The sequence below is a fragment of the Pleurodeles waltl genome, chromosome 2_2 (assembly GCF_031143425.1).
Source record: "Pleurodeles waltl isolate 20211129_DDA chromosome 2_2, aPleWal1.hap1.20221129, whole genome shotgun sequence".
NCBI classification, from domain to species: domain Eukaryota; kingdom Metazoa; phylum Chordata; class Amphibia; order Caudata; family Salamandridae; genus Pleurodeles; species Pleurodeles waltl.
In genome coordinates this window covers 807,464,489-807,536,577 of record NC_090439.1, presented here as the reverse complement: position 1 = coordinate 807,536,577, position 72,089 = coordinate 807,464,489, and positions in this window count along the sequence as shown.

The following is a 72,089-nucleotide window of genomic DNA, read 5'->3' as shown; positions in this document are numbered from 1 at the left end:
TGGTTCAGGTTTCTTCTCCAGCAAGTGTCTGATGAGGTAGGGCAGAGGCCCTGTTTTATACTAAGTTGTGCCTTTGAAGTGGGGGTGACTTCAAAGAGTCTCTAAGAAATGCACCAAGTTCCCTTTCAGCTCAATCCTGTCTGCCAGAGTCCCAGTAGGGGGTGTGGCAGTCCTTTGTGTGAGGGCAGGCCCTCCACCCTCCCAGCCCAGGAAGATCCATTCAAAATGCAGATGTATGCAAGTGAGGCTGAGTACCCTGTGTTTGGGGTGTGTCTGAGTGAATGCACAAGGAGCTGTCAACGAAACCTAGCCAGACGTGGATTGAAGGGCACAACAAGATTTTAGTGCAAAGAAATGCTCACTTTCTAAAAGTGGCATTTCTAGAATAGTAATATTAAATCCGACTTCACCAGTCAGCAGGATTTTGTATTACCATTCTGGCCATACTAAATATGACCTTCCTGCTCCTTTCAGATCAGCAGCTGCCACTTCAACAGTGTATGAGGGCAGCCCCAATGTTAGCCTATAAAAGGAGCAGGCATCACAGTAGTGTAAAAGCGAATTTAGGAGTTTCACACTACCAGGACATATAACTACACAGGTACATGTCCTGCCTTTTACCTACACAGCACCCTGCTCTAGGGGTTACCTAGGGCACACATTAGGGATGACTTATATGTAGTAAAAGGGGAGTTCTAGGCTTGGCAAGTACTTTTAAATGCCAAGTCGAAGTGGCAGTGAAACTGCACACACAGGCCTTGCAATGGCAGGCCTGAGACAGGGTTAAGGGGCTACTGAGGTGGGTGGCACAACCAGTGCTGCAGGCCCACTAGTAGCATTTAATCTACCTGCCCTAGGCACATGTAGTGCACTCTACCAGGGACTTACAAGTAAATTAAATAGTCAATCATGGATAAACCAATCAGTAGTACAATTTACACAGAGAGCATATGCACTTTAGCACTGGTTAGCAGTGGTAAAGTGCCCAGAGGTCAAAAGCCAACAACAACAGGTCAGAAAAAATAGGAGGAAGGAGGCAAAAAGTTTGGGGATGTCCCTGTCAAAAAGCCAGGTCCAACAGAGTGATACAGCATCTGTAACACAAGTGTGTTATAGAATTCCAATGGTTTTGGATTACTTCTTTATTTGAACAGGAAATGTTTGAATTATTTTATCCTTTTTCCTATTTTACATCTATGATGGAGTTTGTAAAGGCTTATGCATTAGACTACTAGTCCAAGATTGCAGTCGACATCAGTTGCTGCATTTAGTCCATTGTCACTGTTTGCATTGTTTTTGTTTTTTATGATGTCAGCACGGAGAAGCAACATCGTGGCAAAAAGCAAGGCCTGTCCAGACCAAAATCCATGGCATTTTTCCATCTTCTTGCTCAATAAACTAATTTTGTACACTTCCAGGAGTTTTGCCCATATATATATATATATATATATATATATATATATATATATATATATATATATATAAATATATATATACATACATTGATATATATATGTATATACATATATATATATATATATATATATATATATATATATATATATATATATATATATATATATATATATATATGTAAAACAATACATTTTTGCAGCGCACTCCGTTAAAGAGAATCTTCTTTCTTTTTTCGATTGCATTGAAAATAGCAGGCGTTAAAAGTAGCCACAAAAATGATGCTGTGGAACCTCTCAGATTCCACTGAGCTGTTTTTGTGGTCCCACTAATGGGAAATACCCCTCTTGCATACATTATGCCTGGCACAGGCATAATGAGGCGCAAGGGGTTACAGAGTGGCGCAATCCATGCATTGTGCCACTTTCTAAATATGATGCGGTGAAAAAGGTCACCTAAGAGTCAAAAAATTATGCTAAGGCGGTGCTGAAGTGGCGCAAGGGGCAAATCTGCCACAGAAAGTTCTGATTGGCTTAGGGGCCTTTTTTCACTTAGGCCATCTCGGTTCCACTTTTGAGAAATTAAGGGACAAAAATATTTGTATTTCTGTATGAATGGGTTTGAGGGACTCTAGCGAGAGTTCTGTGAGCACAATTTAAAACAAAGAGCATTCTGATTAGCCAAGGGGCCTTTTTTCCCCTTGGGATATCTTGCTGAACAAAAATGTTGCAGAGGCCATTACAGAACAGAAAATATGCAAAAATGTGTAAAACAAAATATCTTAAGGGGCAGGCTAGGGATATCCTGCCCCCTTGCCCTTATGGGGGGTCCCCGGGGCCAAAATTGGAAAAACATGTTATTTTTTGGCTGGAATCCCACAGTACTCCCAGGGGATAGTAGTAAAAAAAATGGTAGCTGACATTTCTTCAAATTAAAGTGACCCTGGGTGGCCAGGGTCTGGGGGTCAATATATATTATTGTTTGGGGATTCGGTGTGTGTTGGGTTCCCCCTCCCCAAGGTTATTTCGGCTACAAGGACCCAATCACCTGGTGCCCACCATGTAAAGGGAAGGGCAGTGTGCAATCCCCATCCGAGCCGGTTCCAGCTCTTGGGACCCCATCCCCCAAGATCTAGCATAATTTTTCAAGCGAAGGGACACACGGCCTCTTAGGGGCCCGGTATCCCCATCCACTGGGGCCCATATTTAGAATTAAAAGGGGAGGGGATGCACAGCTCCCTCCCGAACACATAAAGACCCTGGGGACCCCATCACCCCAAACTGCCATTTTCAAAGGAGAAAAACACATGGGCCACCTCCCTGAGCACCAAAGGCCCAGTCGAGCCAATCCTTGGGACACTGTTTTCCTGCACACAAGAGCGCAGGCAGGGAAGACTTGTCTGCTCAAACCTGATGGAGCTACAAAAATGTTCCCCTGGGTAGGAGCACACATTTGCTTCCCTGCCTGTGATCCTTTGGGCAGGGAAGCTACAATCACTCCCACCCAGTGGGAGCAGTGAAAAATACCTGCAGGGTGCCGGCTGGGCTGTGGGGACCCTGGGAATCCCCCTGTGGACCCCAATATTGTTTGTGTAGATGCCCTGGGTGGGCACCAGGACACACCCATTTTACCCAGGAGATGAGGTCCCTGGGGATGTAAATGCTCAGAGGGGCATGCCCCCCTCCCCTTATCAAATGAGTACAGTCCAGGGGATGGAGCCCCCGGGGCCCTGGGAGGCTCAGGGAGAGGGGCCTTGCATCCTTTTCACATAAAAAACACAATGGCCCCAAAGGATGGGGTCCCTGGGGCCTTTAGCGGCTCAGAGAAGGAGGATGCATGCCCACTCCCTTCAATAAATAAGTACAGCCCTGAGGGATGGGGTCACTAGGACCTGTAAAGGCTCAACAAGAGGGGCCATGTGCCCCACCCCATATCACAATGGAGTCCCAGGTGGGCACCAGGACATCCAAAATAAAAAATAATTAAATAAATAAATAAATGAGCAGCAGGAGCCATTCATTTAATATTCACTGCTCCTTGAAGTAGAACCACATAATTCCCTGCAAGGGAACTTAAAACTGTTTTTTGAGCTTGATGGTGTTCCTAGAAGAGGCAGAGGTACCACCAAACATGTTATTATTGTTGTGGGGGAGGGAGGTTTGAGGGGGTGCAGCAGCACCCAAACAACAGTAAAAATAAATAGTAAGTTTCCTGGGTCACTGAATCTATGAACCCAAGAGAACATACTATATTTTTCAAAACACTTCTAGCTGGAGCTCTATGCTCATCAGCTGGAGTACAAGGCCCTCTTGTGCTTGTTTTTATGGTTGTGTTTTGTAGGCTAACAAAATGTTAAAAATGTTAAATGAAAGACTCACAGATATGTTGGTTTTATTGTTTTTTAAAAACAGCATGTCTCTGGCTTTTGTAACATTGTTTCAGCTCAAACAATGCAATAATCAAAACTATGTAAAACAAAAGATTCACAGACATGTTGATTTCATTTTTTTTTTAAACTGCTAAACATTTTCATAATAAAACTGTTTTTTATTATTACATTGTATGAATTACTGAAATATACATTTGATTAAATTATGCACTTTTTTGTACATTGATATGCTCACCCCTTGATACAGCCAATAGGCACACTTTTTATATGTGGTGTTGTGACTCTTTGACAAAGTCAAAAGGCTGCCTTTGTGAATGTAGGACGTGTGAGACCAGTTGAGGCTGCACAAGTGAAAAGGATGTGCATGGCATGGGGTTGCTTGCCTGGGAGTGGATGCAGGGGTCTGTGGTTGTTGTTACATTTAGTAATAACATTTTACTTTACACTAAAAGACCTAGAAATTCAGTGAAAAAAACAAATGTTAAAGTGATGTTATAGTTAGGGATTGCAATATTATCTTACTTTGCATATTAAACTACCTTGGAAAATAATTGAAAAAAGCAAAGGTTGAAGTAATCTTAGAGTTAGGTGAAATTTTCAGTGACAACATAACATTTTAACTAATTAAAACACTAACATTCACCAGTTATATTTATCTCTACTAACTATAACTCATGCCATAAAGTAACTATAACTTGTCCCCTCACCATGCACTGCTAATTACCACACAACATACAGACTGTGAAGAGACATTACACTGACTCAAGAATTAACATTTGGTGAATGACATGACTCTATGATAAATTCACACATGGCTTTCGCTATCATGCTCAGTGACTTGAGAATACACAGCATTCATGCTACCTAGTTTATATTGGACCTTGAAAAACACTCCATGACATATGGACCTGAAAGAAACAGTCAGCTGAGCATCGTCAGATGAAAGAAAGACATTCTTGTTTGATGAGACACATATCACCAGCTGGATTTGAATAAAAGTAATTGAAAATTGTTAGCTGAACAAAAAATATTGGCCATCCAAATGAACTAATGACAAACGAATTCAACAGTAACCACATTCCCCAGGATTTTTATTTAATATTCTTATGGTAGGAGTACACCTGGAATCTAGGCTCAATACCCAGGAGCCAAACACCCAAGAAGCTATCTCTCATCTTGTCAGCTTCAAGTTGATGCCCAATCCAGCGCTATAAAACCAAAGATACTGCCTCATAACAAATACTATCATACACTAGATTATAAGAAGCATACTAGAACATAGCAGTTCACCTAATGACCTGAACAAGAAATTCACCACTGGTGTCCTAATTTTGACGTGATTTCATAAAATAAACAATATCTTCAAACAAAAGAGGACACAACGAACATTCCAATTGTTTGTCACTCCAGTTACTTAGTCACACCATCATTCAAACTCTTGCACACTCATCAGTGGTGTAACGAAACTTGAGCCCCCCCACCCCTGCAAAGTACCTGCAGGAGGTCCCCTTCCACCTGGACCTCATCAAGGGCCTACCGCTCGTGCACAGAATACTGTGGGGAGGGGTGAGAGGGGCTGGGGGCTCGCCCCCCTTCCTCCCCGCATCGCTGGGGCTGCGGGGGCCTTTGTTATGCCGCTGACACTCCGCCACATACTTATTCATCTCTCATTCATATCTCATTTCTCTCTTTGACAAGTGATGGCGGGGAGGGAGTTGCGATCAAATAAGTCTGTCAGGGATGGAAACTAAGAATAAATTATTACCTTAATTTCTTAATTTCGTTTCTTTTTAGGACTTAGTGGGTAGCTACATTTACACCTCCATAACTTCCCTTATTTTTCTCAGGGAATATGATATCCTAAACGAATGTTAAACAGATACTCCTAACATATTGGGTAAAACATCCATAGAAAGCAAGAGTATTATAATCAATCACACAACTGAGATGAAATGTGTGATTCGTTATCCAGCATGTGATGCTCTTGCCTCGGTGCAGACATCATTTCACAGGCTAATTAGGAAGGAGCAGAGATGTACTGCTTGGTTCTAAACAATCAATATTGATTTATTGACCAAATCGAATGGCCTACTTAGGTCATAAAAACATGAGACAGGATTAGTTCTAATATTTTCATTTGATTTCCACGGCCCTACCAGGCCTAATATACATTCCTTTTGTATTAATGAAATGTAATATCTTTCTAATCGAAGATCGGATTAATCTGCGTCAATCATTCAATCACACCATAGCTTCTTTTTTCATGTTTGTTAATAGAAAAGTTTCCGAGGCCGCACATATATCTCAGTAACTGCATAATTCTGTTATTCCCCATCTACACTCTTGTGGTGATGACAGAATTTCTTTCATTTATTTCCATTGCCACTGAAACTCAACAGAGTTAATTTAATATACATGGAGATTAGGTTTACACAACTAGTACACATAAAGCTAAGAGTGTAGTGGGCATATCATTCAAGCAGTGGGCAGTTGCAGTGTAAATTACTATCCTAGTAACACTTGCCAACTAACTCCTCCTCTAAAACCCAGTGTGATCATTAAAACATCATTAAAACATATCACTGATAGCAGTAATTAGTGAACTCAGGGCCTGGTTTAAAGTTTGGTGGATGGGTTATTCTATCACAAACATGACGGATATCCCGTACACGTTATAACAAGTGCCATGGGGATATAATACATTTGCAATATGGCAAACAGGCTGTACTTCATGTTTCTGGCAGTGTAATCCATCTGCCACACTCTATTATCATGACTTAAGTCGTCTGTGGAGCCTAGGACCTTGACAACTGCAGAACTCTCAGAGTCAGACACTCTGTGCTTAATTTGTGAATTAAAAATAATAATTTCTTTGTTGATTCCACCTCTTGCCTTCTTCTTCAATCACCCTGCACTTATTTTCTATTTACCTCATTAGTGCACATTCTCTTTCATCCCTTTTTCTCATATTGTTGCTGTTTTCCTACATTTCACTTACTCTCTTTTTGCCTCTTTGCTGCTTTTCTCTCTAATGCTCTGCGTCAAAGTTGAATGATAAAAACTAAGAGCCTGATTTAGATCTCAGCGGAGGGGTTACATCATCGCAGCGGTGACGGATATTCTGTCTGCCACAATCTAGATGCCATAGAGAACAATTGTATTTAGATTTTGGCGGATGGGCTACCTGTCACCATTGTGACGTAGTAACCCCTCTACCGAGATCTAAATCAGGTCCTAAGTCCTGGCTGTCAAAAAGGAGTGCAAGTGCCTGCCATTTGTAATTGCTGTGACAAATTAATTGCTGTATATCTTACTTTGCTCTCAAACCCTCACCAAACTCTACAATGACAAAAAACTGCATATTGCACTATATAAATATAGTAGTTATAGTTAGGTCAGCTGTTCCATAGGAAGAGCATATTTTGTATTGCTAATATTTTTGGACGAGTTTGATGAATCTCTCCAAAACTTTCCAAAAAGGTACAACTGTTTGACTAGTTTGTGCATGAAAAATTTCAGAGTGATCTGTCAAGCGAAGGATGAGAAAAAAGGGGGAGTCCCAGAACGCAAAATCGCCATGCATTTTACATAGACTTCTTTAGACAGGGCTACTGCAAAAGCTGCTGCACGGAATTACACCAAATTTGGCAGGAAACTAGATCTTGGTATCTAGATTGTGCTTTTTTTGTGGTTGGTTTAAATCTGTTCAGTAGTTTTTCAGACATTAAGCTTCCAAAATTATAAAATAGCACAACTTAAACACAACTTCAAGAAATAGTGCAATGTGATTGACCAAGGGGACTTTGTTCCCTAAGGCCATCACAGCTCCGCTTTTAGGAAATTAAAGGAAAAAATGTTTGTATTTCTGGACGGTTGGGTTTGAGGGACTCTCAAAAGTCCCTCAAGCCTAGTTTTTAAAAATAAACCATTCTGATTGGCCTTGGGAACTTTTTCCCTTTAGGCCAAAATGCTCCAGTGGAAATCAGAATCCTGTGGGAGCAAGCGCTCTGACTAGCTGCCAGCAATATGAGAAAATTGTTGCTGGCAGTCATTGCAGGACTCGAGGCCTCAAGGACCTTGCCTCCATAGGTCTCATAGGGGAGACCTGGGCCCCTGGGCCAAAACAAAAAATAAATCTGCAGTTTTTGCCGCTATTCTACTGGACTCTACTGGATTGTAAAAAAGAAAATGGCGGCCGGGACTGCTTTCTTTTGTTAATGGGATGAAGGCATGTGCCCCCCCCCCCCTCCTGAGCCATCATAGGCCCGGGGAGCCCACTCCTGGGTCCGAAATGATTGAATAAGGGGAAGGGAGCTATGCAACCCCCTTCCCTGAGCCACCACAGGCCCCAGCAAGCCCACCCCTATGGCCAAAATCATTCAATATGTAGAGAAGCGCTGCATGGGCTCCCTTCCCGAGCCATCACAGGCCTCAAAGAACGTGGTCCCCTCCATGAGCCATCACAAGCCCTGGGGAGCCCATCCCCTGGGGCAAAATCATTCAGTATGGGGAAGAAGGCCCCATTCCCCCCACATGGGCCATCACAGGTCCCAGGGAACTCATCTCCAGGGCCAGAATCTCTTAAAAAGGGGAGGAGGCAATGCAGTCACCTTCCCAGGGCCACTAAAGGCACCGGGACCCCATCCCTGGGACCACTAAACTAATTAAAAGAGAGGAGGGCCACGTGGCTCCCATCCTTCAGCCACTAATGGCCCCTGGGGACCACATCCCCTGGGGTCGACTCTCTAGCTGTGTCCCGGATGTCCCACCCCAGGGACATAACAGTTTCCAGCCAGCACCAGCCTAGGCAGGGAAACCTGTGTTTGCTCCTGCTTGACTGGAGCATTTTTTTATCTTCCTCCATGCAGATGCTAACACAAACGGGGTCTTTACAAGTGTGGTGGCCTTAAGAGTTCCACACTTGCGGTGGCAGTCAGGACCACTGTGGATGTTGTGGTCCGACCAACACATTACAATCCTGCCGTTAGACCGCCAGGAAACCGTCAGCTCCACCAGGATCATGGATCCTGGCAGCCTGGTGGTGGTGGAGATTGTAATCCGCCAGGGCAGGGCAGCGCCATTTTACCACAAGGGGGACCCTGCACTGCCCATGCACTTGCCATGGGCAGTGGAGGGGGCCCCCTGCCCAGCACGATCGCAATGTTCACTGTCTGCTTAACAGTGAACATTGCAAGGGTGCACCCTGCTGGCTACAGCATTGTCGCCGGCTTGATTACGAGCCGGAGACAACGCTGTAGCCTGTTTCCTTCTAGGCCAGTGGGCGGAAAGGTAGGTGGTGGCCACCCTGTCGGGAGTTTGGTGGACAGGCTTTCCCATCTCCCAATCTTGAAATAAGACCCGAATTCTGCTCTCAGCAGGAAGGAGCTTTAAAAAATATTCTGCCAACTGGGAGCAGACAAACAAGTCACAATATTGCTCTTGCCCGGAGAGAGCAGCATAAATAGAGTGGCCCAGAAGTACACAGATCTTATTGCAATTTGCTTACTTATTCACAAAACAGTTGGTGTGCAATTCACACATCCCTTGTTTGCGAACAGGGTTGGTACGTCTGGCCTGGACTCATATGTACCCAAGTTCCTTGGTGTATTCCTGAGAGCTGCTGGAAGATGTGAACACGAGGGAGTGACTCAGTCTCTCCCTTTGAAACTTAGTTACACAACTGTTGAGGACAGAGTTGAGTTTGTTGCAAGTTCCAATGAATCACCCGCCCCGTCATCATGCACACTGAGATATCAGTTCCCCTGCCTCTTCCACTAAGAAAATCCTGAGCAACTTTTAATAATCTATTGAATTTTACTTCAAAGACATATGTGGTGTGTCAGGTTCTCAACAGCCCCTTGCTGTGTCTATTTGTAGTTTGATTAATGAAGTCATCACTCATGTAAAATGTCACACTTTATGTAGTGCCATCAGAACAGATAACACCAAAGATTGAACGTGTTCTGTGCATCACAGACTAAAGGCCATATTTTGAGTTTGGTGGATAGTTTAGTCCCTCACAAAGGTGACGGATAGCCCATCAGCCCTGTTACAAGTGCCATTGGATGTAATGCACTTGTCATATGGCGGACGGGATAGCTATACCTTTTGAGAGGAAGTAATGTACAAATCAGGCCCAAGTATTTAATGGGCAGAAGATATCATTTTTACGGAATACTGTTCAGAGTGAGGCAGTCATGTGGCGTACACCTGCTCTGGTTTATAAAACTATGCTCTCAAAGATATTTCATTTCGTAGACTTGATTGAATTGACCCCAAATACTGACGAATATAAGTCAGTTTAGTGTAAAGATAAACCTCATTTAATTAAAGCAGAGAGATTAAATGTCCTTTGCTTGCCCCAGTTTATAATGCATTTCGCATTCTTTCCTAATTCTTTTGGGACGATAAAGGTAACAACATTCATACAAGCAATTTCAGAAGTATTCGGCTTCTTGCAGGGAATGCCACAGAACAGCTTTCCTTTTCTATTTCATTTCCTATTGATAGATTTCATGCAGATTGAATAGCCGGCTTTATATAAAAGAATGTAACCACATACCTGAGGCTGCAGTTGAGAGGCACACCACTGAATGGAGTACGTACGCGGGGTGGACGGTGCTTTCGTCGACTTTTTAATTTTGGTAAATAACGTGTTGTGCCAGTGCTTAATTTATAAAATAATAATTACTGGAGCCCGAAACTATGCTTATGAGATTGAGGACAGCGAATTTCGGGGGAGCAGAATTCTAGCGCTGCATGGTCTTGGTTTCACCTCCTGCCTCTTTAATCTACCACCGGGCAGTGCCTGCCACTTTTATGTCACTGTTTCCGGTGCTTTTTCAGCCCCGCTTTTTTTTTCTTTTTTAGTGTTTCCCTTCCACATTCTTTCTCCCTTTTTTGTTTTTCTCTCTTTTGTTCTAAGTCAAAGTTTGATGAGGAAAAAATAAGGGTCAGTCCCCAAAAATGAGTGCTGCTGGGATCCACCAGCAACCACTGGCTTAACTTGAGCTCTCGTTATGCCTATGTCATACCTTATTTGATTCATATTTACTGCTATTTGCATCCCCTAAACAGTGCTGCTTTCATATGTTTATTTCATATTATGTTTTAGAACCAGCGCCCTTCCTACTTAGAATGTTTCTAGTCAAAGGCCACCACATTAAACTTGTGATGCAACAAAGTTGAAAAGTTCGCTGTCACCACATTATGGTATTCATGATCGATTGAATGATTTTTAGAATGGTTTTAATTTATCCGTATGATTATTCATCTTTTTATCCCCTATTTCTTGCACCAGAAACGTAAGCTTTGATAGAATGTCACTTTCTGTATACACTTTGTAGAACATACAGTCGACGAGTTGGTTGGAATATCCCACCCAGATGGGTGGATGGAAGTTTACTAATTTACTAGAAACCTACAGATTTCTTATTTGGAAAATCAAGCAGCTAGGATCAAGGTCTATTTCACTTCTTGTCTTCATCAGAAAGGTCCGTAGAATATGTCCAGCCATACCCACCCCACTTAAGGCATCACACTGAAGCATACAAGAAAGGGATGGATGGAATGCTTGAATTAATATCAGACACTGGTAATTACTCAGGGTCGCATCGCAGTCCATTGTTATCTCGCACACCATGCCACATCAGATTGGACCCAGCTATATGCAAATCAGTCTTGACCCTGCTTCAGTGGGAACAGCCCAGCCAGAACTGGGAGGCCAGGTCCTCCCTGAACTGCAACACAATCAGCACAGGGACAGTTACACCCTTATTGGGGCTCATCAGCCGGGTGTAGCTTAGATCTAGTGGCACAATGTGAGGGGGCCTCAATTCCTCCACTAAACAGTGCATGATATGCAAATATATCTGCCAGGAAGACGCTGATATTATGTTCCTTCTGGAAACCCATCTGGTGCAAGAGGAGCAATTTAAAAGAAAAAGAAGGGCTCCCCAGTCCACATATAGATCTCAGGGAGATGGAAAATTGCAATTGCAGTCATAGTCAATAAAAGAGACTTTGATGTGCAAATACTCAATATAACTCAAGACCATGAAAGTGGGTACTTCAAACTCCATGCATTTATACAAAACACAGCTTACATATTAACATTTATACCCCTAACTCTCAACAGGAACAGTTTTTAGCAAACATCATAAAATCCTTGGTAGAGATCTCAGTGGTAGGCGTCACTTTAAGAGGAGATTTTAACATGATTCTGAATCCAGATGTAGATAGAATTCCAAACCTCACCCCCTCAGCCAAATACCTATCTGACCATCAAAGAGCAAAATCTGAAGATCTGGGACTGTAGGCCATTTGGTGAAATCTTAATCCAGACAAAATAAATTACTTCTCACACATACCCAAATCCTAGACCAGATTTGACATGCTTTTCACTTCCAAACATCTAAGTAGATTAGGCAAGGAGATGAAGGAAGGCAAAATTGTAAATAGCGGGTGGGTCTTTGAACTGTCAGCCATACCTGATAAGGGACCTGTTAATGAAGACACGCTAGCCCAAAGTATAAAGGAATAATTTAAAGATGACCTAGCCCTTAATGATAATTTGGACACCTTTAAAGAAACTTCAGGGGAAAGGCTCTTTCCATGATGGCAACAAACGTAGGGATGAATATCTACCCAACCATAATTCATAAAAGAATTAGAGAAAGTGGAAAGGGAAACCAAATTTGAACTGAACAAAGTCAGGGAAAAGGAAATGACACACCTACAAGGTCAGTTGAGGATTACAACGACTAATAAAGCAGAAATAAAATAATTGAGACAGAAGCAAATGTTTTATGAGAAGGGCCAAGCTGACAAACTCTTAGCTAGTAAACTGAGAGCCCAGAGAATAAAAGAACACATAACAAAGTCCACAGACAGGACCAAGATAATCAACAAGAACGGAAAGAGATAACTGTTTATTGCTTTTAAGGATGCCTTTTTCTTCCTGAGAGAAGAAATCCTGACATGCCTGAAAATCATTCAGTACTATAATGCCACAAATATATGAATACTGATTAAGTGGTCTCTGGTTCTTTTTGGACAGAGGAACGGCAGGCCCTCCCATTGGAACATCCTGTAGTAAACAAGAGATGTGTGTCCAAAAATCCCTCTATATTTCAGAGGGCACTAACCCAGCATTAATGATTTGGGACAAAATGGAACTAGAACTTGGTCTCACCACAACTTCGGCCCCCGTCAACTTTAATGCTGCTTTCTTAGCGGGGATGAACTCAGCAAGATCTGAGAACTGGCAAAGGAGTGCCTTCCTAATGGTAAGAGCATATTCAAAAGGGAGCGAACAAAGGGGCATATTTACAAGCCCCTTGTGCCACATGAGTGCCACCTTAGCCTCATGTGTTTTAATGCTAAAGTGGCCATTACCCCCGTCATATTTACAAAGTGGCACAATGCATGCATTACGCCACTTTGAAACCCCTTGTGCCAGTCATAATGTATGCAAGGGGGCGTTCCCACACAGGGAGGCCTGAAAAAAATAGCGTAGTGAAATTTACAAGATTTCACTGTGCCACTTTTTCAATCATTTTTAACACTTGCTCAGAGCAGGCGTTAAAGTGACAGGTCCATAATAATCTATGGGTCTCCCTGTGCTTTGCTGGACTAGCGTCATTTTTTTTTACTCTAGTGCACCAAAGCGTCACAACAGAAATTTTGACGCTATTGTGGTAACTATCGTCATGGTGTGCCATATTGTAAATACAGCACAACCATGGTGTTGTTAGGGAGGGGAAGGGGGACCAAGATAAGTGGCGCATTGGTATCAATGCACCACTTTCTTGTAAGTTTGCCCCAAAGTATTTTATGGATTGCAAAAAAGCCTTCCACTTATCCAAGCTGATAGACTGCAGTATACCCAGATCAGACATTGGGTTAAGAAGCCACATATTAAATAGAATATATCCAAAAGCCTGATCATAAAGCTTTAATAATTCCTGATGGACGGCCTCCAACCAACCAGATGGTCTGACTAAACACAATGGAAAACAGAGGTTGGAAGGGAATTTGCAAGACAGAATGGTACTGTAATCGGTTCAAACATAAATGCTTTAGATGTCTCCAGTACCAAGGATGCAGAATATAAATTGACCATTACATGATATGTGCTTGCTAGCAAAGTGAAACAAATGTATCCAAGGACAACAGATGTCTGCCCGTGGTGTGACACTAAGAGGGGCACTAATTTACCTATATGCTGGGACTATGGGAAAATCAAGCCCTTATTGAAGGAAATACTCAGCCATATTGATGCGGGCGTAGGGGAGACCACACTCATAAACCCATCACAATGCCACTAAACGAGAAAGGAGGGTAAGAAGTTTGGGGAAAGTATACTAGCAAATAGTTTCCAAATCATTTTGAAATCACTTACTTGCAGAATTTAAGCACCTAATCACACTATACTGGAATTCAAAGAAACCCCCTTTGGATGTTTCTATGTTTGCAGAATTTGTCGCACATGATTGCAGTGGAAAAGTTAATGTATAGCCTTTTCAAATCTGAAAAGAACTGTTGTCAAACCTTGTCTCCAGCAGTACGTAGGACCCGAGCTCTAAAGATACTAGCTGTTGAAACAATTGAATATAATAGTCAATGTAGTACAAGTTCACAGAGGGTATATACAGGTACCCTAGCAAGGTTGTTCTTTTGTTTGCGTAATGTGAGGTGCTGGAGAGGAAGCGATGTAGGGAATAGTTATAAGGGTTAAGTATTGCAAGGTTTCCTTGTTTATAGTTTCATAAAGTAATATGTTCTCAAATATAGAATAAATGAGACTGCCTAAATGAGAGCTGACGAACAAGAAGATTTATGAAGCACTACGTAAAGTCATGCACAGCAACTCTGGTCATAAGGTAGTTACATAATGGAAAGTAGAGTTGTATGCACCTAATGTGGACCCTGTAAATGAAGGCATGTGACTCGTGATATGTATAGTTGTCTTATGAATAAAATCTGTTACATATATAAAATAGTTTACATCTTTACCTATTAGATACGACTGCCCCTGATATGGACACCTGTTTTGAACACAGTTTTTTGAATGATGATTTATGTAGTCCATTACAATTTGGAAACTGATTGATGAGTGACTATATGAATTATATCAATTCATCATACACGCTTGCCAAATTGTGGTCATTCTGAGCCATCCTCCTGGCTGTATAACTATTCCTGAAGGTTATCCATTATGTACAGGCTTAACATCGGGGTGGCTGCAGGAACTATTATGCTGATTAAAGTGTGGCACACAGTACTTCAGGGAGTAAAGGAGGGTTATGGGTGAAGGGTCCTTGGCGCTGTAAAGGTGCTTGTGGACATGGAGATTTTCAAACACAGTGAGCTGGGGCAGGATAGAGGGACCAAAAGAGTATAAACAACATGGGTCCAGATACAATGAGAGGACCCTTGATCATATGGGGGCCACAAGGGTGAAAAAGAAAGGCCTGGAGACACAACTGGCAGAATGCCAGAGGAGCCAAGTGAAGCTGAAATAAAAGAGTAGGGCATCAAGACGTTTATGAGGGTGGTCTAACGAGCATGCACTTAGGACTGATCAAAAGGTATCAGAGTAAGAACGGCCTGAACGCAGATGCCTCAGCACATAGATTCTCACAACAGCACAGCCTCTGGGGAGCAGATAAAGAATCAGACAGATTGTAGGAGACTGGTCCTCTGTGTAGTGCACAAAACATTGAGCACTGTGCAGAAGGTCCAAACAACCACATGTGTTACAGAGGTAGAATCTACACCACCTAATGCTCTAATCCTTGTGGTAGCTTGGTTGAGCAGTTAGGCTAATCTTAGAAAAGTGCAAATCATTTCTTGTACTCACAGTATCAATAAAGCAAGACACACACTCAAAAGAATAACTTGAGACCAATTTACAAAAATACTTCAGAGCTTTATACATTTCTTAAGACTGAGATCAACAAAATCCAGTAAATACTTTTTAAGTTATGAATTTCAAAGTTTGGAAAATGTCTCAGTTCTGTGCTAATTACGCACCATAGGAATCAATGGAGAAATACTTTAAACATGCATATAAAACCAGGCAATGTGTTTACCAATGTCTCCTCTTGTTTGTAGGTTGAGGTCATCAATGGACCCTGTGGACCAGCTGGAGAAGATTCGGCGACTCCCGGTTCCGGCGGGAGCAGCTGCTGAAAAGTCTCTGGAGCTGGTGAGAGGCTACTGTAGGGGACCTCTTGGAAAAGCACTGCACAGGTGGACTTCAAGGTGAGTCCAGTGGGCCCCCGTGGAGTCTTGATGTCATAAGGGGTGGGGGACCCTTAGAACACAGCTCAATCTTTGTTGGAGGGCACAGGGCAGCTGGGTGCAGAGTGAATCAGTGAGCCAAGAACTGTGCTCAAAGGTGCCCTTGAAAGCAGGAGGTAGGTCACTTTGAGTGTCGATTGCAGGTCAGCAGGGGCACTCTGGTGGTAGATCCTAGAGTTATCTGTAGTCCCTCGACTGTGGAATCTGCCTGGTCCTTTTTCAGCCCGGAGTGAATGGTCCTTCTGGGTGTCCAACTTTGGGGGTCCAGAACCACTCCCTATTGCATGGTTCAGCAACTTGAGATTGCAGTACCACCAAACTTGGCACACTTGCATGGTTTGTCTTCCGGGTCCATCAGGTGAAATTTGGTGTGACTGAGGCATCAGGTTCCTTGGTCAGCAGCCGGTCAGAGAACTGGACTTCACTGGCTTTTGGGTCTTTGGTTGCAAAGACTGGTGTCTTCACTCAGGAGGGAGATCTTCAGTGCTTTTCAAAGTTAGAGGTCCTCTGGGAGTTACTAGAGTCCGTTCAAATGTCCAGGCAACCCCTCAGCAGCAATTGTCAAGTCCTGGCTGCAGCAAGAAGGGTTTGGCACCTTTTTCTTGATGCAGCAGGACTTCAGTTCTCGAGCCTTGGGTCTGCTTTGTTGCTGGTCTTCTTGTGTTCTTGGAATCTGAATCTCTGGTCTACGGGCGCCCACTAAATACTGTATCTAGTGGGCATTTTAGAGGGGTATGAAGAAGTGACCAATGAGTTGTTTACCTTAGAGTGGTTACACCCACTAAGTGACCACTTCCTGTGGGCAGAGGTCACTTCCATACTGATGATTGGCTATTTTCCTACCATGCAAGAAAGAGGAAAATTAAATTAAGGGGTCATGTGATGCCTTGGGCATGGTGGAAGCTGGGACGGGACACTCCATATGTCCTTTGTCTGTTTTCCCCCAGTTGCTCCACTTTAAAGTGGGGCTTTGCAACAGGAGTGGCCATCTTCTGCTAGCAGCAGGCCTGGGGGTCGAGTTTCAAATGCAGTAAACCCTTTGAAGCTTTCTAGCTTGGTAGTGCATATTCCTGAGTAGGAAGGTATTACACCTCCACCCAGGAAATACTTTGTTCTGGGGCCCAAAGAGCAGCATCTCTTACCTCAGGGTTCCAGAGTCTTGTCTGGCGGTGGCAGGCTGGTTGTGACTGACCAGCAACCATGCCAGTGTTAGTTAGCTTTGCCAGGGGGGCACCTCTAAGGTGGCCCATGGGTACATCTTGCAAGAAATCCAATACTGGTACCAGTTTAGATTTATCATTCTGAATTGTTTGATACCAAATGACCCAGGGTTCAGAGTGCCCATCATGTAGCAGTGAAACTCGTAGTGACCAGTGTCCAGTGCATGCATTTAAAATGACTGCTCTGTTCACTTTCTATGTTCAGGTTTGGCAAGGACACAGAAGGGCCATGTTGCTCATGCAACTATGTCCTCACATACAGTATAGTGCAACCTACCTTAGGGCTAGAAGGCCTGCCAAAGGTGTGACTCATCTGTATAGCATACAGTGTTTAGTAAACAGGGTGCACAGGCTACATGTAATGTTGAGTTTACATTTTAGGATTGCACCAGGACACTCAGCCTGCAATGGCAGTGCTGGGTTTATCTGGGTGCATGGCCCTTAAGGGTGGTACAATCTGTGCTGCTACCCTCAGTGGCCTACCTTAGTACCCCCTGCCTTAGGTGCCTAAGTACCATTTACTATGGACTTATCGTGGCAGCTAATGGTGGTGAAAATTGTGCCAATGCATCACAACAGTTTTAGGTAAAAGATCTCTCCCAGGGAGCCTGATTAGCAGGGTTCCTCTGCACTAACAACTTCGAGACTACGTCGACTACCAGGCAAAAAGTGGGGGATAATCATGACAAAAGAGGCCTTTCCTCACATAGATGACAGAAGCAAAATCAAAAAACATTTTATAGAACACATGGTCTCAAAACATTTCACTCAAAGGTAAAATTGGCCTGCATAAGGAAGGCCAATGACTCGCCTGTGAAGGCTCTAATCTCCTCAGAGGACAGGAATTGAAAAATACACATCAAAGATGATTCAGGGGAGACATATTTAAGACACAGCCAGAGGAATTCTTCATTTTCAGTACTGAGATGAAACATGAAATAGAATTTATTAAAATTTATTAAAAGGGAAGTTGGCTTGTGAGGTGAGAGAATCTGTTACCTGGAAGAATCAAGCAGCAATATATTTGAGGAGCAGGAATGCTTCAGCCACACAATTAGCACCCTCCCTGAGCAAAACATAGAACTTCAGGGAAAAATGTAAGATGTGGAGAACCCTTCTTGTAATAACATCAGGATCCATGGAGTGTAGAGAGATGCAGAAGTGGGTGATATTAAGGACTACATGGGAAGGCTCCTCAGGGCTGTCTTGGTGGGCTGGTGAGTTTAAACATAATGTTCCAAAAAATAACTTACCCGGCATTCCAACAACAGTTCTCTGATTTCAGCTCAAGAACAAAATCATAAGTGCAGCAAGGGAAAATTGTACCAATAACTTTGAGGGTCACAAAATCCAGCTGTACAGGACCTTTTGCTGGTTATGGTTCAAAGGAGTAAGCCATTTTACCACATAACATTTCTCAGGAAGCAAAAACTTGAGTTCAAGAGAGACCAAGCATTTGTTGCTTTTCAGATACCATGACCAGCAAGAATAGCCATGCTCATTAAAGAAGGCAAAGGAGGTGCTATAGCTTGATGATGAATGGGAAGAGCTGGGAGACTAGAACACATGCAGGCCGGAGGAGAGAGTTGCCATGAATGCGGACAACAGCTGGAACCTTGGTAACTAACCTTCAGAAGAAAATAAATTCAGTAACAGGACATGGGAAGGTAAGTCGGTCATAGTTTCGCCTCCAAGGAGTATTTCTCCTGGTAAGGGCACATTCAGGGTAGACTATACATACCTATGCCAGATGGGATCATTTTCTGGTCTCAACCTTAAAACTGCATTGGTTCTTCCACTCAGATATTGGCCATATAGCATTGTTTAATCACACTATCATCTCTATCTCAATAAGAACCTCAAAAAAGCCCACTTCTACCACATTCTGGAGATGGAGGGGTGGGCTCCTGCATATTATGGGTATCAGAGACAGGGATCAGAAGTTTATTGGCAGGCACATAACAGAGACATCAATGAAAAATGTTTGTGGTATTTTCTCAAGACTGTAGTCATTAGGGCAGTAATTTAGGGAGAAAGCCTGTAGGGGCCAAGGTCCTTGAATCCCCACTGTGTTGTCTATTGTATGTATCCAACGTATTGGGCTGGTGTGCTATTTCATTTAATTAGCCTTGAACGGAGCACCCTATACCAAACAATTATAGGCAAGACTATAAAGAATGCTAAAACCAAAAATATCTCACAAGTTAAATCATGGCTTGGATATATAGTGAGAAAAACAAGTGGCAAAGAAAATGAATCAGGTTATTTGGAATCTTCTTCTGTTGTCTTAATAATTGTTCTTTTACAGTTAATTACTTTAGTTTTAGTGTACTTTACAGCCGCATGTTTCATATTTTTAGGTGATAATGAAAAGAGAACAGCACCTTTTACCCCGTCGTTGGCTCACAGTCTGGGACTTTTTCAGTATTCAGGATTTGAATATTTAATGAAGGCAAAATATTTACCATTTATTTAATTGTTATTAGCCTATCCGGCCTTAACAATGATCACACAGTAGATATCAATCCCTCGAACTCAATAAAAATCACATTAAGATAAAAACATCTCAATACAAGGAACTATGCTTGAATTTTTGATTTAACATGTGCCAAAATGTATCCAATTTACCATGCATTATCGTAAAACCTGATTTGACCATAATTTACATAAAAACTTAACTTATTCTAGAAAAACATTATGAATCTAATATTTAAAATGTCTTATTATGGGACGAGTCATTTGGGGCCTTGCATTGCCTTCCAGCCATTTAATAAAAGACCGAGGCCTAACCCAGTTTACATTGCCCTGCACCGATTTCCCAAGCTAAATAGGTACGGGATAACATAGGCTATTGTGCCTGTGCCAACTGTAGGTGCATTGATAGACGTAATTTCCATGCTTCCAAGATATAAGTTGAGACCTTTGTCACAATGTATTTCTCATCTGAACGCATACATAGCGCTTCCGCCTCCTTGCACTTCCTAACTCCGAAAGTTCTGAAAAGTGGACGAAGGTACAATTTACGGAGTCTGAGCGTAAAGTGACATAGTAAAAGGAAATGGGAAAGTGTTTCCGGACCACCATGAAGACATGGACAACATTCTAAACTACCCGGAGGAGCGGATTGCCATCTGTTGACCACCGCTGTCACTGGTAGTGTGCCCATACGGAATTTAAAGTAGAGAGCCCTTTTTTCCTCCGGATAAATACTGTCTATGAATATTGCTGGTTTAAGCTCTTGGTTAAACAAAATATACCGCTTGAATAAAGGGCTAAATGACTCGCACATAATCTCTGTCTTTCGCTCCCAATATGCCTTTTTTATGACAGCAAGACTAGGCCTTCCGATTTTTTCAGGATGGAGCCAAAAGTCATCCTGGCCAATAGCAGCCAGGATAGGGGGGACTTTTTCAAGGCTTGGTAGTTCAGCTGTGAGAATCGATCGACAACTGGTCAAAGCAGTGGGTGGATAGTGCCTCGTAGGTATGATGTTAGAGACTGGAGCAGCAATTCAATTTCATGAGCAGAAAAGAGCCATAGGACCCATAATGAACCCGTCTGTTATAGACATCACAGGAGACAGGTCTCTCAACCAACAACATACTGATTGCCAAATGGGTTCCCTGCCCTGGGATCGCATTTACTTATCCTGAGGCTTCCCTCTGTTTGTGATGCTCTATTGTTTCTCAAGTCTTGTTAGAAACTGCAGAGAACACACAAAAAGGATCTTCAAGAAAATTGGGAACACTAAGAGAACCTAAAAGAGCATCTTGCTGCTGTTACACGATACACAAAATGTGTTCAACTTAAAACATTGGCAGTACAGAGCCAAACACAGAAGACCTTTAGGATGTATTTTAAGGATGGGTATAAAATGCACAACAGCCACAGTCAGAACCCCTGGAGACACATCATTGCTGCTAGAGATCCAGAGGGGACCAGAAAGGTGTGTCCCCTGTCTCCACTTTTGTTTGCTCTATCTCTATTCCTGGAAAAACTGATGGCTAGTAAAGATATGAATGTTACTATACAGACGATTAGAGTGGAGAATAACACACAGGTCTTCACGATATACATGAACAACGTTATAGTGTTAGTGACCCATTGTGTAGGTTCTGTTCCAGCATTAGTGGAGGAACTGGGGAAACATGGGTAGCTGTCAGTGTCCAGGATCATAATTAGGAAACAGCACATCTTAAACATCTCCACACAGTGCTACCAGGTAGCTTCACTCAAGAGGAAGTTCCCTTTCTAAAGGATGTTAGAAACCATAATATATCTGAGGTTAAAAATTGCCTCAACAGCAGTTTAGATTGTACAGGTAAATTATACCTTTATTTTACATACGATGAGACTGGACTTGAAGTCTTGCCACTCAGAGGACCGCTAATGGAGTGGCAGGAAGGTGACAATTAAGATAACTGTCCTGCTCTGGATTCTCTATGTCTTTCACACCGTCCTACTACTGGGGCCAATATCGATTTTGAAACAACTCCAGGGATCCAAACAAAACTTCATATGGACGTGGAAGACACCTGGACCAGCAGGATACTTCATGCATAACCCACCTAAGGCAAATAGACTGGGATTCCCTAACATCCTGAGACATACCAGCCCTTAACACAGATACAAGTTGGAGCCAAGGGACATGGTTCGAGAAGGACTGATGCTTCATAGACTAAAAAGTAGCCAGAATAAATAAAAAGAATATGCCCAAGCTTAGGAATCACGGGGTCTCTCTACTCATAACCTGAGATGAGAGCCTTTGTGGCAGTGTGGTTTAAAGTAGCTTTGAAGTTAGGTTCAATAACATGGCTCTCTCAGTTGATTCCGATTATAGCTAACCCTGATTTCACTCCAGCAGAGTGGAAAAAGGAGCCTTTAATATTTGGAAAGCTAAAGGATGTCGGAGAATGGGTGACATATTTGAAAAAAATCCGTTATTAGGTCATTCAAGTGTTTCAAGGAAGTGTTTGCAATCCCAAAGGCAGAACAAAATCGCCACTGCGTCATTGTGCCTTACACACTACTATTAAACCTGAGTGCTGAACCCTTTTAAAAAGTAGATTATTACAAAAGATGCCGATAGGAAACCTCCCCTTGACATTTACAAGTCCCTTGTGCAGGTAACAGGGCTAGGAAGGCCACAGTAAAGAAGAGGCGGGAACAGCGGTGGCTCCTCCGTTAGGGCGGAGGAGTGTCATCCCCCGCCAGCAGCAGAAGCTGAAAACCTTTCAGAACGAAAGGATAATAAACTGTGTTTATTATCCTTCCTTTGTGAAAGAGACAGGACATGGGGGTGAGGAGCGGTGAGGGGGAGTGCACAAGCGCGCATGTGTGTTTGGCCAGTTGTCTTGGGCCAGCCGAACACATGCGTAGTGTGCTCTCTCCAGCCCGGCTCTGTGAGGGCGGAGACTCGTAAAGCCTGCTATTGGGTGGAGATCTCCACATGGAACTGGTCAATACCATTCGGCTGCCCTGTCATAAGCAAAAATCTACATTTGTGAAGATTTTGGCATGTCAATTTCTATTTGTGAAAGAGGCCCTAAATGTTAACATTATGGGCCAAAATCAAACTGCTGTCTACTTAGTTTGAGTATTGACAGTACATTTATTGTCCAGATTTAATGAGATTACTCTCTTGGATGTTTCATATCTTTTTGTTTCTAAAATGTGTGCTACATACCTTAACATGACCTCTGTATTTGGGTTCACTTTTATTGTGGTATACTCTCTGGACTGCTTCAATGTTGGAATTTTAATCAGGCATCAGTCTTGAAATATTGGAGTAAGGATATCAGTTTTGGGGTGACCAGATATGTTCATCTCTATCTAACGAGAAATGTATATACACACTATAGAGCTTTAGGATACAGGAATTTCTTTTTACTAAGCATTTCTAACACAGATTGATGGCATGCTAAGGTCAACGGACCACCACATTGGTGACTTTTTAAAAAATGTAGACCATTTTTTTACAGGTGATGGGGCTGTGATTAAAACTATAGAGCTTTAGGAAACAGGAATTTCTTTTCACTAAGCATTTCTATTTATTCCTGTTTTTATTTATTTTGCTGATACAGTTTCTAATGAAGATGAATAATTCAGTCACTGCTGCAAACGAAAACGTAAGGTCGTTCTGTCATTTCTTGTGATCTTTGGTGATATGCAAACACTTCCCTGTACCCGTTCTTCAAACCATTCCAGTGGAAGCACTTCTGTTCTCTTCGTTTGACACAGCGCAGAAAGTTGTGTTTTGCTGTGCTGCGTGGTGTCAAATGATAGTAAATCTGGGCCCAGATCTGATGCAGCTCCTCCTTGAACATGGACCCCTGCAATACCCAATTTGCAACCAGTAAAGAAATTAGCGAACAAACCCACATACTAATAGTTTGCTTAGTAAATTCTGATTTGGAGTGGGTTGCAACCTGACCTACCTCATGAATATTAATGAGGTAGGTCGCAAATCATGACTAACACAGATTGATGGCCGTCACAGAAATTGTGGCATGCTGTCAGCAGACCACCACATCTGGGACTGACTTTCAATAAAGTTCGCTTTTGAAAAAATGTAGACCATTTGTTTCTGACAGGTAATGGGGCTGTGATTAAAAAGAAAGGGTTCTTTTTTTGTTGTTTAAAAAGAAAAGTTTTGTGTTTTTTAAAAGTTTGCCTGCGAGTTGGCAGTGGTCCATCAAACTTTTTGTTACACTCACAAAGACAATGCATTACCATCAAACCCCGAGATCGGAAACCTTAAAATTTTTGAGACCAGATTTCAGATTGCTAATTTGGAAGGGATGCTTATAACGAGTCCCTTGCAAATTCTAAGTCATTATGTGGTGGTAAGCCCATTTTAGAGTGAATAAAAGTTCACAGATTCCTATAATGGGAAAAGTACATTTAAAAAAACATTTTTGCAGTTGCAAACTCCAAATTGGATTGTTTGTGATAGTAAACATGCTTTATACATTGGACGCTGTAGTGCTTATATGTTGAATGGCCTTATATAAATTGCTCTTACACCAATTGGATCTAGATGTGATATACCACTGCAAAATAAACAAACATATTAATTAATTAATCACAATTCGACCTCTCCAGTCTTCTGCTATTAAGACACATGCGGCATCAATCTCTAAGATTTCCTGTTTTAGTAATTTGTCTCAAAACTTGTAGGAGGAAGCCTGTGAATAGGATTCCTGACTTTTCAGGCAAGTGAAACCCATATGAATATTTATGTCTTGCAATGAATTAAGGTAATTTCATGTCACCCCTCTGCTGTACATCAGAAAGCAAACCTAATTTATGTCTGTAAAAATGTTTTTCTAATTCAGCAACCTTGGTATGGTTATTTTTGTAATTTTTCTGAAGAGGAGGTCTGCGTGAATTTGAAAGCTGGAAGGCCATTTCTTGTTTCTCTGCTTGCATGGCAGACAACATGGTTGCCAAATCCTGAAGGGTGAACTGTGAATCCATATCGTCCAGGCAAATCTTTTAATTATGGGCTTCACACTCTGTCAAGGACTAGGGAACGCTCTTACCTGGGAAGAGGAGCTGTTCTTGTTGAGTAGAAGGGACGATAGGGACTAACCTCCTAACTCCCTACCTATTGCCTACTGGATTGTTAGGACTGGGGCAATAGTTAAGGCTCCGGGAGGAGGGAATTCCTGATTGTGTGTTTACCATCTCTCTGTTCTTTTATTTGGCCATTGGGACATAATGAAAATGAATGTTTAGTCAGATGTCTTTAAACAGTCCCTTTCCCACTGATTTCATAGTCACCCCCGTTCACCAAACCCTGAGAGGTACCTGTGGTTTTGACTGAAGAGTTCCTCGTAGCGAGGATGGTGGAAGCTTGTCATTGATATGGACAGCTGGGCTATTGGTCGTGTGGATGAGTGGCTTTTCTATGAGGCAAATAAAGTGTTTTTTAGTACGAGTTTCATTGTTAGAGCATAACTTAATAAAGTGACTTTTCATGCTTCAACATTTTCTTCCCCAATTCTAACTTGCTGAGGCGCTATGAAGTCACTTCTTAGCTTGAAGCGTCTCATGATCTATTGCTAATTATAGTATTGTTGAGTTCTTACTCCCAAAACTATTACTGCACATTCAATCATCTCTCTTTGTCGAATAGCATTCCTTTCTGAGGATTTTTCCTGAACTCGTTACCGTCCAGGTACTAGTGCTACCCAACAGAGGCTCGTGCTTGAGCTCATTCTATTTCTACCAAGGCGAGCTGCGCAGGACTGTGGTTAGCATTTACCTTTTAAAATTGTCAGTTTTATTTTGTTACAGGTTTCCAGTCATTTGGAATTCGAGGAGGAGGTTACTCACGATAAATTAAAGCACAGACTTCAAAGGCTTAGATTCTTCAAGGGTCTGAAGCGCTGGTTCAAGGATGGGGTGGGTTTGAAAAGATTATGTCACCGGTTACAGATGAGTCATTTAGAATGCTCGTCATTGTTTACCACCTGGTAATTAATCTTTTAGGATGCACGTGACTTGTCTTTACGTTAATTGCCTTGCAATGAGTCATTTTGAATGTTTTGGCAGATGGATTTGTTTACCTTATGCTGAAGACTCATTCTGGAATGCATGTGGACAAGCTCATGGTGCTGGTTTGATTGTTTTGAACGTTTATTTCTTCACAAGTCATCTGAGTGTAGTGAAACTGATCTGGTAGGTTCACTTAATCAGGAAACAAGGACAATCAGGAAAGCAGGAACGAACAGGTTTAACCATAATGATTTTCCACCAAAATAACTACAAGTGTCAACAGAGTTCAAACAGGCCTTCCATGAGGGCCATATTTTAGTCAATATCATGTACCATTAGTTTTTTTTAGACTAAATTTTCAAACATGATTTCTGACAGTATCCCCCTCTTAGAAGCGTCCCCAATACTGTGTCAATGGGTTTGGGTTTTTCCAGATGGTTACGATGATACTGTTAAATCAAACTGGATGCATGAGACATGCGAAAGCGACTCCCAGGACCTGTCCTTGGGGCCAAAACCTACCCAATCTACTAAATAATGTAATTTCCTATGAATGTTTTTTTAATCAAGGATTTTCCGAACTTCATACTCATCATGCTCTTCTATGAAATTGTTGTTGGAGCGGTAGTTGTCCTAGTTTCTGGGTTCCAATGTTTGAGTAATGAGGTGTGGAATACTGAGCGTATTTTGAGTTTTTGACTTAATGCTAACTTCATAGCCACAGGATTAATGAGCTGACTAATTGGAAATGGGCCTATATAGTGTGATAATAATTGTTTCATCCCTGTTAATGGTAGATTTTTGGTGGATAACCACACTTTATCTCCTGTTTTTTAGGTTTGTGCCTTTTTGCGGTGTTTATCTGCATGATGTTTATAGGCTTCTTGGCTTGTGCTAACTGTTCTTGGGACGTGTGTATAAGCTTCTTGATCCGTTCATGGTACTCAGCATTTGCTGGCTCTGTGCTGTTTGTTGTGTCCATCTAGGGAGTCATGCATGGATGCTCTCCAGTCAGGCAATAAAATGGTAAAATGCCTGTGAAGCTATGATTGGAATAATTGTAGGCAGATTCTACTACCCACAATAGGTCTGACGAATCCTGATCACAGGTAAGTATAAGACAACATTGAAATTGCTCCATGGCCTGGTTTAGGCACTCAGCCTGACCGTCTGTTTGTAGGTGATAGCTTGAAGACAATCATGCTTCCATGCCTAGTGATGTGCACATTGCAGACCAAAACTTAGCTACAAACTGGGAACCTCATTCGGTAATAATTACGGAAGGTAGACCATGTGAGCGTATTACATTTTGTATAAAAATGTGAGTAAATACTTGAGTTGTGGGAAGCCTTTTCAAGAGTACTAGGTGTGCAGCCTTAGAGAGCTAATCTACAATGGTTAAAATGGTAGTATGGCCTGAGGAGGTTTTAGGAAGTTCAACAATGATCCATGGATATGGTGTGCCAAGGTTTGGGAGGGATTGGGATGGGAACTAATAACCCACTAGGGGGACCAGCTGCCCTCTTCCTGCGGGCTCAGATCCCGCAAGCGTCTATATATTGGTGCACATCACTGGGCAAGGTTGGCCACTAAAGATGTCTTCTTATAAATTGTAGAGTTTTTTGCTTCCTTTGATGTCCTGCCAGTATGGAGTCATGAAATGATTAGAAAGCCTGTTCTTGCAAACTTGTTCGGTACAAATATCTTATACTCATAGAGCAATAAGTCGTCTTTTAGAACTAGTTTGGGTTCTATTTTCATCCATTCCTGTGTAGATTTTGCTTTGATTTCTAGTCTGATGTCTTTGATGAAACTGGAGGAGAATATGGTCCCTTGAAAGTGTCCTGCAGAAATCATGGGTTTACTTTCTTCATGCATGGGAGCGTGACCCTCATCTCTCAGTCGTAACAAGGCATCTCCCTTGATGTTTTCTTTACATGGCTGGTATGTTATAATGAATCCATAGTCATTAAAGAATAGAGTCCATCTTATTTGTCTGGCTGTGAGAGCCCGAGTGAAGCGTAAAAACTGTAAATTTCAATAATCTGTATATGCTACTGGGTGACAAGCTCCTAATAAATACTACCTCAATTCCTCCAAAACTTTCTTTATTTCCAACAACTCCCTATCGGAAATATGATACTTTTGTTCAGTGGGCAGCATTTTCCTAGAGTAGTAGGCTATTGCGTGCATTTGACCAGTGAGCTTGTTTAGTTGCAAAAATATTCCCCCATGGCATTTTGAGAAGCATCTGCTTCTACTATAAAAGGCTGGATAGTGTCAGGGTGAGCTAGAATAGGTGTCTCGGTAAACCTTTTCTTTAACTGCAGAAAGGCCTTTTCCACAACTTCATTCCAGTTGAAAGTTAGGTTTCTACGTAAAAGCTGCGTGATAGGGTGGATTATTTCGGAGCAATTGTGGATGAAGCGACAATAGAAAATTGTGAATCCTGGGAAACTTTGGACTTGTTTTTGATTGGTTGGGGCTGGCCAGTTTAATACAGCATCCACTTTCTTGTGGTCCATTTTTACACCATCTGGTCCTGTGATGTACCCCAAAAAGGCCACTTTCGTCTTATGAAACTCGCTTTTTTCTACCTTGACATATAATTGATGTTTCTGAAATTGTTGAAGAATGACTCAGACTTGTCTTTCATGTTCTGCCTTGCTCTTGGAGTAAATAAGAATATCATCGATATAGACAATACAACAAATGTCTATAAATTCTCGTAAGACCTCATCAATGAAGAATTAGAAAGCATCCGGGGCATTGCAAAGCCCAAAGGGTATTACCTGATATTCGAATACCCCCGAACTTCATTCAGAAGGCTGTCTTCCACTTGTCTCCTTGTCTGACCAGCACCAGCACCCCCTGAGGTCCTATTTAGTATATATTACCACATCTTTGACCTTGTCCAATAATTCTGGAATGAGTGGAAGGGGATATCCATTCTTGATAGTTATGTCATTCAATGCATGATAGTCGATGCACATTCGCAATTTTCCTTCTTTTTTGGTGACAAGAAAGAGAGGTGAGGACGCTGGTGATTTGGACTAGCGGATGAAACCGTTAGCTAGGTACTCATCTAGATATAGATAGAACGCAAGGAAATCATCTGTGCAGTGTCCCAAGAATCCTCAATAAGCCACACAGACTTCGACACTTGTATGACAGCTATGGGCATCATAATCAAAACCCATGGATTCTACATCATATCCTACACTGACGTCATGCAACTCATCCTCTCCCTCTCCAAAGACACCACCAAAACCAAGATCAACTTCCACAACTTCATGACAGATCTCGCCAGTTGGATGATGGGCAGCTGCCTGGAGCTCAAAACGGACACGACAGAGGTACTGATGTTCAGAAACAAAAGCTCCCCATAGGACACATCCTGGTGGACCTCAGAACTCAGACCTACTCCTAACTCCACTGACCATGCTATGATGCTAGCCATCATTCTGGACAACAAGCTAACCATAAAAACCCAGTCAACTCAGCCTCCTCTTCCTGCTTCTTCATCCTCTGCGTGCTTCATAAGATATTCAAATGGCAGCCTTACAGTTCAAGACGCATCATCACCCAGACCTTAATCTCCAGCCATCTGGACTGTAGCAACTCTCTCTGCATGGGGATTGTAGTTCATCTCCTCCGATGACTACAGACCATACAAAACACTGTAGCTAGACTCGTCCATTATCTCCCTAGATAAACCCACTTCAGCCCCTACTTCAGTAAACTCCACTGGCTCCCTGTTCAGAAATAATGAAATTCAAACTCCTGACCCACACCTATAAGCCAACCGCCTGAACATCCATCAGCCTATCAGACACCTCTGCCCTGCTTCCCTTCCTCTAGCCCTCACCCCACTCATCTGAAATTGCAGATGCAAAACACTGTTTCTCCTACCTAGCAGCAAAAACATAGAACAAGGCTACCCTTCCAACTCCAGATCTCCATCTCTTCCAGAGTTCGGAAACTCCCTGAAGATCTGGCTATTCAACTAATCAACTGGAGCCTGCCAGCGCCTAGATTACTCCACAGGTGACATGAAGCACTCTACAAATCTGCTGACTGATTGATTGGATATATGTAGAGGGAGCTTAAAAAGCCACTCTTTTAATCAGTAGCATCCTTACTGTGTAGGCATGGGTACCCCAAGTAGTGACATTTCCATGCCATTATCCTTATTGATGGACATCAACAGAGTAATCCTCTCTACAAGTAAAGGTATTCTCTCTATAGCCTAACAGATCACCAAGCAGGAGGCCCAAAAATATGTGAAGATCTGTATCTGATCTTGTAGTCACCACACTGTACTTACTTGAGCACCATCTCTTCTCTGACTTTCTGCAGTTTTCAACTACCCTGGTATGCACAATTTTGCAACTCTTTCTCTTAGACTGGAGAAACACTTTGAAGAGAAGCTAGGTCATATTTTCATTTTAAATCTGATGTATTTTGATGACTTTCTAGTTACTCAACTCAGAGCAAACATTCTCCCACTCTAAAACTATGTTGCAGTTACAGACAGGCTTCTCTTTATGACTTTCGTAGATCTCAGTAAAACATTTGATTTGAGTGACAGGAATGTATTGATGAGAAAGATTTCTGCTGAGTGCACCTCCAGGCGTCCTGTTTCTAATACAAAACGTATAATGTAGCAGAAACTTTAGGGCTATCCCTCATGTCACAGAAGTCATCTATATGTGGCAGTTTATGTATTATGTTAATCAAAGTACTAATGGTTTGAATGTAGAAGATGTACTGAGAAGTCAATTTAAATGTGCATTTGTTTAGACTAATGTTAGAAGCCCTGGTGGTTTTGAGGGAAAACTTAGGGCCTCATTTACAAGGCCCTATCGGCACACTCAGCCACTGAAGCATCATTTCTTTCAATGCTCCAGTGGCGTAGTGTGCCAGCCCATATTTACAAAGCAGCGCAATGCCACCTTGTGTGACTTTTCATGGCCTTGTAAATATGGACCCCTTTGACGCATAACTGCATGAAAGGGATGTTCCCTTTGCAACACCCATGGAACCTGAAGGAAACTGACACATTGCCAGATTTACAAGCCTGGGAATGTGTGAGATTCCTACACCACCTCAGGGTTGGTGTAAGAATGATACAACGGGGCAAAATGTCTTTATTTCTCCCCATTTCTTTCTTCTACGTGTGCTACATACCGTAGCACACATATAAAGAGGAAAACACCTCTTGTGATTGTTTTTGTGCAGGAAAGTCTACCTTTCTGCACAAAAACAATCATCCCCACAATTCAGGCACCCTTGCATCATGGTCAAGGGTGCCTGCATTGGCGCATGACAGCAATTTGTGCGCCAGTACAGGGGTACAGAACAGATATGCATCACAAGCCTTGTAAATGAGGCCCTAAATGTTTGAAGAATTAAACTGATAACATAATTTAGACTCTAGACTAATGGAATGTCTTGAAATGATATTGACTTTCTAATGAATAATGATTTAAATAGGTGTGCAAAAATAGAGAAATGCAGTTCCACGTTATGATGACTGCAATGTATTGATTAAGTTATTTTGTTTAAAGTTACTATAACATGAATACTAATGAAGAATTATCGATGAAGAGTTTATGGTTTGCGTATTAAAAATATGTTTCATTTGATGTATTAAAGTGCTGTGTTAACCCACCTTCATTAGCCTGTTTTTTGTGACTGTGCAGAGAATGCTGATTAATTTCTTTAATGTGAACTTTCTCTCAGATTTCGTTTCAATGAGAAGACTAGCTGTGGTTATAGACCCCTATTGTTTTAGACATAGAGAGAAGTGAAACAATGTCCTTGAATGTAGAACACCCTGAACTGTGGACTGACACTATATACAATTGTTTCAACCTTGTGTGGAGCTATATGGATGGATGAGGTTCCCGTGACAGACCGGGGAAGATGTGCAGATTTTGCAACCTGGAGTGGTGTGATCAATTGCTATTGGATGATGCCCCCTCAACTTAATATGGACTGTCTCTCAGAGTGAACCAGATTGTCGAATGAACTTTGATATGTTGATGACCAATTGGACTTTAGCCAGATTCAGCTGGACTTTTATCAGCTTTCCAGATTCCCGCATCCTGAATGCTGGGCCCCTTGGAGAGGCTTTTCCCCTTCGAGATGCCCTGCTGAGACCTAGAGATTTTCTTCTCAACCCCTGCAGAAGAGTCTTATTTTAGCTACCTTTTGCCTGCATTAGTTAGTACCTTGTTGCCCGAGATTACCTTTTTCTAAATTCTTTTTGCCCTTTTTCTCTTTTCTGTCTTTTGCCTACATGCGTCCTGCCCCACACATTCTTCCCTGATTTAGCTGATTGTAGGTTTTCCTCATGCTCAGCTAAATTACAACTCTGCTGATTTTAAAATTGAGTTGATGCTTGCCAAGCCTGAACAAAACATGATTTCTGTATCTCAAATAATCCTGATTCTGTTTTGTACTTTTCTTATTGAATGCTTAGTTTTATTAATGTTAATTGGCCTGAACTTATTTTGTGCCTTAGTCAATCCTTGGTGATTGAATATCTTTATAATTTGTCTTGCAAATTGTCTACATAACTTTGAGCTTGAGTTTGTAATAAACCCCTAACTTTATTCCTGACTGGAATTGCCCTTGTATGGCCACATTGGTCATAAGGCATAACTTAATTGGTTTGTATTGAAATTATGTTAATGGCTTTACCACATCCTATGCAGTGTCCAAAGATCCATCGATGAGCATTGATTCCTGTGAAGGACGAAAATGCTCCAGAAGGTATATTGTAGGACAAAAGGCTCAGTGAGCTTGGGTATAACCAGGTCACCTACCATGACTCCCTCTGCGGGTTAAGGATGCTCCTTGCACCCCCAGTAAGTTGAATTGTTTAGCTGCCTGCTTTTTATCCTGTTTCTCATTTACCAAGAATGCTGCAGCCCCACCCACCCACACATTCCATGCAGCATCACAATCTTCACCTCTCCATACTAATGACAACTAGGCCTAATTTTGAAAGGTTGTCAACACAGTCTGTCATGTACCAAAACCTCAGAAACCAAAACTGGAGAAATGAGCCGTTATCAGAGGACACTTGGAGGAAACCAGAGTGTGAAGATAAAAATGTAGATGAATATTTAATTCTCCCAGGCTGATAAACAAAGTAACTATTATTTAGGTCCTCCAAGTCCAAGGTTTGGTGTTCATTCTGTTTTATGGATCAAATCTGTTTATTGATTTTTCAGTTATAAAACATCGCATAGAAACCTTCTCAGTTTGCCAATAGGCTCATAGTTAACTTACTCCATGTGAAACAATAGGAAAGAAAAACAAAAAATATTAAATACAAGATACAACTATGTTTCCCCACGGCTGGCTATTAGTGGAAGAATCAAACAGTCTCAGGCTCCTTTACACTATAGTCCTGGTCCTATATGCACCTCTCCTTAAAAGTTCGCTCCCCTGCACTCAAGTCAAATTCAGAACCCTCAAATAGGTTGGGCATGTCAGTTCTGAAAACTCCCCGGATAGAATACGCAAGTATGGTTGCCAAAGTTCTTTAAAATCCCCGCTCCGCTGCTGAGAAGCTTGTGTAGCCATGAAATCGTTGTCGGAATCTGTTCAGTCCCCCACACGGATAGCAGCAATTGTATGGCGGCGTTTAAAGCTAAAGCCATCTGCCGTCCCTTCAATGATCTCAGGGGAAAAGTGAGAGGGTTGGGAAGGCCCAGCACGATGTATGCAGGGAATCTAGGGATCTGAGTGTCAAAAGCCATGTCAACAGTGTCTATTATGTTCTTCCAGTACCGGTGCAGTTTGGGACAGTGCCATAATAAATGCACAAGCGACCCCCCCTCCCCCACACCCCCTCCGGCAAAGAGTGGATTTATCGTGATCCCAAGCATGGATCCTTGTTGGGGTGTAATACCAGGAGGTGGCCACCATATAGGCTGTCTCTGTACCTGCTGCGTTATAAGCTGTGTGGTGCGCCCTATAAAAAACACTCTCCCACTCGTCATCCGATAACTCTCTCTCTAGCTCCTTCTCCCATCTCAATTGACCCTTAGTCTTGGGCAGGCGGGCCTCCCCTCGCAAGAGGGCATAGAGTTCAGAAACCACTCGCTTATCACCCTTTTTCATGAGAATCCATTTTTCAAACGGTGTTAACGGCCTGTCTATTAATGCCCTATTGGCTGGAAGCAGGGCCCAATGTCGAATTTGATAGTACATCATCCTATCCGCCTTGGTTAGACCATATGTCTCCCTCAGCTGGTCAAAGGGGATAACTCCCTGCTCGTCGAATAAATATCCCATCCTTTTACAGCTCCCCCTCATACCATTGACGCAATGCTTCAGGCTGTAGGCCCGGACCAAAATCAGGATTCGCACCCAAGGGAGTCATTGGGGATGGAAAGGTCGTCAAGCCCACTCTGCCGGCCACCCGATCCCATACCCTTATCGAAACCTCCGTGACCGGGGATATATACAACCCCCGCGCTCTGTGACAACGCCTAAGCCAGGGTTCCTTCCATATGTGAGAGCCAGCCACTGCCTGATCCATGAAGCACCAATGCTTCTCAGAAGGCGGCGGCTCCATTCCAGGAGGAAACGCAATTGTGAAGCTTGGAAGTAACGAAGGAGGCAAGGGACCGACAACCCACCCTCCCTCTTAGGACGATACAGCACCTGTCGCGGTAACCGCGCCGCCTTCCCCTCCCATATGAATCTTAGAACCGCCGTTTGGAGGGTCGCTATCGTTCGCGACAGAGGCTCCAGCGGAAGGGCCTGAAACAGATACAATATACGTGGTAGGATGGTCATCTTCACTGCCGACACCCTGCCCAGCCAGGACAATTTGAGCCTCCCCCATGTCTCTAAATCACGCTGCACCTCCCGGGTTAGTTTTGCGTAGTTCAACGACGCCGTGCGGGCGACTGTGGAGCCCAGCTCGATCCCCAGGTACAGGAGCCCCGAGGAAGACCATATAAAATGGAATCGGGCCCTCAGGTCCCTTTCATGCTCAGCACTGATAAACTTGCCCATAGCCTGCGATTTTAGCATGTTCATTCGGAACCTCGATACCCGTCCAAATTCCTCTAAGACACCCATTAGCGCCGGCAATGAGGTCATAGGCTCCGCCAAGGTAAGGATGATGTCATCCGCATATAACTATATTAGATGCTCATCCCCCCCAAACTTCACACCCATAATCTGAGGGTCATCCCGGAGCCTCTGCGCCATAGGCTCCATATAAAGCTCGAACAAGAGGGGCGAAAGCGGACACCCCTGCCTGGTCACCCTTTGGACCGCAAAGGGTAAAGAGAGCGTCCCATTAACTCACACCGCCGCTCGGGGCGCCTGATAAATGCAGCAAATCCATACCATGAAGCCCGGACCCAGTCTGAAGCGCTCAAGCACCTTGAACAGGTATGGCTAGTAAACCCTATTGAACGCCTTTTCAGCATTGATAGATAGGAAGAGCGCTTCCCTACGAGAGCATTCTGTTTTATCCAATAGATGGAGCAGTCTCTTGGTGTTATCGCTACACTGCCTTTGCGGTATAAATCCCGCCTGGTCAGGATCCACTAGCCCCAGCATATAATAGTTGAGACGGTGTGCCAAGATGCCAGTGAATAGTTTGGCATCAATATTCAGGAGGGAGATCGGCCTGTATGAGGCGCATTCCTCGGGGTCCTTCCCCGGTTTCGGGATAACCACGATAGTAGCATCTAACATGCTAGGCGTAAGGGCGCCCATTTGACGAAAGGAATTAAAGAGTCGCACTAGGATGGGTACAAGTTCCACACAGAAGGATTTATAAAAAAGCGCAGAGAAACCATCGGGCCGGGTGACTTCCCGGTCTGCAGCCGTGCAATTGCAGATATAACCTCCTCTGCCCTTATAGGTTGGCCTAACGAAGTTGCCTCTTTTACAGTCAAGGGAGTAATTGCTATACCCTCTAAGAAGGATTCTGGAGTTGAGGTGCCGGGCTCCTCAGCCCTATATAGGCCTTGATAAAATTCTGCAAAAGCCTCCACTATTTGGTCGCTTGTATGCGCTTCTGCTCCCGAGGGGGAGAGGACCATTTTTATCATTGACGCTGCACGCTGCGCTCTCAAACTATGCGCCAGTAGCCTCCCGCACTTGTTACTTCCTAAATAATACTTTTGTTTAAGGTGGACTACCGCATACTCTGCCTTGTCCCAGTCCAGCCTCCTCAGCTGCTTCCTCAGTTTCTCGAGCTCTCGCCATATTCTAGGAGCGCCAGTATGCTTATGTGAACGCTCCAACACCCTCACTCGCTGTTCTAGATTCTCCCTGAGTCGTTTCCTTGCCTTATTGTCCTTGGAAGAAAGCGACATCACCTCGCCCCTCAAGACAGCCTTCAGTGCCTCCCACAACGTTGCAATGCTTATTGTCCCATCATCATTTAAGCTAAGGTAATCTGTTATTGCCCTTCGGATCGCCTCTAATGTTGCACCGTTCTGGAGCATCGAGTCCCTAAATCACCACCCCGGTGTGCCTACCCGCTCCATGTCCTTATGAATCTCAACTGAAACTGGGGCATGATCCGACAGAGCCCGTGGCTCAATCGCTGAGTCTCTAACCCGAGGGAGAAGCTCCGGAGTTGCCAGAAAAAGGTCCAACCTAGCATAAGTTTTAGTTGCTGATAAGTAAAAGGATTAGTCCCTCAACGAGGGGTGCGCACTCCTCCACACATCCACCAGGCCACACTCACTCAGCCATTGCAGACCAGCATCTGACAAAGACCCTGTCTGCCCATACCGATGGCCTGAACGGTCCAGGTCCCCGTCCATCACCAAATTAAAGTTGCCCCCCAGCAGTACGGCTCCATCCTGGGATTGGAGCAGCGGAGTCAAAGCCTGTCGTAGGAAGGTTTCCTGCGCATATAGGGACGCAATCGTGAAAGAAAAAAAACCCAATCTAAGCCTCATGGCTAAAAGCCTCCCTGGAACCTCGTGCAATTGTGATATCACTTCCCCAGGGAATGAGCGTGAGAGAAGTATCACCACCCCTGCATGCTTTGATGGTAGCGAAGACCAGAATTTCCTGGGGAACCACTTAGAGCACATACGGTAGGTATATTTGAAGACAAGATGCGTCTCCTGCAGGAGACATATATGACTCCCGGATCTCTCTAAGGCAGACAGGATGGCTAGCCTCTTGGTGGGGTTATTAAGCCCCCTAACATTTAAGCTTATACATTTAATGGTCATAACCTATGTTGAGGGGAGCAAGCAAAAGAGCAGGAGCACACCAGAGGACCTCCCCCCCATAAGGATCTAGACCACCTAAAACCCCCAGGTCCAGGGGTGCCTCTACAAAGAGCCAGTATTGCAGGGAAACCCAACAACAAACAACTAACAAACACAACAGGTGCATAGAACACAATAGTCCTCGGTCGTCGATCTTCGCGAGGTGAAGCCTCCACGGGGCAATATATGCAACCATACCAAGTAACCAGGTCCATCGCCCCCGTCGCCCCGACCCTCTTCGACGATCAGCATGGCATTAGCAGCGCGGGCAAAAGCAAACCCGGGCACCCAGAGCGTCTTCCCTAGGCTGAAGTTCCGGCGGCCACACTGTTCAAAGCGGATTCTCTCTCCGACCTCAGCTCCGAGGCCGTCGGACGTTGCAGCTTCCTTCTCTTCTCTTTTCTCCGCCAACGAGGAGGACCCCCCGATGGCAGGGTGGCCCCCTCCCAAGCCTCCCGGCCTATATCCTCCAGGCCCAGGACACGGCTGGCCTCCAGGACGGATTTCACCTGCCGAAGCTGCTCCTCCCAGCGGAAGACCAAGCGGAACGGATGGCCCCAGGAATAAGACACATTGTGCGCTCTCAAATGATCTGTGATCGGTCTGAATTCTCTCCGCCTCTGCAAGGTCCGCACAGATAGATCGTGGAATAGCTGGAGTTCATGCCCTCGAAAGGTTACGTGCTGAAGATTGCGGGCCCGCTGTAGAATCTTTTCTTTAAGAACAAAGTTCTGGAGACAGGCTAGGATATCTGGGGGGCGGTCTCCGGGGCCCCCAGCACGCCCAACCCGGTGGACCCGATCCAGGACCACCTCGTGTGTCTCGTCCGGGCCCAGCAAGGAGCGGAACAAGTCCACCACGTAGTCTCCAATGTCCTCCTTTTCCGCACCAACCGGGGCCCCTCTAATACGAATATTTTGTAGCCTCAAGCGGTTTTCCAAGTCCTCGACTGCCATCTGGAGGAGGTCCTGCTGCTTTCGGAGGCGGACCACCTCCTGTTGCAGTCCCGCCACCTCTTCACCACGAGGGATCTCACTATCTTCTAGCTGCGATACACGTTCACCCAAGGAGGAAACCTCTCCTCGCAGCTCCTTCACCTCCTGTGAGATGTCCTTACGCAGCTCTTGAATATCGCCCCAGCGCGAGTCAAACAAGGAGGTCAAAAAGCCCTTTGTAACAGGAGAGCTCTCCTCTGAGTCTGTCTCCGCCCGACCCTCCAGGGCCCTCGTCCCAGGCACGTCCTCCGACATAGTCCCCGATGTCAGGCACGTCCCCGCAAGCATGTCCCTCACTGAGCGCTCACGTTTTGATTTTGCCATCGCCATAGCGCACAGACCTGGTCAAGACTCGCCGGCTCAGTCCCGCAGGGCCTCCAGAGTTTTCGTCCGATGACACTCAAAAACTGTCTCCCCGTCAGGGACCGCACCTGGGTCCAGCGGCTAGGAGCCACCGCTCACGGAAATCCGCAACTGATGCCTCTTCCAGCCGTGGGCGCAGGCCCGCACTTGTTTAAAAGTCAAATAATAGCATGCAGTAATATGGGGCCAGAAGCCAGGCCCCCAGCTTCTATCGGGACCCGGCACTCTACTAGGCCCCAAGCAGCTACACCCAAGCGAAGAACACCGGCCTGCAGCCCCCAATCCAGAGCGCCCCTCTCCTCTAGGGCGCCCAGGCATCTCGGGGCCAAGGCCCACGGGGCAATCCAGCCGTTCAGGGGCCCAGAGTGAGCCTCCAGGCCCCCTGCTCTCCCGGCGCCAAACTCCGGAGGGCCACCGGGGGAGAGCCCGTCTCGCGGCCCAGGCCGCCTCTCAGCTCGCTCCACGGCCACGCCCCAACTCTGGGGCCGAACTCCGCTCTCCCGCGGGAGCGGCGCAACCCCGCCCAGAGCAGCCGCCGAGACTGTCCAGACGGGCCGCAAGGCGCCTTTGGGGATCGCGGTGGCGGAGAGCTGGCGGTCCCTTCCTATCGCTCCGCCATCTTGGACACGCCCCTGTTCATTCTGTTTTAATCACAAACATACTCACAAGCCTCCTGACATCCTTTATTGGTGTATTCCGCAAAAATAAATGGTAGTAATGTGTGGCTTTAACATCTGGAATGGGTGCAAAATTGCTCAGCAAATGATTTTACAAACTACTTTTTAAGAACTGTTCGGAAAGTCCTCACCTGTACACGAGCAGCTGCTTTGAACTTCGAAACAGGGGTGCTGAAAACAGGGGCGGCTCCTCCATTAGGGCGGAGAAGCATCGCCTCCCTGGAGCTGCAAACCTTTAAAAATAAAATGATAATAAACTATGTTTATTATCGTTTTATTTTTAAAGGGGGTGGGGCCATAGGGGGTGATGAGCAGTGAGGGGAGTGCACATAGCACTCCCCCCAGTGTGCATGTATGTTTGGCCGGCCGTCTCGGGCCAGTCAAACACACATGTGCACAAGGGCTCTCTCCAGCTCAGCTCTATGTTGCCGAGTTGGAGAGAGCCGTCCCAGGCTCCCAGTCAGCATTGGAGCGCCCAGCCAGGGTGCTCCAGCCAATCAGAACGCTGATTTGAGCAGCGTCATGATTGGCCGCAGGGCAGGCTGGGAGCCTGCAGTGCAGAGGAGAGCGGTGATGATGTTCAGGTAAGTTTCTTTTTTTTAATTTGTATTTCATTTTTGTTTTATTCGCCCTGCCATTTTCCCAAGTCGCCAGCCAAGGCTGGGTGCGTATATGACTGTTGACGAGACACACCCAAGCAAGTGATATTTTACAACCTTGAACGTGAAATGGTTTATACCTAATATGACCATTGTCGGATGAAATACGTGTCCTGAGACCGTAAACTAAACAATATTGACCCTCCTGCCTCGGAGCTATCCTGTTGCCAAGTGTACAATGGTACATTAATTGAAATTAAATAAATTAAAGAAGCAGCAGGTATATTTACCACAGTGTCTTAAATGCAAGGTGGAAATAAATGTCCTAGACAAAGAGAATGTTTTCTTGAAATCTCAGAACATTGATGTGCTCAAGTCTTTATCGTAAGAATGTTCTAAAGGCTGTCTGCCTCAGCAATCTCTACAGGGGAGAATGGAAAGAAACAGCAATTGTGTGTGTAAAGAGCTATTGAAAACCTCATTTGCTCTTAGGCTGTCCAGGTTATGCTGCCTTGAGGAAGATCAATTGAAATCTCTTCATATCCCACACAAACGAAGGACCAAAGCTAAAACCCTTACATCGGAGTATAATATAAGTACTGAAAGCCCTTGCGGTTGAGCATAAGCATTTACTGCCGATTTTATTACTCGCTCCTTATTAAAACCACTGATGATGACCTGATGGGAGCTGACTGGTTGACCTTATTGTGTAATTAATACACCTCTTTGTAATAATCTTTTGCAATGAATGGTTTCAACGTAGCATAAATTACTAGTACTCTAAGACAAGCAATTGTTCGGTAAATAAAATGGTTTCCTACCTTCTTCACAAAGAATCTGGCAAAGGCATTGTTTGCATTTGATTTACCATTTTGTATAACGCATTAAAATGTGTAAAGAAGAATCTATCAAAGTGGGTGGGGAGCAAACTGCCTGACATCCCAGCCCCCAGTTCGTTCAGATGCTAAACACGATGAATAAGACTTACTTCAATGAAAAGTCTTTTATTCTCATCATGGTTGTGCAGTCAGTGCTGTGTATCTCTAGACATGTATCTCAGTGCAGGAAAGTGCCTCTGTTTACATGGTCACCCTCACTTTTTGCCTGGTCTCTGGTGCAATTGCGACTGAAAGTGCACTGGGTTCCTACTAAACTGGTCCCCAACATCAGATCTCTATCGTTAAAAAAATTCACAGTAATTTTTCCCAATTGGAAAACATTTAGTTTACACTGTCAGTACCTAGTAACCTTGGTACCTAGGGCATGGGGTACTAAAGGAAGGCCCCTGACGGCTGCAGCACAGATTGTGCCAAAGGTACTAAAGGAAGGCCGCTGATAACTGCAGCACAGATTGTGCCACCCTCAGGGACCCTCTCACCTAAGTGCACACAGTTCTGCCTTCGCAGGCTGCGTTTCTTGTTGCTGACCTCAAATGAAAACACGGCATGGCACACAGCCTGTATGCCCTGTTCCCTGCACATTGTAGGCAATATATGTAACTCACCCTTCTGGCAGGCCTAAGCAAGCTTAGCACCATTATTTAAGGCCCCCTTCCCTCGTGTGTGATTTTGGCGTGGGGATAAATTTGGCGCTAAGGCCATATCGTCATTTTTTGCATAGGAACGCCTACCTTGCATCTCATTGACACAAGGTAGTTTCCCGCAAGCAAAAAATGACGTTAACTCCCAAACTTTGGCACTAGACGGGTCTAGCGTCAAAGTATACATTTGGAGTTAGCTTTGTGCAGAATTTGCGTAACAAAAATGAAGCAAATTCGGGGCAAAGCAGGTATAAATATGGGGGCAACTGACTTGGCCCCAGTTATACCGGTCTATCTGCAGCCTTCAAAGAAACTGCACCCAGAAGATGACTGTGTTGCAGCCCAGTGACCTCCAAAGCCTTGGGAGAGCTGCCTGCCTTCAATAAAGAACAAGAACTCCCGTGGACGGCCGACCTGTCCAAAAGAAACATCTCCAAAGAAGAAGTAAGTCTTTCTGAGGAGCCGTGAAACCACTGCCTGGAACCACCTCTGCACCCGATGCCCACGGCCTGAGTGCAAGTGGCCCAGCAGTCCAGTGAAGGTTCCCCAGCTCTTCTGACCAAGAATCAATTGTGGGATGACCCCTGCCAGAGTCCACAGAAATGCCTGCAGCCTAAATCTGAGGGCTGCCCCTGACCACTGTGAGAAAAGGTGTCTTTTTGACATGGTTAGCCCCCACTTTTTGCCTGGAGACTGACGTAGCCTAGAAATTGTTAGAGCCCAGGCCCCCTGCTAACCAGGTTCCCTGGGCCAGATTTCTTTCCCCAAAACTGTTGTGATGCATTGGTACAATTGGAGATACCGTTTTACCTCTGTGAATACAACAAATGCTTAACACGACTCCTCAATAGGCCTAGCTGCTCGCTTACATTGCCACAAAAAGGGACACTAGACCTATCTATTTCTGCCTCTGCAAACCTTTGGAGATCCACTGGACTCTTTGCACAGTGTACTTCATTTTAGTGCACCATATAGAGAGCCAGATTCCTAAACTCAGGATAACTGTCCTTCTTCAGAAGAGAGCAACACTTTGTTTTAAGGGTGCCTGCCATGCTGCTCACAGAGCTCACCCAGAGCTTGTCAGCTCATCAGGTCAAAGGAGCACAAGTAAACAAAGGGTGGATGCAGCACACTGTGTTACCTTCTACTGAGGAAGGACAACCATCCTGAAATATGTGTTTAGAGATACCTAGAACTGGCTGCAAAAACAATGGTGAATAATAAAGTCTTTCAACTAAAGTGCTTTCATGCACTGAATTTAGCACAATTAATCTGGATGAACTGTGTGCTGGTATGCCAGTGTGATGCCTCTCTCCTTTTGTGACTGGCTTGCTTCTGATAGTGGACTGACAATCTCATTGGGATGCACTTGTGCTCTTGGAGTGGTACAGAAACCTGAGAAGACTGTGAGCAGCATTGCCAGCACCCCCAAATGTAAGGTTTTACTTTCTACTGAAAAACAACTATGCTAAAACTTGTTCAGAGTTACCAGCACTAGCTGCACCAACAATGGTGAAAACTAAATAAAGAATTGCAACAAAAGTTAGTGTTTTCAGGCACTGCACATCTACCACAATGCATCTGGGTGATTTTTGTGCTGGGTTGCCAGACAGGGTGCTCCATCTCCTCGTCTGTTGTTCTATATTCGGGAAGTTATTTGTCTTCAATGCACATTTATATTTGAATGTTAAATACAAAATCAGAAGCCCAGATATGAAAGGCTTTTTCCTACCTATTGTATGTGGAAATCTCCCCAGAGCCCTTACTAAGGCCAATCTGCAAAAACTGGGTGCATGGGTCTGCATATAATTGGTGTACAAAATGTGCCTGATTAGGATTTTGGTGCTTTGGAGAGGGAAATAATGTATTAACAACACCATTTATTCCCCATTCTGATGTACATCATATATTATTAAATTCCAACAGCAATTTGAGGTTTCTGCTGTTATGTCCAATGTTTAGGTCGATTATATTGATCTACACAATGATAGACTGCAGAACATCCTCTACCCGCATAAATGCATCATATTGCACCAACACCACCGTCACCAAGACATTTCTTCTCAAACCTAAGATTGTCTACAAGTGTGCACGGCTGGATCGTCTTCAAATTTACATTTAGGTAAAAGGAATTTATGGTTAATGTCTCTGCATAGTACGGATCAAGAGGATGGGATTGAGTGTTAATGTTAAATGATTTTATATAGCATGCGATTACCCAGAGATATCCTGGCGCTGGGTCTGCTAAAGGCATGCTGCCCTCAGGGAGATTATTTATGGAAAAGCCAGATTTTTATTTCTTTCCTGAAGGAAAGCAGATTAGACATGGATCTAATTTGGGATCTGGGGGCAGGGCAAGAGGTTCCAAATTTTTGCTGTGCAATTGACAAAGCTTCTGCTTTAGTGCATCTAAACCTTGGAATTACCAGTGTCTTGGCTCCAGAGGAACATAAATTCTTACTTGGCTCATACCACCTAAACTTGCGGATAAGATAGCCTGGCCCAACGTGATGAAATGCTTTGTAAGCAGTGCAGAGTGCCTTGAACTGGATTTGTTGCCTGATAGGGAGCAAGTGAAGTGTCTAGATAGCCGGAGAAGCAGATTTAAATTTAGGAATCCCCAGTAACAGTCTAGCTGCAGCTTTTTGCAATGTTTGACGTTTATCTAGGTGTTGCTGCTGCATATTAAGATAAATGCCATTACAATAATCCAGTTTTGAAAGCGCCAAAGCTGTAACCACCGTTTTTTGGGCCTCAAAGTGTCAAAGGGATAGTAGGAGGATGACTGATCATGTAAACTAGAACCAGCAAGGGTTTCAGGGATTTTTAAAAAATTGCACAATTCTACGCGGTATCCCTGCTTTTGAAAAGGTGCACAACTACCTCTCATGCCACCAACTTCCTTTCTTGCCCATTTGCTCTCATTTTGCTCATTTGACAGCATCTTTGCCTTATTTTGATGTACATGCACTCAACACTCACTACATCACTCACTAGTTTGGTGCTGTGAAGCTCCAAATGTTTTTGGTCATCTTGCCTCCCCTATCTGGAAAACCAATAATAGTTCACATCCATGTAGATCCATACCTTTTCCTATGCTATAGGAAAATAGAAACGATGTAACATAACACAAGACCTGAAAAAAACCGATAACCACTAGCTAATTATCATTAAAGTTTTTGTGTATTTATCCACAGCTCCTCCTGCATTATGCTGCTAGGCGCTGCACCTCAGGGTATGATAGGAGCACCATGTTGTGGTATGATACCAGAAGATTGGAAGCAAAATATTATCTAGCAGAAATATTCTGTCCAAATATTGTTTACAAAAATATTGTCACATCAGAGTTAATAAGAGAAAATGTAGACCCAATAGAGTAATATCTTTTGTAAACGATACTAGGACACAATATTTTTGTCAGCCAATATTTTCTATAACAATGGGCCTGATGTACTATCGTTGTGGTTGCAATGATTGGTCACAAATTCTGTCAGTAGGTTTTGTGACCACTGATTTATTTTTTTAACTGCACTATGTACTAATAGGTCAGTTCAAAAAATATAGAATTAGAGGGGTCACAGAATGTCAATTGGCTACCTTCGCAGAGATGGTGTGCTGCAAGCAGTTGGGGCTGCCGCCAATCTAAAGTGATGAAGATGGAGTGTTAGAGGAATGATAAAATAAAAATCACCTGCCGCTCCTGATCCCACTGCCGGCCGCCACCGTCCCTCCTCTCTTCCCGGCAGTCACTGGGACACAGGCTCCCAATCCCAATGCTGATCTCAGGTTATACCAAGCATGACAGCAGCATCAGGATTGGCCTGAGTGGGCTGGTCTGACACTCACTCAGGCACAGGGAGCCTGTGCCATTTCTCCAAAATGGCTGTGTACCACAGCTGGGTTGGAGACGTAGTTAAAAATGGAAACTTGTTTTGTAAATCACCCGACTTTCTTAAAAGAAACAAGGTTGTTTAAAAAACATATTTTTCCATTTTGAAAAACTTCAAGTGAGAGCAGGCAGTGGTCTACTGAACCACTGTCTATTGTCACTGAATCTGCCACCGTAATTACGAACAGAGAAGAGGTTCAAATGGGCCTGCCTCTACTTTATTAATCAGTAACTGCTCCAATTTGGGAGTCAGTACTACTCAATGGTTTGTATCTAGTTGCAGTCCACTTATACAGAGCTTATTAAGTTGCAATTTGGAGTGGAGGCTCCCAACTTACCCCTTACAAATTGTGAATTGGCAACCATTTCTAAACCCATTTAGCACTTTGGAAAACGTTTTCAAATAGCTAAATGTGTTTAGTACATTAAAAATGTTTTTTGACAGTCACAAACTCTCTGATTTAGTGAATCAGAGGATTTGCGACTGGTAAAAATCTTTGTACAACTGGCCCAATATTCTAACATGCAACCCTTTCTGGCCACTCACCCACAACACCAAAAAGCTTTGCGCATACAAATACAACACTCTGCCAACCACACACTCCCCCATGGTGCAGTATACTATCCATCCAATGACTTTGGCACCCCACCAATGGGTTTGAAGTGCTAAATTAATACTACATGTACAAATGTTTTCAATGTAGGCATATTTGGAGAAGTGAAGATTTACTATTATTAACTCTACAACTACTTACCTTGACCGTATGTTAGTAGTTAATATTGTGTAATTAATATAAGTGCAAGTCCTTACTAGAAAGACAACATTTTGATCAAAATCAGAGAATACCCATATGTCAGCTCACTGTGGTAGATCACAATCAAATAAATATTACCGTAGCAACTCCCTGCAGGATGACACCACAACCGCGGAACTGTAACTACTCACGTAGCAGGCTACCACTGGATATGTATGTATTTTTTGAGATTACAGTTTTACAGGACTTTAAAAATGGTTGACACTGAAATAAGAGTAGACCAGTGTAGCTTGGCCAAAATGCTTGGTTTTCAAATAACACACTTTTCAGATGTATCTGATGACATGAAAGGGGCAATTTTAGGGGTTATGTCTAATAGCTGATAAAGAACTAGAACTAGCATGCAACATGCTCGTAAACAATATTCCTGCCATACAAATAAATCTCATATGGAAGCTTCTATTTTCACATCTGTTAGTATCAACACAACAAACAAAAGAGAAAACAAATTGAGGATATTTGCTAAATGTGCAATGCATAAAAAGTGAAGCCTGTAAGTGAAAAAACAATAGTATTTGTAGCTCATATTTGAGTGTTTTTTACTGGTGTCTGAGTTATCAAAAGTTGGGGAGAAGACAAAAATTCAGATGTAAGTTTTCAAAATCTCTCTCTGTGAGATCTACATGAACCAGAGAATATAACAAGAGTCATCACAATATCTCCAGTGGAACATGTGGTTTAGTCTTAGCGAGAGAGAGAGTGAATAAGAGAGAGAGAAAAAGAGTGCACAACAGACATGTTATGTTATGACTGTTTATATAGAGAGCTAATCACACTGGAGGGTATCCAGGCACTTTGGAGACAGGCAGGCTGCGCACTCCTAGGGGGTGTTTACTCAAAGAGCCAGGTCTTCATCTTCTTGTGAAACTCATGAACTGACGAGTAGGCTCTGAAGTGTTGTGGCAGGTTGTTACAGGTTTTGGGGTTAATGTGAGAGAATTCTCGCCCTCCAATTATTTTCTTGTGTTTGCCTGTGGGTACCTGTGCTGGAGAGAGTCCTGCAGAACAGAGATGTCTTGTGAAGTTGGTTGAAGTGTGTGCAGGTACGGAGGTAGGCAGGGTCTATGTTGTGTACGTTTTTGCAAACGTGTGTGAATAGTTTGAATTAAGTATGCTTGTGTACGGGGGAGCCAGTGAAGTGCTTTAAGGTGAGGGGAGATCTGAATGTGGAGAGGTAGGTTGTGGATGAGTCTTGCTGCTGCGTTTTGAATGACTTGGAGCATGTTCAGGAGGTGCTTGGTGCTCCCTGCATAGAGTGTGTTGCTGTAGTCGAGTCTGCTATTTATCAGGGCCTGTGTTATTGTTTTCCTGGTATTCTCCTGAAGACACCTGAAGATTTTTCATAGCATTCTCATGATGTGGAAGCAGGTGGAGATCATCACGTTTACCTAGGCTGACACGTCAATTTTGTCATCAAAGATAATTCCTAGGTTCCTGGCATGGGCAGTGGGGACTGGTGTGGAGACTAGGTATGCTGACCACCAAAGGGAGTCCCATGAAGAGGTCTTCTTTCCAAAGATCACCAATTCAGTCTTGTCCGTGTTGAGCTTTAGGCAGTTGGATCTATTTAGGCCCACTAGCAGCATTTAATCTACCAGCCCTGGGAATATGGTATACCACTTTACTAGGCACTTATAAGTAAGTTAAATATGCCAATCAGATGTAAGCCAGTTTTCCATGTTACATGTTTAGAAAATGAGCATACACACTTTAGTACTGGTTTGCAGTGGTAAAGTGCGCAGAGTCATAATGTCAGCAAAAAGGAATTCAGTAAAATAGGAGGGTAAAGGCAAAAAATGTTTGGGGAAAGAATACCCTAGGACTGACAGGTCTAACACAAACCATTTTTTAAAAGTTAGGAGCGAGGCCACAGACACTTCGCTCAGAGCAAAACGTCAGACAAAATTAACATCAGTTACCCAGAGTCTTGTGGATACTTAGGCCCATATTTATACTTTTTGACGCATAACTGCGCCAACGCAGTTGTGCGTCAAAAATTTTACCGCCGGCTAACGCCATTCCAACGCACCATGCGGGCGCCTTATTTATTGAATGACGTTAGCCGGCGCTGTGGACTGGTGTGCGTCAAAAAAAAAGACTCACACCAGGCAGCGCCAAAAAATGGGGCAAGTCAGGTCTGAGGCAAAATTCTGGCCCAACCCGATTTGCGCCATTTTTTTTTACGCCCAACCTCCATTGACATGACTCCTGTCTTAGCAAAGACAGGAGTCATGCCCCCTTGCCCAATGGCCATGCCCAGGGGACTTATGTCCCCTGGGCATGGTCATTGGGCATAGTGGCATGTAGGGGGGCCCAAATCAGGCCCCCCTATGCCACAAAAAAAACCGAAAAAAAATACTTACCCCAACTTACCTCAACTTCCCTGGGATGGGTCCCTCCATCCTTGGGTGTCCTCCTGGGGTGGGCAAGGGTGGCTGGGGGTGTCCCTGGGGGCATGGGTGGGCACCTCTGGGATCCTTCTGAGCCCACAGGTCCATTAACGCCTGCCCTGACCCAGGCGTTAAAAAACGGCGCCCATCAGGCTGTGCGCCGTTTTTTAAGGCCTGCCCCCTCCTGTGTGTCAAAATGACGTCAGAGTATAAATATGGGGCACAGGCCTTAAAGTCATTTTTTGGAAGGGAACGCCTACCTTGCATATAATTAACACAAGGCTGGTTCCTCCTTCCAAAAATGGCCACACGGTGGAACTTTGACGCCCGCGGGGTCGGACATCAAAGTATAAATATGGGGCAGGGTTTGCGCTGATTGTGCGTCAAAAAGTTTGACGCACATTCGGCGCAAACAGAGTATAAATATGCCCCTTAGAGCATTCTGAATGACTATGAGGATAGCTGAACAGGCCTCTGAATGCGGTTGCCGTTGCAGAAAAATTACTGCATGTCTGCAGTGTCTAAAATTACATCTCCTCAGTAAGCTTTTAGTGTAAATGGATCTAGGACTTTCATAAAATAAAAAAAATAAAGTGCAACGTGCATTGGGTCGAAGTTCCATCACAAGGACACTAAGAGATAACTCTTGACCAATCATTCTGATGAGGAGGGAATGTGACAATTCTCTTACCTATGTTAAATCTAATTAAAATCTGTAATGAGTATTTAAAATGTGATCGAGATAAGGTTGTGAGCCATCATTAACTAACACTGCAAAACCTATTTGCAAAAAAACACAATATGAGCTCAGCCTCGGCCTGCCTTGATCAGCTCCATTGGGTTATGATTAGTAAATGAGCTATTTTCAAGTTTATGTGCCATACACGCAGAACCCTTTAGGGAAACGGACGAACCTTATTGCTGAGTAGAGTCAACTTCCACAAACCGGTACAGAATCTTAGGTCAGCAAATAAGACTCTAATATCTTGCAGAAGAATAAAAAAATCGCTGATGAGTGGCTGTTCTGTTAACTTTTTGACTTCCACACAGTGGAACAAATTCCTCCAGAATCTATTACGTGCGGTGTCAAATCTGGTAACATTTCGGAGAAAAAAAATTAAAGACATGGTTATATCCTCTTTATGTTCACGATCGGAACTGGTAATGATAAGGTCTAACTCTGGGATATCCCTTTGGGGTTTAGTTGTGCACTCTTTAAACAATTAATACAAATACATACGGGTAAATGCATGTTAACAGTACACTAGATATATTGATGGCTAAACAGTGTCTTTCATCTTTAAAAAACTGCAGACGCTTTATTAACTGCAAAAAGCCCTACACAGTCAAGAAAAAGATGTGAATTATCAAACTTTCCGCACAAAGTATTGAGGAACTGGAGCCAGTGAAAATGTAAAGCCAGTCCTCCTGCCTCGTCCAGCCCTGTGCCACAAAAGAAGATGGTGAAGCTTTATAAGTCTTTAATATGAATCATGCACAACTCATCAACTCATCCAGGAAGAGGAACTAGAGGACACTGACAAACGAATTTGGGAGTTGAGTTTTTTCACTAACATGACATGCAAAACTTAAAAATACATGCCCTACCTCCTCCTTACACAGCACCCTGCCCTATGCGCTACCCTGGGCCTACCTTGGGGTGAGTTATGTGTAATGAAAGGGGAGCTTAAGGCTTGGCAAAGGTTTTAAATGTCAAGATGAAGTGGACGTAAAACTGCACCCACAGGCTCTACAATGCCAGGACTGGGCCATGGGTAGGGGGCTTCTTCAGTGGGTGACACATTCAGTACTGCAGGCCCACAAGTAGCATTTAGGCCCATATTTATACTTTTTAGTACTGCATGTGCGCCACTTTTTTACACAAAAGCGGCGCAAACTTACAAAATATAATTGTACTTTGTAAGTTTGCGCTGCTTTTGCACCAAAAAATGATGCAAATGTGGCGCTAAAAAAGGATAAATATGGGCCTTAATGTACATGCCCTGTGCACAGGAAGTGCACTATACTAGGGACGTAAAAGTACGTTATAAATGCCAATTTAGGTTAAGCCAATGTCATTGTGATTTAGGGGAGAGGGCACAAGCGCTTTAGCACTGGTTAGCAGTGGTAAAATGCACAGAGTCCTAAAGCCAGCAAAAACTAGGTCAGAAAATGGAAGGTGGCCAGCAAAACTTTAGGACTAAGACCAAATATGTCAGGTCTAACAATGAGCAACAAAGTCCAAGCTACAAATCTTTTCTGTTCCCTCACAGGATAACCCTCAGTAATTGTAACAGCCCTCAGTCTTAAAATAATTCATTTAAAGTAAATAGTTCAACAACACAGATTACAGACCACTTCTCTGTTCAGGCAAAGTCCTTAACTACAAATCCATAGGAATACAAAGTGGTCTTGGCAAGGAAGGCTGAGATCCATGTGGCAATGGCTGACTACAACACTGCATAATGATTGCCTAGCAAAGATGACATGTGCCATGAGAGAAGGAGTACCCATATATTCAAAATGGTGCCTGTGTCCTCCAGAATGCGCAAGAGTTCATGGCCCCCTGGGAATCATAGTTCACTGTAGGACTGTTGCTGCATACTGCATTTCTTTGTGCATGGCAGCCTCAATCGACGCAGCACTAATAATCTGAAATGCCTAATAGCCTTTTGTTCCTTGAAGGAAACACAGCACAAGTGGGTATGGAGTATTGCTCACCAGAGCTCGTGCAGTACACGAGGGAAGCAATATCTTCAGCCCAGCTTCCTGACATTACATTTTGGATAGGTTGATGTCAGCAAACCTATATTATGCAATCATATGGTTAACGTTAATAAACACTGTGACAATGTTTATTCACAATACTCTACAACCTTTCTATTTATAAGCCATATAGTAGTTTATTTCAGTCAATTTCTCTCTTTTCATTTACAATGATTGTTAATGTTTAAAAAATACAATAGTTGTAATAAATACTGCTGGATTGAAAACTGTTGGCGTAACAACAAAACACATAATTACATGTGGTTATTTATCAGTTTATTAGATGTGTAATGTTTTCACAGACTACTGTTAAACACTACTTGTGACTAGAGGGTAAAAATATGTTTGTCCTCTAGGGTTGATGTTCATTCAATAAAGCTGTGTGAAAATCACTTCTGACCTAACAATATGTACTACTGCTTTGCTGGGTTAAGACAATTGTTGGTACAATATTAAGACATGTCTATAAGATGTAGCCCTGACTTGGTGGATAGAGTTGGATAGAGGAAATGAGGGAAGTAACACATAATCACGTTAGATCTGCATTTCCTTCCATATTACATCTGCTTTGACCCTGTACCAGAGACGATCAATATGAGCATCAGTATCAGAGTAGATTGAAGTGGAGTGGGGTAGATTGGAGTGGGGTGGATGAGATTGGGGTAGACTGGAGTGGGGTAGATTGGAATGGGGTAGATTGGGGTAGAGTGGAGTGAGCTGTATTGATGAAGATTGGAGTGGTGTGGGGTAGATCAGGAAAGAGTGGAGCGCAGTGGATTGGGGTAGATTGGAGTGGGGCAGAATGGAATAGGGTAGTTTGCAGGGAATGTTGGGTAGATTGGAGCGGGGTAGAATGGAGTGGGGTAGATTAGAGTGAGATAGATAGGAGTGGGATAGTTTGAAGTGGGGTAGAATGGAGTAGAGTGGGGTAGATTGAAGTAGGGTAGATTGGAGTGGAACAGACTGGAGTGGGGCGGATTGGATGGGGTACATTGGAGATGGTTGTTTCGGGTCAATTGAGGTAGGGTAGATTGGAGTTGGGTGGATTGGAGTGCAGTGGGTTAGATTGGACTGGAGTAGGGTACACTTGAATGGCATGTGATAGAGTGAAGTGAAGTGGGGTAGATTGGGGTAACTTGGAGTGAGTGGGGTAGAGTTGAGCTACATAGATTGGAGTGGAGTGGAAGGAGAAAGACTGTGGAAGAGTCGATTGGAGTTGGGTAGACTGGAGAGGAGAGTAAGGAGATAGATATGGGTGAGGTACAGTGGGATAGATTGGGTGGGTGAGAGTCGGGTAAATTGGGATGGAGTAGGGTATATTGGAGTGGGGTGGATTGAAGGGGATAATTAGAGTGGGGTAGTTTGGAGTGGGGTAGTTTGGAGTGGGGTAGATTGGAGTGCAGTAGAAAGGGCTAGGATTGGGTAGAGTGAGTGGGGTAGACTCAAGTGGGTGGATTGGGATGCAGTGGGTTATATTGGAGTGCAGTGGGGTAGATTTGAGAGGAGTGTGGTAGATTGGAGTAGGGTATAATGGAGTGAAGTGAAGAGGGGTAGAATTTGGGGGTGGTAGAGTGGAGTGAGGTAAAGTAGAACTGGGAGATTGGAGTGGATTTATTTTGGTAGATTAGAGTGTGGTAGATTATGATAGATTGAAGTGAGGTAGATTGTGAGGGAGTGGGGTAGATTGGAGTAGGGTGAAAACCCTGGCCCCAGACACACACTAGAGTGTGGGAGACTGCATTGTGTGAGGGCAGGCACAGCCCATTCAGAGGTAGTGACCACTTCTGCCTCCAAACTAGCCGAGATGGCCCATCAGGATATGCAGGCTACACCCCAGCTCCCTTTGTGTCACTGTCAAGTGGGGATTCACAATAAGCCGAACTTTCAGTCTGCTCCAGACAGGGAATACAGAAGCAGGCAGAGTCAAAGAATAGTTTAAGCAAGAAAAATGCCCACTTTCTAAAAGTGGCATTTTCAAACTGACCATTTAAAAACCAACTTTACCAAAATATGTATTTTTAAATTGTGAGTTTAGAGACACCAAACGTCACATTTCTGTCTGCTCCCAAAGGGAAACAGCACATAAAAGATATTTAAAGGTAGCCCCCATGTTAACACAGAGAGATTTAGGCCTTGCAACAGGGAAAACTGAATATGGCAGTATTTCACTGTTAGGGCATGTAAAACACATCAATACAGGTCTCACCTTTAACATACACTGCACCCTGCCCATGGTGCTACCTAGGGCCTACTTTGGGGGTGCCTTATAAGTATACAAATGGAAGGTTTGAGCCTGACAATTGGGTACACTTGCCAGGTCGAATTGGCAGTTTAAAACTGCACATACAGACACTGCGTTGGCAGGTCTGTGCCATGTTTACAGGGCTATGCATGTGGGTGGCACAACCAGTGCTGCAGGCCTACTAGTAGCACTCAATTTACAGGCCCTAGGCACATCTAGTGCACTTTACTAGGGATTTACCCGTAAATCAAATATGCCAAATATGGAAAAGCCAATGACACACACAATTTACACAGGGAGCACTTGCTTTTAGCACTGGTCAGTAGTGGTAAAGTGCCCAGTGTACCAATAAAAACCAAAACAGAGTCCAGTACACAGTTAAAACATAGGAAGCAAGGGTAAAAAAGACAGAGGACAGCATGCCAAAGATGCCGGTCCAACAGAATGGTTTGGAGTAGACTAGGGTAGATCTGAGCACAGTGGGGTGCAGTGGGTTGGGGTGGAGTGGGGTAGATTGGAATAGAGTGGGGTTGATTAGGTGAGATTGAGCGGAGTGTCGTAGTGTGGAGTATGAATGGTGCGGTAGTGAACAGCCATTACAGAAACACATTTCAATTCAAATGTCAATTACATTGGCACAGAAATACAGTTTTACGGCACAGAATAATGTGTGCAAATGTCATCACCTAGTGAATTGGTGTTAAGATGATATTAAAATATGTTTACACCTCACTTCAGAATTACAAAGAAAATTTACCTCATTTATACTGACTCTGATATACTCTGAAACATAAGCACAGTTCATCTATTTTTTCGGTTGTGTGCCAGAAAAAACATCCTTCTCATCCTACATGGGTACTTAGTTGGATTGTCACATAAATCCCCTTAATTTGAAGTCAGAGAAAATAAATAAAACATAAACCTCTCTGGAAGAGAGGGTCTGACATTTGACTTCTGTCTTTGAATGCACATTAAATGTAACAAGATGGGAATAAGAGTTTCAGGCCTGTCAACAAAAAGCAAGTTTGTGGAAGAAAACAGTTAAGTCAACGGGAAAGAGGAGCTGAACCTGAAACACCTAAAGCAAATTGGAAGCCAGAAAGTGTGAGTTACAAACCACAAAGCCAATGGTAACTGTTGGAATCAGACCTTAAAAAGTAAACTTACAAGGGGACGGGAATAGGTCGATGGACCTTTTGACCATGCTTAAGATGTTCCCACCATATAGGCCCCGTACCAATACCGATCAATAACCAGTTGTCAATCATTGACATCAATTATCAATGACAATCAATAACATTAATAATCAATAGGAGTCAGTAATTGCCACACACCATGACCTTGCAGTCATGAATAACCACACCTTTATGTAAAAGTTAAAATCCCCTATATTAACAAAGTGAATGTGATGTAGGTTAATTTCAAGATCAATTGATAAACATACAGAAACAATTCTGGCTGCCCAAAGCGACAAAAGAAACGCAATTTAATCAAGGCTTGAGCTACTACACATTCCAAAGTTACAGTGCGAATTAATAGCAAGAATAACTGCCCCAACGAAATTACATACATTTAGATTCAGCAAAGAAAAGACATCAAGGTCCTCATTACAACATAGGCGGTAAAAGCCGCTTACCGCCGTGCAGAAGACCGCCAAAACACTGCCGTAGCCGCAGAATTCCGCCACAGCTATTATGACCCACATTTCGGAATCCGCCAAAATTCAGACACCCAAACAAGTCAGCCACACCAAAGGTCAGTGATAAACTGGCGAAAACAAAACCTCCACCGTCCGCCAACAGAAAAACGCCCACACTATCATGACACACAAATCCACGCGGCGGTCTTTCAACCGCGGTATTCCATTGGTGGTACACACTGCCGCGCTCAAAATACACACACTTTTACAAAACACAGCCACAATGGTCAATTTGAAATACACACACCTGATACACATACACACACCACTCCCACACACCCATTACAATATAAAACACACACCCACATCACCCACAAACCCCTACTAGCAAAAATCTCGAAAGAAGGCCAGAGAGAGACAGCACCAGCAAGAACAACAGCATCCACAGGCACACAACACCATCACCGACAGAACGTCCATGCACCTCACACAACACCCCACTACATATCAGCACACACTCCACCCCACACATCACCTACACCACCCCATGGCACGGCAAAGACACCCCAGGTTCTCGGAGGAGGAGCTCAGGGTCATGGTGGAGGAAATCGTCCAGGTAGAGCCACAGCTATTCGGATCACAGGTGCAGCACACCTCAATTGCAAGGAATATGGAGCTATGGCGAAGAATAGTGGACAGGGTCAACGCAGTGGGACAGCACCCAAGAAATCGGGAGGACATCAGGAAGAGGTGGAACGACCTACGGGGAAAGGTGCGTTCCGTGGTCTCAAGACACCACCTGGCGGTTCAGCGGACTGGCGGTGGACCCCCACCTCCTCACCCACAACTAACAACATGGGAGGAGCAGGTCTTGGCGATTCTGCATCCTGAGGGCCTCGCAGGAGTAGATGGAGGAATGGACTCTGGTAAGGCAAATCTTAACTATTACATCCCCCACCCTACCTGCATGCCATCACATACCCCCACCCTCACCCTCACCCCCAGCACTCCAACTCCTGACATATGTCCCAACATCACAAACCACCCACCCCAACACCAAGCCCTGCATGCAGCAACAAAGCATGGACACCCATCACTAAAACATGACCACTGCACATACCCCTAAAACCCCCTAAACCATCATCACACAAGGTCCCACACAAGAATGCAACCACTGGGGTACATGGTCACCCACCCATTGCACACCATGACACACACAGATGTAATAACCATCCTTTTATACCCCTGCAGGACCCATACCCAACGTCACCGGACAGGAGGGTCCACACATGTCCACACCACCAACAGAAGAGGCCCACAGTGATGACAGCAGCTCTGTCCAACTGGATCTAGATGACCAGCCCGGCCCATCAGGGACCTCGGGACAGTCGGTTCCCCTCACCCAGTCACAGGCCTTCACAGACCTTCCCCCCTCTGGAAACACCAGCACAGCACCCACCCAGCGGGCCCATACCTCCGTCCCCAGGACACATCAATCAGCTGTGTGTCCACCACTACAGGGAACCCAGGCTAACCCACCACCCCAACAACAACAGGGACCTGGGGGCAGTGGTAGTGGGCACACAGTCCAGGGGACGGAGGCCCAGGAACACAGGGGAACTGGGAGGGCTGCTGTGCGACAGGGGGCGGACAGGCCAAGGGAACCCACTCTCCACGAGGCCCTCTCCTCCATCATGGGAGCCTACCACCACTCCCAGGAGACGATGGCAACGGTACTGGCCAAGTTTCAGGAGACCCAGCGCCTGCAGGAGGAACAGTATATGGGCTTCAGGGAGGAACTCAGAACCATCAGCTCCAACCTGGGCACCATTGTATGGGTGCTGAAGAAACTTGTGAACACCAGGAGGGACACTGTGGCACAACAAGGGGCGTCTGACACTAGCATGGACGATGAACTGCCCACCACCTCCGCCAGCGCCAGTTGACAGGACACCCTGCCACAGGACCACCACACCAGCACCACACCCACTCCAGAGGGAGAACCACCCCGCAAACGGTCCCTGAGATCCAGGAACAAGACAGAGCACAATGCCAAGACCCCCGCCGAGAAATGAGACCACCCTGATTGTCATCCTACTGTCCCACTTTGTCACTCTGTCCATAGTTAAACTGCCCCAGCTCCACTTCCTATGCCCATATGGGCAATGCACCTGTGAGACTAATAGACTGGACTCTGCCATGGACATTCCTCCGCCATCACCCCTCACCATTTCACTACCCCCTCCAATATTGAGCATTTAAATAAACACACTTAAAGCTCAAAACAATCTGGAGTCTGTCTGTGATTTCGAAACAGTGTATTAGCAATTACAGTGACAAAATGCTCTTTCAATTGTAATGTCAATATACCTATGTCACACAGCTCTAGTCCATGAGGAATCTAATCAGATGTCACACAGTGGGACCCACATCTGTGAAATCGTAAGGGAAAGTGACAACTCAGTGACCATACACTGGGTGAAAACGACAGACAGTAGAGCAGTAGTAGTGTTAAAGTACATGTAGTAGGCAGGTCTGTATTCTTACCTGTGTCTCACTGGAAATATTGCTGGATCATGGAGTCCCTGTTGTTCATGTCTTCTTCCTCTGCTTCCTCGTCTTCACTGTCCACAGGCTCCACAGCTGCCACAACACCGCTATCTGGACCATCCTCCTGCAGAAAAGGCACCTGTCGTCGCAAAGCCAAGTTGTGAAGCATACAGCAGGCCAAGATGATCTGGCACACCTTCTTTGCTGTTTATTTCAGTCAATTTCTCTCTTTTCATTTACAATGATTGTTAATCTTTAAAAAATACAATAGTTGTAATAAATACTGCTGGATTGAAAACTGTTGGCGTAACAACAAAACACATAATTACATGTGGTTATTTATCAGTTTATTAGATGTGTAATGTTTTCACAGACTACTGTTACACACTACTTGTGACTAGAGGGTAAAAATATGTTTGTCCTCTAGGGTTGATGTTCATTCAATAAAGCTGTGTGAAAATCACTTCTGACCTAACAATATGTACTACTGCTTTGCTGGGTTAAGACAATTGTTGGTAGAATAGCAAGACATGTCTATAAGATGTAGCCCTGACTTGGTGGATAGAGTTGGATAGAGGAAATGAGGGAAGTAACACATAATCACGTTAGATCTGCATTTCCTTCCATATTACATCTGCTTTGACCCTGTACCAGAGACGATCAATATGAGCATCAGTATCAGAGTAGATTGAAGTGGAGTGGGGTAGATTGGAGTGGGGTGGATGAGATTGGGGTAGACTGGAGTGGGGTAGATTGGAATGGGGTAGATTGGGGTAGAGTGGAGTGAGCTGTATTGATGAAGATTGGAGTGGTGTGGGGTAGATCAGTAAAGAGTGGAGCGCAGTGGATTGTGGTAGATTGGATTGGGGCAGAATGGAATAGGGTAGTTTGCAGGGAATTTTGGGTAGATTGGAGTGGGGTAGAATGGAGTGGGGTAGATTAGAGTGAGATAGATAGGAGTGGGATAGTTTGAAGTGAGGTAGAATGGAGTAGAGTGGGGTAGATTGAAGTAGGGTAGATTGGAGTGGAACAGACTGGAGTGGGGCGGATTGGATGGGGTACATTAGAGATGGTTGTTTCGGGTCAATTGAGGTAGGGTAGATTGGAGTTGGGTGGATTGGAGTGCAGTGGGTTAGATTGGACTGAAGTAGGGTACACTTGAATAGCATGTGATAGAGTGAAGTGAAGTAGGGTAGATTGGGGTAACTTGGAGTGAGTGGGGTAGAGTTGAGCTACATAGATTGGAGTGGAGTGGAAGGAGAAAGACTGTGGAAGAGTCGATTGGAGTTGGGTAGACTTGAGTGGAGAGTAGGGAGATAGATATGGGTGAGGTACAGTGGGATAGATTGGGTGGGTGAGAGTCGGGTAAATTGGGATGGAGTAGGGTATATTGGAGTGGGGTGGATTGAAGGGGATAATTAGAGTGGGGTAGTTTGGAGTGGGGTAGATTGGAGTGCAGTAGAAAGGGCTAGGATTGGGTAGAGTGAGTGGGGTAGACTCGAAGGGTGGATTGGGATGCAGTGGGTTATATTGGAGTGCAGTGGGGTAGATTTGAGAGGAGTGTGGTAGATTGGAGTAGGGTATAATGGAGTGAAGTGAAGAGGGGTAGAATTTGGGGGTGGTAGAGTGGAGTGAGGTAAAGTGGAACTGGGTAGATTGGAGTGGATTTATTTTGGTAGATTAGAGTGTGGTAGATTATGATAGATTGAAGTGAGGTAGATTGTGAGGGAGTGGGGTAGATTGGAGTAGGGTGAAAACCCTGGCCCCAGACACACACTAGAGTGTGGGAGACTGCATTGTGTGAGGGCAGGCACAGCCCATTCAGAGGTAAGTGACCACTTCTGCCTCCACACTAGCCGAGATGGCCCATCAGGATATGCAGGCTACACCCCAGCTCCCTTTGTGTCACTGTCAAGTGGGGATTCACAATAAGCCGATCTTTCTGTCTGATCCGGACAGGGAATACAGAAGCAGGCAGAGTCAAAGAATAGTTTAAGCAAGAAAAATGCCCACTTTCTAAAAGTGGCATTTTCAAACTGACCATTTAAAAACCAACTTTACCAAAATATGTATTTTTAAATTGTGAGTTTAGAGACACCAAACGCCATATTTCTGTCTGCTCCCAAAGGGAAACAGCACATAAAAGATATTTAAAGGTAGCCCCCATGTCAACACAGAGAGATTTAGGCCTTGCAACAGGGAAAACTGAATATGGCAGTATTTCACTGTTAGGGCATGTAAAACACATCAATACAGGTCTCACCTTTAACATACACTGCACCCTGCCCATGGTGCTACCTAGGGCCTACTTTGGGGGTGCCTTATAAGTATACAAATGGAAGGTTTGGGCCTGACAATTGGGTACACTTGCCAGGTCGAATTGGCAGTTTAAAACTGCACATACAGACATTGCGTTGGCAGGTCTGTGTCATGTTTACAGGGCTATGCATGTGGGTGGCACAACCAGTGCTGCAGGCCTACTAGTAGCACTTAATTTACAGGCCCTAGGCACATCTAGTGCACTTTACTAGGGATTTACCCGTAAATCAAATATGCCAAATATGGAAAAGCCAATGACACACACAATTTACACAGGGAGCACTTGCTTTTAGCACTGGTCAGTAGTGGTAAAGTGCCCAGTGTACCAATAAAAACCAAAACAGAGTCCAGTACACAGTCAAAACATAGGAAGCAAGGGTAAAAAAGACAGAGGACAGCATGCCAAAGATGCCGGTCCAACAGAATGATTTGGAGTAGACTAGGGTAGATCTGAGCACAGTGGGGTGCAGTGGGTTGGGGTGGAGTGGGGTAGATTGGAATAGAGTGGGGTTGATTAGGTGAGACTGAGCGGAGTGTTGTAGTGTGGAGTATGAATGGTGCGGTAGTGAACAGCCATTACAGAAACACATTTCAATTAAAATGTCAATTACATTGGCACAGAAATACAGTTTTACGGCACAGAATAATATGTGCAAATGTCATCACCTAGTGAATTGGTGTTTTGATGATATTCAAATATGTTTACACCTCACTTCAGAATTACAAAGAAAATTTACCTCATTTATACTGACTTTGATATACTCTGAAACATCAGCACAGTTCATCTATTTTTTCGGTTGTGTACCAGAAAAAACATCCTTCTTATCCTACATGGGTACTTAGTTGGATTGTCACATAAATCCCCTTAATTTGAAGTCAGAGAAAATAAATAAAACATAAACCTCCCTGGATGAGAGGGTCTGACATTTGACTTCTGTCTTTGAATGCACATTAAATGTGACAAGATGGGAATAAGAGTTTCAGGCCTGTCAACAAAAAGCAAGTTTGTGGAAGAAAACAGTTAAGTCAACGGGAAAGAGGAGCTGAACCTGAAACACCTAAAGCAAATTGGAAGCCAGAAAGTGTGAGTTACAAACCACAAAGCCAATAGTAACTGTTGGAATCAGACCTTAAAAAGTAAACTTACAAGGGGACGGGAATAGGTTGATGGACCTTTTGACCATGCTTAAGATGTTCCCACCATATAGGCCCCGTACCAATACCGATCAATAACCAGTTGTCAATCATTGACATCAATTATCAATGACAATCAATAACATTAATAATCAATAGGAGTCAGTAATTGCCACACACCATGACCTTGCAGTCATGAATAACCACACCTTTATGTAAAAGTTAAAATCCCCTATATTAACAAAGTGAATGTGATGTAGGTTAATCTCAAGATCAATTGATAAACATACTGAAACAATTCTGGCTGCCCAAAGCGACAAAAGAAACACAATTTAATCAAGGCTTGAGCTACTACACATTCCAAAGTTACAGTGCGAATTAATAGCAAGAATAACTGCCCCAACGAAATTACATACATTTAGATTCAGCAAAGAAAAGACATCAAGGTCCTCATTACAACATTGGCGGTAAAAGCCGCTTACCGCCGTGCAGAAGACCGCCAAAACACTGCCGCAGCCACAGAATTCCGCCACAGCTATTATGACCCACATTTCGGAATCCGCCAAAATTCAGACACCCAAACAAGTCAGCCACACCAAAGGTCAGTGATAAACTGGCGAAAACAAAACCTCCACCGTCCGCCAACAGAAAAACGCCCACACTATCACGACACACAAATCCACGCGGCGGTCTTTCAACCGCGGTATTCCATTGGCGGTACACACTGCCGCGCTCAAAATACACACACTTTTACAAAACACAGCCACAATGGACAATTTGAAATACACACACCTGATACACATACACACACCACTCCCACACACCCATTACAATATAAAACACACACCCACATCACCCACAAACCCCTACTAGCAAAAATCTCGAAAGAAGGCCAGAGAGAGACAGCACCAGCAAGAACAACAGCATCCACAGGCACACAACACCATCACCGACAGAACGTCCATGCACCTCACACAACACTCCACTACATATCGGCACACACTCCACCCCACACATCACCTACACCACCCCATGGCACGGCAAAGACACCCCAGGTTCTTGGAGGAGGAGCTCAGGGTCATGGTGGAGGAAATCGTCCAGGTAGAGCCACAGCTATTCGGATCACAGGTGCAGCACACCTCAATTGCAAGGAATATGGAGCTATGGCAAAGAATAGTGGACATGGTCAACGCAGTGGGACAGCACCCAAGAAATCGGGAGGACATCAGAAAGAGGTGGAACGTCCTACGGGGGAAGGTGCGTTCCGTGGTCTCAAGACACCACCTGGCGGTTCAGCGGGCTGGCGGTGGACCCCCACCTCCTCACCCACAACTAACAACATGGGAGGAGCAGGTCTTGGCGATTCTGCATCCTGAGGGCCTCGCAGGAGTAGGTGGAGGAATGGACTCTGGTAAGGCAAATCTTAACTATTACATCCCCCACCCTACCTGCATGCCATCACATACCCCCATCCTCACCCTCACCCCCAGCACTCCAACTCCTGACATATGTCACTACATCACAAACCACCCACCCCAACACCAAGCCCTGCATGCAGCAACAAAGCATGGACACCCATCACTAAAACATGACCACTGCACATACCCCTACAACCCCCTAAACCATCATCACACAAGGTCCCACACAGGAATGCAATCACTGGGGTACATGGTCACCCACCCATTGCACACCATGACACACACAGATGTAATAACCATCCTTTTATACCCCTGCAGGACCCATACCCAACGTCACCGGACAGGAGGGTCCACACATGTCCACACCACCAACAGAAGAGGCCCACAGTGATGACAGCAGCTCTGTCCAACTGGATCTAGATGACCAGCCCGGCCCATCGGGGACCTCGGGACAGTCGGTTCCCCTCACCCAGTCACAGGGTTTCACAGACCTTCCCCCCTCTGGAAACACCAGCACAGCACCCACCCAGCGGGCTGATACCTCCGTCCCCAGGACACATCAATCAGCTGTGTGTCCACCACTACAGGGAACCCAGGCTAACCCACCACCCCAACAACAACAGGGACCTGGGGGCAGTGGTAGTGGGCACACAGTCCAGGGGACGGAGGCCCAGGAACACAGGGGAACTGGGAGGGCTGCTGTGCGACAGGGGGCGGACAGGCCAAGGGAACCCACTCTCCACGAGGCCCTCTCCTCCATCATGGGAGCCTACCACCACTCCCAGGAGACGATGGCAACGGTACTGGCCAAGTTTCAGGAGACCCAGCGCCTGCAGGAGGAACAGTATATGGGCTTCATGGAGGAACTCAGAACCATCAGCTCCACCCTGGGCACCATCGTATGGGTGCTGAAGAAACTTGTGAACACCAGGAGGGACACTGTGGCACTACAAGGGGCGCCTGACACTAGCATGGACGATGAACTGCCCACCACCTCCGCCGGCGCCAGTTGACAGGACACCCTGCCACAGGACCACCACACCAGCAGCACACCCCCTCCAGAGGGAGAACCACCCCGCAAACGGTCCCTGAGATCCAGGAACAAGACAGAGCACAATGCCAAGACCCCCGCCAAGAAATGAGACCACCCTGATTGTCATCCTACTGTCCCACTTTGTCACCCTGTCCATAGTTAAACTGCCCCAGCTCCACTTCCTATGCCCATATGGGCAATGCACCTGTGAGACTAATAGACTGGACTCTGCCATGGACATTCCTCCGCCATCACCCCTCACCATTTCACTACCCCCTCCAATATTGAGCATTTAAATAAACACACTTAAAGCTCAAAACAATCTGGAGTCTGTCTGTGATTTCGAAACAGTGTATTAGCAATTACAGTGACAAAATGCTCTTTCAATTGTAATGTCAACATACCTATGTCACACAGCTCTAGTCCATGAGGAATCTAAGCAGATGTCACACAGTGGGACCCACATCTGTGAAATCGTAAGGGAAAGTGACAACTCAGTGACCATACACTGGGTGAAAACGACAGACAGTAGAGCGGTAGTAGTGTTAAAGTACATGTAGTAGGCAGGTCTGTACTCTTACCTGTGTCTCACTGGAAATATTGCTGGATCACTGAGTCCCTGTTGTTCATGTCTTCTTCCTCTGCTTCCTCGTCTTCACTGTCCACAGGCTCCACAGCTGCCACAACACCGCCATCTGGGCCATCCTCCTGCAGAAGAGGCACCTGTCGTCGCAAAGCCAAGTTGTGAAGCATACAGCAGGCCACGATGATCTGGCACACCTTCTTTGCTGAGTAGAATAGCGATCCACCTGTCATATGGAGGCACCGGAACCTGGCCTTCAGGAGGCCGAAGGTCCGCTTGATCACCCTCCTAGTTCACCCATGGGCCTCATTGTAGCGTTCCTCTGCCCTTGTCCTGGGATTCCTCACTGGGGTCAGTAGCCATGACTGGTTGGGGTAACCAGAGTCACCTGCAAATGGCGAGGGACAACTGTTAGACACGCACTAACCTGGAGGTATATCCCCAGACCCAGACAACCCTTCACACTGTCTTGCTTCCAGGTGCTCACCTAATAGCCACACACGGTGCCTCTGGAGTTGACCCATCACATAAGGGATGCTGCTATTCCGCAGGATGTAGTCGTCATGCACTGAGCCAGGGAACATGGTATTCACATGGGAGATGTACTGGTCTGCCAAACATACCATCTGTACATTCATCGAATGATAACTCTTCCGGTTTCTGTACACCTGTTCACTCCTGTGGGGGGGGGGGACCAAAGCCACATGGGTACCATCAATGGCACCTATGATGTTGGGGATGTGTCCCAGGGCATAGAAATCACCTATCACTGTAGGCAAATCCTCCACCTGAGGAAAAACGATGAAGCTCCGTATGTGTTTCAGAAGGGCAGACAACACTCTGGACAATACGTTGGAAAACATAGGCTGGGACATCCCTGATGCTATGGCCACTGTTGTTTGAAAAGACCCACTTGCAAGGAAATGGAGCACTGACAGCACCTGCACTTGAGGAGGGATTCTTGTGCGATTGCGGATTGCTGACATCAGGTCTGGCTCCAACTGGGTACACAGTTCCTGGATTGTGGCACGGTCAAGCCTGTATGTGATAATCACATGTCGCTCTCCATTGTCGACAGGTCCACCAACGGTCGGTACACCGGAGGATGCCGCCATCTCCTCACATGTCCCAGCGGACGGTGCCTGTGAAGTACAACAGCGAGCACAGAGTCAAACAACTCAGAGGTACGTACCCACAGCTTACACAGAACACCATTCATAATCAAAAAGTGGCCTGTATGTGTGTTGAGTCTAGGCCTAGGTATGTGTGACGCAGTTGAAAATGAAGCCATGTGGGCCCCTGAAATGGCGGCTGCCTGACCTGTAAAGTGGGACAATGGGATGTGAGGTAACTGCGCTGGCGTTGTACACCGTCGCAGTAGGCGGTCGAAGACCGTGGCTCAATACTGCATTGGTTAACATTGGACCCTATGGGTCCCAGAAGCCAATGACGATGTACGCTGGCAGTGACAGTACGCACCGTTGCGGATGTGACCGACATTTTTTATCTGTTCAATCACTCGATACCTGATCTTCGACAGGAGAGGACCTTCACTGCAAGTGCTGCTGTGACCTCGGTCTGGAAGAGACAATGGCTCGAGTGTCTGGGGAAAGGGCCCCTGCCTTCACATCGGAGGAGTTGGAGAAACTCGTGGATGGGGTCCTCCCCCAGTACACGCTACTCTACAGTCCTCCAGACAAACAGGTAAGTACACAGGGAGCATGTTGTATGGGCTATGCCTATGTGGAAAGGGCTGGATGTAAGAAGAAAGGGGGGAGAGTGCTGCGTGAATGAAAGACGGTGAATGCATGTGCCACATGGCAAGGGTAGGGATGGGGGCCAATCAGTTTGACGGTGCAGTTGGTAATTACTTACTCTTCCCCCTGTACATTTCATGTAGGTCAGCGCCCACCAGAAAAAAGATATTTGGTGTCCCATCGCCAAGGACGTCTGAACCCTGGGGGTCTACCACAGACGGAGCACCCACTGCCGGAAAAGATGGGAGGACATTCGCCGCTGGAGCAAGAAGGCGGCGGAGGCTCAGCTGGGGATGGCCTCCCAACGTGGGAGGGGTGCCCGTCGCACCATGACCCCCCTGATGTTCAAGATCCTGGCGGTGGCCTACTCGGAGTTGGATGGGCGCTTGAGGGCATCACAGCAGCCACAAGGGGGTGAGTACACTCTCATTCTCCTGACTTTGCGCGCAGTGGAGGTGTCTGGGTGGGGGAGGTGGGCTGTGGGTTTCCCTAGGCCAGGGCGAGTTCCGTAGGCAAGGCCCCTCCATAAGGCAGGCCATGTGGCACCTCACCCCACCTCTGTAGAGTGACAACTACACCTAGTCATGCCCCTGTATCATCTATGTGTGCAGATGTCGTCCATAGCCTTGTAGGCCATTTCCCAGGAATTGAACAGTGGAGCCCAAGAGCGCGGCGTAGTGCAGGGGGCTTCTGTGTCTGTCGTGTCCACCAACGGTAATGCATGCACTCAACATGTCTTTCTTCTGTCGTCCCCCCCCCCTTTTTGTGGTCTCCCTGTTCTTGTGTGCGTTAGCATCATCAAGTGGAGGAGCAGTGGCACCGGAGCACCAGGGGGCTGCATTCCACATGGCCTTGGAGGGTCAGACTACGGACTCGGACTTCACCAGTGGCACGGAGGGTGAGGGGAGCTCCACAGCGGGGACAGGAGCTGACACCAGTGACACAAACTCGTCCTCTGATGGGAGCTACCTTGTGGTGGCGGCAACATCTGAGCCACCCCCATCTACAGGTACAGCCGCCACCCCCCCTTCCAGCACCGCCCTCCCAGCAGCCCCTCAGCTTTCGCCCCGTGCCCGCTCACTTGGGAGGGTGGGCATCACCTTCGCCCCAGGCACCTCAGGCCCTGCCCCAGTCACCCCTGCTGCCCTCAGTGAGGAGGCCATTGACCTCCTCAGGTCCCTCACTGTTGGGCAGTTTACCATTTTGAATGCCATCCAGAATGTAGAAAGGCAGTTGCAACGAACAAATGCATTCCTGGAGGGCATTCATTCTGGTCAGGCGGCCCTTCAGCAAGCTTTTCAGACTCTGGCCTCAGCACTGATGGCAGCCATTGTCCCTGTGTCTAGCTTCCCCCCTCCAACTTCCTCCACCACGACCCAATCCCCTGTACCTCAGCCTATCCCAAGCACACCTACAGACCAGCATGCACACACGTCAACACACAAGGGAAGCTCAGGCAAACATAAGCACCACACATTCCACAGGCACTCATGCAAGCATCACACGCATGCAGACACACCAACATCCACTGCCTCCACTGTGTCCCCCTCCTCCTTGTCTCCCTCCTCCCTCCCAGTCTCGTCTACTCTCACACCTGCATGCACTACCTCTACAGCAACTACATCCCTCTCCAGCACACCCACCACCACACCCCGCTCACGTGCAGTCACCACCCTCACTACCATTCACACGTCCCCTGTGTCCTCTCCCAGTGTGTCTGTGACGCCCCCTCTGAAGATACACAAATGCTGGCACACACCCACCCAACAGCCACCCACCTCACGACAGCCTCCAGCTCATGCACCTTCACCCAAAGTCACCAAACGTACACCTCCTACAACCACCACCTCTTCCTCCACTCCCAAACCCCCTCCAGCTACCCATCCCAGTGTGTCCAAAAAACTTTTCCTGTCCAACTTTGACCTCCTTCCCACACCTCCCCCACTCCGTCCGTCTCCTAGGTCCCGAACTAGCACCTCAGCCACAACATCTCTGGGACCAGTGGTGCCTGTAGTCACCGGAACCTGGAGTGCACCGGCCACCAGGGCAGCCAGTGTGGCATGGAGCCACAGCACAGACAGTCCCCCACCTGTGAAGCATCAGAAGTTGGCCAGTGCCCGACAGGAGAGGGGGAAGACTCCAGCCACCAAAGCCGCTCCCCGGGGTCCCGGTGGGAGTGTCGAGTCAGCTGTGACACCTTCCAAGGTGGGGAAGGGCCACAAGAAACCTGGCAAGTCTGGGAAGAGCAGCACAGTGGAGAAGACTGCCATCACCCCCGCTGCCCAGTAGGCCACCACCAGCACATGCCCAGCTGCCCAGGACAGGACTGCCAGCACAAGCCCAGCTGCCCAGGACAGGCCCGCCAGCACAAGCCCAGCTGCCGAGGACAGGACCGCCAGCACAAGCCCAGCTGCCCAGGACAGGACCGCCAGCACAAGCCCAGCTGCAGAGGACAGGCCCGCCAGCACAAGCCCAGCTGCCGAGGACAGGACCGCCAGCACAAGCCCAGCTGCCCAGGACAGGACCGCCAGCACAAGCCCAGCTGCCGAGGACAGGACCGCCAGCACAAGCCCAGCTGCCCAGGACAGGACCGCCAGCACAAGCCCAGCTGCTGACGACAGGACCGCCAGCACAAGCCCAGCTGCCCAGGACAGGCCCGCCAACAAAAGCCCAGCTGCCCAGGACAGGACCGCCAGCACAAGCCCACCTGCCCAGGACAGGCCCGCCAGCACAAGCCCAGCTGCCCAGGACGGGACCACCAGCACAAGCCCACCTGCCCAGGAGGGCCCCGCCAGCACCAGCCCACCTGCCCAGGAGGCCACCGCCAGCACAAGCCCCGCTGGGCCATGAAGGACTGCCAGCAAAAGCCCCGCTGGGCCATGAAGAACCGCCAGCAAAAGCCCCGCTGGGCCATGAAGGACCGCCAGCAAAAGCCCCGCTGGGCCATGAAGGACCGCCAGCAGCTGAGTCCCTGCAATGGAGACCGCTGCCTCAAGCACCGCTGAACAGGGCACTGCCATCTCAAGCACCGCTGCACAGGGCACCGCCGTCTCAAGCACCGCTGAACAGGGCACCGCCATCTCAAGCACCGCTGAACAGGGCACCGCCGTCTCAAGCACCGCCCCCTCCAGAACCAGTGGAGAGATCCATCCACTACCTCTGTCCTTAGCAGGATGAAGCACCCTGGGCACTATGCCCCCTCCAGAACCAGTGGAGACTGTCTTCCACTACCTCTGTCCTTAGCAGGATGAAGCACTCTGGGCACCATGCCCCCTCCAGAACCAGTGGAGACTGTCATCCACTACCTCTGTCCTTAGCAGGATGAAGCACTCTGGGTACCATGCCCCCTCCAGAACCAGTGGAGACTGTCATCCACTACCTCTGTCCTTAGCAGGATGAAGCACTCTGGGCACCATGCCCCCTCCAGAACCAGTGGAGACTGTCATCCACTACCTCTGTCCTTAGCAGGATGAAGCACTCTGGGTACCATGCCCCCTCCAGAACCAGTGGAGACTGTCATCCACTAACTCTGTCCTTAGCAGGATGAAGCACTCTGGGCATAAAGCCCCCTCCAGAACCAGTGTAGACTGTCATCCACTACCTCTGTCCTTAGCAGGATGAAGCACTCTGGGCACCATGCCCCCTCCAGAACCAGTGGAGACTGTTATCCACTTGAGAGACTGTGGCTTTGCACTCCCCTGGATTTGGCAGTTGGCAAACCACCCACTGTAAAGACTTGTGAGACTGTGGCTTTGCACTCCCCAGGATTGAACAGTGGGCAAACCACCCACTGTAGAGACTTGAGAGACTGTGGTTTGCACTCCCCAGGATGTAACAGTGGGCATGTTGCCCCCTCGTGGATTTGGCGTTGTGCACTCAAGCGGCTGAGGTGCCCCCCCTTTTCAACCCCCTGAGGTGCCTGTTTAGTTGCTCTCTGTTGCCCCTGCAGTGTTCTCTCCGTCATGGTCGGGGATCTTGTGTGGGCCTCGCCCATACCATGTGGTCCCAGTGTTCCACGGACTTTCTTAGAGCACTACTTGGACTACTATGCTTGGTATATATTTTGTACATGGTGTATATATATATATATTTCTGCCTACTTGCTTTTAATATATTACAATGGTTATACTCATATTCTATTGTCTTTGCATTGTTCTGGGGGGTTTGGGGGTGTAACTGTGATGTATTGTGTTGCATGTGTATGTCCCTGTTTTTTGCCTCCCCCCTCCCCTGGGTCGTAGGTGCAGTACTCACCGTGGTCTTCGCCGCCTGCATTCGTGCTCCTGGTAGAGGAGCAGAAAGACTATTGCAGGTAGAATTTGGAGTTCCGGATCCATGGCGTCCTCGTTCCTCGTGGGGTGTGTAGAGGTGAGCGTTTTTCCTTCGGGATTCCTGTTTCCGCTGTGTTTTTAACCGCGGTGAATCCGCCCCGGAAAAGGTGGCGGATTGGCCTGTCATAATAGTGTGGGGGGTACATTGTCTCCCGCCTGTCTGTTGGCGGTGACCGCCGCGCTGTTTGTTTGTACCACTGTGGCGGTCGGAGTGTTAAAGTGGCTGTCTTTGTTGGCGGTTTCCGCCATGGTCGTAATTGCAATTTTTTTACCGCCGGCCTGTTGGCGGTCTTACCACCGCTTTAACACCGACCGCCAGGGTTGTAATGACCACCCAAATGTTATTCCATATAGCGAATTTCATCAGTGAGAACCCTAACTAACACTGGATTAGAATTAGCATGTTTGGGCTTCATGCAGAATAATTTAGTCAACACAAATTTGGAAAAGCATATAGCTATGGCTCCATCAAAATAGCGCGGTTGGTACCTAGAAACAAAAGCAAATAGACATAGCAGACAACGTCATAGTGAATATACCTAGCCTCAGTTGGATCAGCAAGCTGTGACAATCTTCGTCATCAGGACATCAGTCTGGTCAGCAAGGCATCAGGATTCAGCATCAAAGTTCAGAAAAGTATTTAAGCGGTAAAGTTAAGCATGTCTCTTCTCAAGATGGAAAAATGGGTAAGAATGGGCTAAAAGCAAATGCACAATGGTGTCTTCTTCTCAGTGCAGTCCAGCTAAGTTAGATTTCCTAAAACTACTTCCCAAGTCCCTATTGGTCAAGGGATCACATGTTCACACTTAGTCCAATAAAACTAAAACATAAAATCTACATTTCTACCAGTACATGGTTCACATGTCGATAATTAGCTTCTTTCATACTTTTCTCATCCATCCGGCTCGTCAGGTAACAATATTGTTGTAGCTTATTTTCCAGTCAGAATCTCCATTGTCTTCTCCTGAGAAAGTCAGTCTCACAAACATTACATTTACAATGTTACATTAGTAAGAACAGCATCTTCTAGCAAGCAGTTCTCATGAGAAACACTTTTAGCTATGAGCATATTAAGCCAGAACAGTGGAAAATCAAAGTTTAATTCTCTAAACAGCCATTTTATTAGACACTTAAGAAATACAGCTTGACATGAGGCCGTGCAACTAGGCTACGACCTCGGCTAAATTAAGGCTTACAATTTATAGAGCTAATACATAATGCATAACCCTTAGTATGAAATATTAATATATTAATCAAACAAAAGCTCAATATTTCATTTTAATAAGCCATTAATAAATATACTTTGGGAATATTGGCAGCCACTCAAGTGGGCATACTTTCAAATACATGCACTATTTTTGTCTAGATTATAACATTTTCTACGCAAATCCATCACTCAAAATATATGAATATTAATTAGTAATTTTATTAAAAACTTCTGCATTAGCAATCCCTCCTCTGATGACTAAATGTGTCATCACACTAAACCCTCTCTCACAAATGTTTTCATCAGCTAAAATTCTGTTGTTTCAACCCCTTCAAATCTTTGTTCCCTTTTCAAATTTTCCCTAAACAATTTTTCCTTTCCTTCCCTCCTCTTATTATTCTTCGTCTTTTTCAATTTAATCTTTTTACACAATTTACATATTCCCCATATTCCAATTAAGCAAATCACAATAATCGATATCACTTGTATTATTTTCAATAATATTCCTTTCCCAATGTTGCTGAGCCAATTTCCCACTGAAGCAAATCATTTACCAACCTTTTCCCAGCCAAATCATCGCTCCCCAGATCCGGACCATTATCAACAGCTCCTTCGAGACCGCCCTCTTCCCGGAAAGCTGGAAACACGCTGAACTCAACGCCTTGCTCAAAAAGCCCAAAGCCGACCCCGAAGACCTCAAAAACTACCAACCTATCTCCCTACTCCCCTTCCCTGC